Source organism: Chenopodium quinoa, unplaced genomic scaffold (genome assembly GCF_001683475.1).
Source record: "Chenopodium quinoa cultivar QQ74 unplaced genomic scaffold, ASM168347v1, whole genome shotgun sequence".
Lineage (NCBI taxonomy): Eukaryota > Viridiplantae > Streptophyta > Magnoliopsida > Caryophyllales > Amaranthaceae > Chenopodium > Chenopodium quinoa.
In genome coordinates, this window is record NW_018745650.1 from 1859308 (window position 1) to 1931396 (window position 72089).

The 72089-nt window shown below is 37.4% G+C and overlaps 2 protein-coding genes across 2 annotated transcripts; one reads left to right on the top strand and one right to left on the bottom strand.

Moving 5' to 3' along the window:
* The first annotated feature begins 9146 nt into the window (after nt 1-9146).
* Nucleotides 9147-33969, top strand: LOC110716859 (tetratricopeptide repeat protein 27-like). The gene is given in 22 exon segments (XM_021895507.1): nt 9147-9648; nt 9861-9993; nt 17205-17536; nt 18396-18477; nt 18561-18873; nt 20957-21015; nt 22536-22625; nt 24775-24837; nt 24839-24867; nt 25017-25115; nt 25226-25303; nt 28109-28193; nt 28403-28461; nt 28621-28690; nt 28850-28941; nt 29301-29363; nt 29459-29525; nt 30050-30277; nt 30967-31083; nt 32039-32191; nt 32331-32458; nt 33099-33969. Coding segments are annotated over 21 exon segments (2685 nt in total). The 5' UTR covers nt 9147-9274; the 3' UTR covers nt 32430-32458; nt 33099-33969.
* A 92-nt stretch (nt 33970-34061) lies between these two features.
* LOC110716860 (chlorophyll a-b binding protein CP24, chloroplastic) lies at nt 34062-35461 on the bottom strand. Its single transcript, XM_021895508.1, has 2 exons — nt 35110-35461; nt 34062-34695 (listed from the first exon to the last, which is right to left on the bottom strand). The coding sequence occupies exons 1-2, from the start codon at nt 35340-35342 to the stop codon at nt 34146-34148; spliced, it is 783 nt and encodes a 260-aa protein (XP_021751200.1). The 5' UTR covers nt 35343-35461; the 3' UTR covers nt 34062-34145.
* Between the last annotated feature and the right edge of the window lie 36628 nt (nt 35462-72089).

Below are 72089 nucleotides of genomic sequence, written 5' to 3' on the forward strand. Positions count from 1 at the left end.
AAGTTAGTAACAAAAAGTTATTTTTTTTTAGAAAAGGCAAAATTTTATTACACACACACAAAGAAAAAAAAAATTATACACTGAGGTTACTAAACCCCTAGGCATAAGCCCCTGAGCCAATCAAGCTCACTAGCCTTAATATTCGTAGTGCTAACACTACTAATCCTATGATACACATCAAAGAAAATCCTATCTACAACAACACTACGTCTATCAATTCTGGCATCCTAGATGGCTCTATTTCTTTGCTGCCAAATACAATACATAGTTGCAGCAAATAAGCTTTGAAAAACTTGCTTCTGAAATCTGTTTCTGGCCTTCCAGCACCATTCATTACAATCTATCACAGACTTGAACTCCAGCTTCTTCTTAACTCTGTTCTCAATGAAGGACACTCAAAATTCTCTAACTGTAATCACATTCAAAGAAGGCAGATGAGGATTTGATTCAGAGAAATTACCACATAGTGGACAACTATCATCATCTAGAGTCCCAAACTGCTTCAACTTCTCTTTAGTTCTCAATCTTCCTTAAGCTGCAATCTAAAAAATGAACCTATGTTTAGGAACATTGTACCCGTTCCACACCCAATTACACCAAGGTGTGTGACGTCTGGAAAAAAAAAACAAAAAGAAGTTAATTTTAACCTATTTAATTTTATGATTTTTTATTAAAAAATATAATCTTTAATTTGTACCTTCGTTAGTTACAACAAATGTTTAATTTTATCCGTTTGTATTTAGATTTTAAAATTTCCAATAGAATTTAGTAACAAAAAAACATAAGCAATAACTAATTACCGCTAGGTAAAATTATTAATCTTTTAATATAGCTGCAACAATTAATTCTAAAACTCCAAAACTTAGGAATTAATATAAACATTATTATAGTAATACTTAGGAATTATTCATAAATTATACTTTCCAACCAATATTAGTAATGGAAACCTAAATTAATTAGTCCAAAAAATTACGTTAAATTTTGGAATTGTAAGTTAAGTAACTTAACTTTAAGGTTCCAAGTAAACCTGGGCACGGGCCGGGTTGGCCCGCGTGCCGCCCGGCACGGCCCGCCGTTCGACGTAGCCCGGCACGGCCCGATCTCCAGCCCGACACGACACGAAAGTTGAACTTCGTGCCACGGGTCGTGCCACGGACAGGGTTCAGAATTCCCAGGCACGGCCTGGCACGAGCACGGCCAGGGCCCGTCGTGCTGGCACGCTGGCACGGCCCGGCACGGCCCGCGTGCCCAACGGCCATATTACCGTTTAAAAGCAACGGCTAGTTGCTTAATTAGCCAAAAAAACGGCTACTTAACGGCTATATTTTTGCCAATTTGCTCCCCAAAAATTCTATAAATACCCACCTCCATTTCATTCCCAAATCACAAAATCACAATCTCTTCTTCTTATCTCTTATATTCTCTAAATCTCTAATAATCCTTATTTTCTTAAATTCTCTAATTATTCTCTTAAATTCTCTAATTATTTTCCTAATATCGGAAAAAATTAAAAAGTTCGTAATCGTAATTAGTGAAGCGTTGAAGCATGGTTGTAAGATCTAAACTAATCTTAAATTTATTATTGTTTTATTGTTATTATTAGAATAATCTTGTTTAATTATTATTGTTGTTAATTGTTATTGTTGTTGTTATAATTGTTGTTATTAATTATTATTATTGTTACAATTGTTGTTATTATTTATTTTTGTTGTTATTGTTATTGTTATAGTTGTTGTTATTAATTATTATTATTGATATTTTTATTGTTAAAATTGTTGTTATTAATTATTATTATTATAGTTAACCACTTTTTATTAAAAAATTAATTGTTAATTATGGCATCGAACAACCCATCATCTAGGTCTAGGGCGAAAGGCCGACTTACTTGTATTAGTAGTTCTAGGGAACCACCAAATACAACGAGCCCCCAAATTTCGAGTCAAACCAATGACCCCATTTACTTCCCCCCGGGCTACGAGCCATATAATATGTCGGGATTTCCACCACCACCACTAAACCAATTTCCACCACCAAACCAATTTCCACCACCACCACCAAACCAATTTCCACCATCAAACCAATATCAAAATCCACAACAATTCCCACAATTCGGTCAATTCCCACCTAATTATATCGGTGATCAACAAAACTATTGTTCTAGCCAAGGTAGCCAAGAAAGTACCCGAATTCCCTCCGGTTCTACCCCTTCTACTGCCACTACTAACGCAGACACACATCATGAATGGTTAACCGAAAGTGAGATGGTACTTTTGAAAAACCGAAGGAGTGAGGTATGGCGTTATTTTGTCCTAGATAAAGAGGGTCAAAAATATGCAAAATGTAAAACATGTAATGGTGTATTCACGACATTTACCAAAAACGGGACGGGACACTTAACTAGACACATGAAAGCTTGTGCAAAACCAGCTAGTGATCCAACCCAGCCAAAAATTTCCCAATTCCATCCATACGGCTTTACATACAACTATGAGAGGGATAGGGATGAACTAGGAAAAATGATAGTACACGCCGAACAACCTTTTCTTTTCTCGGAAAGTGACGCATTCAACACCTACATTAACAAAGCACTACAACCCCAACATAAAAGAATCTCTAGGAAAACCGTTCGTTCCGCCGCAATGAAAAATTTCCTAGAGTACAAAGTCCGGTTACAAGCCGAATTGAGTAACCTTAACTGTAGAGTATCTTTAACAGCCGATTCTTGGGATAGTGGTTATAAATATCACTATTTATGTGTGATTTTCCATTGGGTAGATGATCAATGGTTGTTACAAAAAAGAATAATACATTTCAAAATGCTGGAATACCCACACACCGACATTAACATTGCTCACCATTTAATGCAAGCAATAGACGAATACAACCTTCGAGATAAAATGATGTCTATGACTTTTGATAATGCAACCTCTATGACATACACAGCTAATCTTATCAAACAAAACTTAATCGATGTACTATTAGACGGTGAAGCTCTTCATACTAGATGTGTTTGCCATGTACTTAACTTATGTGTACAGGATGGAGTTCGGGCAATTGGCCCAAACTACAGCAAAATCAGAGATGCTATTATGTCTATTAATAGCTCTAACATGAGATACCAAGAATGGAAGAGTTTTCTAAAACAACAAAAGATAAGGGTAATAAAAATTAGAACCGATTGCCCAACTAGGTGGAATTCCACCTATGACATGTTAACAAAGGCAATTGAGTACAAGGACCCGTTAACATTATTTTACAACCAAAAATTTCCACAAAATGCTTTGTATGATGATGATTGGAATAACTGTGAAAGATATATGCAATTTTTATAGTTATTATATAATATGACGTATTGTTTTTCTACTGTTTACAATCCTTGTGCTCAAAAATTTCTTTCTAATGCATGCTTACTCGCCCAACTTTTCGCTGATCATCGCCATCAAAGTGATTATGATCAGTATCTTCCAGCAATGGAAACAAAGTGGCGTAAATATTATAGTGAAATTCCTTTGATTTATATTTTTGCTTCCATATTAGATCCTAGGCAAAAGTATGAAAACACATTTATGTTAGTTGACATTTACTTTCAATGCATGTTTCTTGATGATGATGTAGAAAACTATAAGACTAATGTAAAGGATCAATTTTTTGCTTTATATAGAGTCTATGAAGCCAAATATGGCACCGTTCCTCGCTCAGGGCCTTCCCAACCATCCAAAAACGTAAGTAAGAAGGCCAAACATTTATTTTCACAAGCTACTAACTTGATTTCAAGGTTTTCAGGTGATTCATCAATCAGGAGAACGCAAAGCGACGTCTCGGAGTTGCAGATGTACCTGAGTTACGACTTCACCAAAGGCATGGACGACGATGAGATAAACAGCCTCGACCTCCTTGCATGGTGGAAACAACAAAGCTCGAAGCATCCAACTTTGGCGGCAATGGCACAAGACATTCTTGCTATCCAAGTTTCCTCCGTCGCCTCCGAACGAGCTTTCAGCGCATCCGGAAGGGTTTTAGACGATAGAAGAACAAGTCTAAAACCCGAAACACTAGAAATGTGCGTGTGTTTCAAAGATTGGTTGGATGCGGAAAATCGCTCACGAGACCGTTCTTACAACGACAACGACAACGAAGAAGGAACCTCCGCTTCCGGTTCGGGTTCGGCTAGTTCCCAATCTATGCAACTAGCCGATGACCTTGAAGTCGAAGGCGAAGACGAAGACGAAGACCAAGACGAAGACGAGCAAGAAAAAGGAGAAGAAGAATAGACAATTATTGTATATTGTACGATTTTAATCATTATCAAATATTAATTTTATCATTTTCCAATTTTTGTTTAATACCATCATTGTATGATTTTTATCATTGTTATCATTGTACAATTTTCTCAACTCAAGTAATAATAATATAAAGTACGCATTATTCACATCCAAAGTCCAATTTGCCTTTTTTCCCCGTTTTGTTACAATTTGTAAATTCATAATTAAAAAAAATAAAATTATACCAATTACTAATACAAAATTATATTTAATAAATCATAAACATTAAATTTTAAAGTAATAGTATAAATAAAATATATAAATATAAATATTGAATATACAAAATTATAAAACATAAATATTCAACTTATAATTATAAAATTCATAACTTAATAACTTATAAGTTATAAACTTATAACCTTATAAAACTTATAATTATAATTTTATAACTTATATACATTATAATACTTATATAAGTTATAATGTTGTCACTTAAAAAAAAATAAAAATAAAATTGGAAACTGCCACCAGCCCGCTGCCAGCACGCAGGCCGGCACGTGGCCGGCACGGCACGAGCTCGCCAGGCACGAGGGCCGTGCCAGGCCGTGGGTTGGCCTGTGAGAATGGTCGGCACGGCACGACACGAATTCCTGGGCACGGCGACACGACCGGCATGGCACGCGGGAGCCCGTGGCCCGCCAGGCACGGCCCACGGCGGCACGGCCCGGCACGATGCCCAGGTTTAGTTCCAAAGTAGTCCACATGCTATAATACTGCCGAGATAAAATTTCGTAAATTATATTACCAATAGTCCAATACTATAGTTGTCACTCTTATTGTAAGGAAATTTTGCAAATGATATTTAAGGAATTGAAGTCGTTATTGTGCTACTAAATAAATATCAATTTAAGGGCTTTCTAATATTTATGTTTTTGAACTGTTCATGGGTAATTTCCGTGATGATGATACTACAAAATTAATTTGTGTTAATAATTAAATATTAAACTTTTCACTGTATTCAAGGACGCTAGAAGCATTAAAATCTTGTAAATCAAAATACATGTCGAATTCAAGATTTCTCATCAACTGTTGTATTAATGTGTTTTCAAATTTCACATACAGATTGTTGGTGTAACTGCTGATTCACAAAATAACAAACTATAACACGAATAGAAGATTTAGATATGAAAAATAAATAAATACTAATAAAAAAAAATAAAAAAATTCAACATGGAACAAGTAATTCGAACATGTTAATAATGGTGAAGTTTATATTTTGACGGTAGATTTTTGTGAATTCGTTTCTGCGACTAAAAATCTAAAGATAAAAGTGACGAGGACGAAGATCGAACCTGCTGTAAATGTACCTTCTAGAATAGCGTTTCCCTATAGTACCTTGCACATGTTTTATTTAGGGAAATTCTATACGCTACGAAATTCTACGCTGTGCCCATGGTTTTTGAAATGTCTGCACTATAACCCCCAAGGTTCCGTTAGTAACTCTGTTGTACCCTTGATGCTAAATCTCCGTTAATATAGTTCCGTTAGACATAAAAAAATAACTTAAATAAATAAATAAAAAAACAGAACACCAAAACCACCCCATGGTCAGCCCGCTGCCACCGCTAGCCTGCCCCCCTTCCCCCGGAGCGTCGGTCGCCTAGACTCCTTCCCCTCCCCCGAAGTCGGCGCTGCCCCGACCACCTCTCCTTTCCCCTTCAAACACCAGTACACCACGAAATTCAGCAAAATCTCCCTAACCCTAACCTTCGAATTCCGGCAGCAAGAGGCTAGGGCGGAGAGAGAGAGAACAAGAACAATAGCAAAAGGCTACGACAGCGGTGAAGGGAGATGCGGCTCGATGTTTTCCGCCAGTTGGGAGGTTATTTAAGGTTTTTTTTTAGGGTGGGGGGGGGGGGTTACGGGAGGTTTTACGGGGAAAGGGGAGGGTCATCGGGGCAGCGCCGACAATGGGGGAGGGGAAGGGGGTCTGAGCGGCGGCCAGCGCTCGAGGGGACGAGGGTAGGGCTGGCCGTGGATTGCAACGGCTAGTTGTGGGTGGTTAGGTTGGTGGTTTTGGTTTTCTTTTTCTTTTTTGTTATATTTTTTTTAAGATAACGGAACTTTATTAATGGAAACGTACGACAAGGGTACAACAGAGTTACTAACGAGACCTTGGGGTTACAGTGTAGACATTTCAAAAACCATGGGCACAACGTAGAATTTCGAACTCCTCAGAGTTATAGCATAGAATTTCCCTTTTATTTTATTTTTTTTCTCTGGAAAGTTGTCGGAGTTTATGGCTTATATGTCTTCAGTTTTCTTCACTACACTACACGAAACCAACAAATTGGCAACGGTTCAAACCCCCCCATAGGCAACGGTTTTGAACCGTTGAGTATTTGAGGGTTGCCAAATCCCAAAAAAATTGGCAACGGTTCAAAACCGTTGCCAACTCAAGCAATTGGAAACGGTTAACCGTTTCCATTGACCATGCCGCATTTTTTTTGTTTTTAAAAGTAATTGGCAATGGTTAACCGTTGCCAATTGCTTGAGTTGGCAACGGTTAACCATTGCCAAAGCCAATGGCGCGCTTTTTTTTTTTTTATTTTAAAACATTGGCAACGGTTAACCGTTGCCAATGACCTATATTGTTTTTTTTTTGCTGCACTAATATTGACCTGTTTTTTGTTTTTTTTTTTGGCTGCAGTAATATTGACCTGTTTTTTTTTTGGCTGTAATATTATTAATATTAATAATAATAATAATTATTATATTAATAATAATAATTATTAATATTATAATATTAATAATAATAATAATTATTATTATTATTATATATGATAATAGTAACAATAATTAGTAACATTAATAACAAAACATAAATAATTAATAATAACAATCGCAAGAGATGATATAATAAATTAGAAAAATGTTTCATATATAGTACATAATTATACATCTAAGGCTAGGATTGATGAAGAGATGATATAGTACAAAAATGTATGACGATATTTACAAATTAAATGTGATGTAGGTCGCCAACATCTCCCGAATTACATGGAGTTCCTCGCTCGTGTATGGAAGTCCCGTTTGCCCCTTGCAAAACTTAGAATACACAAAACGTGAGTTAGTAGAAGTGAAATAATAATAATTGGGGTTAGTTATAGGTGACTAATGCTTGAGATTACAAGAAAAGAGCAAGTAAGAGGTTTTGGGACGAAATTTCAACCAAAATGGCTCAAGTAAGGCCATTTTGGCTACTAGGATGCCTATTTTCTATATTTCCTGTCTATTGAACTCATAACTAGTTAAAACATGTCATTATCACTTAGTTATAGGTGACTAATGCTTGAGATTACAAGAAAAGAGCAAGTAAGAGGTTTTGGGACGCAATTTCAACCAAAATGGCTCAAGTAAGGCCATTTTGGCTACTAGGATGCCTATTTTCTATATTTCTTGTCTATTGAACTCATAACTAGTTAAAACATGTCATTATCACTTAGTTATAGGTGACTAATGCTTGAGATTACAAGAAAAGAGCAAGTAAGAGGTTTTGGGACGCAATTTCAACCAAAATGGCTCAAGTAAGGCCATTTTGGCTACTAGGATGCCTAATTTCTATATTTCCTGTCTATTGAACTCATAACTAGCTAAAACATGTCATTATCACTTAGTTATAGGTGACTAATGCTTGAGATTACAAGAAAAGAGCAAGTAAGAGGTTTTGGGACTAGCTAGGGATGAATAGGTGACTAGCTAGTTGTTTGTTTAAACATCATGTGTTTGCTTATTATGTAGGAAATTTTCTGTAGAACTATCCTAAAGATGAAAAAAGTTGGTCTGGTACTACTCATAAACGCTTTCTGTCCAATTGAGCCGTTTTTGAGGCTCACTCTTATGGTTTCCCTGTCAACTCTCTCCTCCTTCATTTACTTTCCCTCCAAACTCATCCAAAAATCCAAGATAATAAAATTTGAGTAATTCAATACAATTTCTCACTAAATTGGGTAATGTTTTAAGCTACTGTTTTAATAATTGGTCTATTTAATTGGGTAAGGGTTTTTAATTTACTTCAATTAACGTAGTTAGGGATTCAATTTAGGGTTTAGGGTTTCAATTCAAATTGGAGATTTTACTTTTTAGGGTTTAGGGCTTGAATTGAATTAGGAGTTTTGCTTATTTTGTCAAATAAAATTAGGGTTCTAATTTGAGCAATAAAAAATTAAGGTTTCCCACATTATGTTCAACAATTTATAATTTATAATTGTGCCACATAGTTAGGGATGAATTTAGAGATTTGCTTGTGAAAGGTGGAGGTCAAAGAAGAGGAGCGATAATAGAGGGAAAGTAACTGAAGGAAGAGAGGATGTTGTTGAGCAGAGGAGTTAATTGGGTGGTAAACTGTAGGAGAGGGCCTTACAAACAGCTCAATTGGACGAAAATCATTTATGGGTAGTGTTAGACAAACGTTTGCTATTTTATGGGTAGTTCTAAATAAATTTTTTAAAAAAGTTATCCGTAGGATAATTATACATAAAATTTTCTTTCTTTTATTTTAATTAAAAATGAGGAGTTTATTTAAATTGAAGCCATAATTGATGGGAGAGTGGCGCCAAGTCTTGGCCCACTAATTATCCCGCCTAATTCCCTGAAAGGCGCCAACTACCCCAATTTTTTCCCTCTCAATTTTTTTCTCTTTTGATGTGGCATAAATACAATAATATTGTATGTCGGTTACCACATACAACCATTGTATGCATCACTCTAAACAAGGCCTTCCTCCCATTCCCTCCAACTCATTCCCATATACCAAATACCCCCTCAAAGACATCAACCAATTCATGTTTTTGTTGTCAACATTCTCAACAAGTTATAACTTGTAAGTACATTATTACGAGTATTCAAACAATCACTCCCTTAAACCCTTGGTCTTCAAACAGCAAACACCCCTCTCATTTCAAACTACACAGCCGTTTAAGGACCATCTTTTCTCTCTCTCTTTCTCTTCAATGGCGGAATCAGAGGCACATCACTTCCGTAACTACGAGCTCCGTCTCCTCCGCTGCTCTCTTCCACCACCACCGCCGCACATCACCCGCCGCACTCCGCCGCCATTTCATCCTCTTCTCGACGACATTATCAGCCTCATAGAATCTGGACGCTTTGTTGATTCTCTCTCTTCTGCCGGAGCTCGGACGATATTTCAATTTGCCGACTCGTTCGAGTCACTCGACCCGAGCCAGTTCTACTCTGAATTGGAAAGAGCGGTTGAATCTTATTTGGTTAATGATACTGTTGAAGCTAATGCTTCTTTTAAGATTATTCTGGTTGTTTCTATTGCTGTTGCTGCTTTACTCGCTTTCTTCCAGTGCAACTTTATTGGGTTAGTTTCTCTTTCCATAATTAATGTGAAATTGAAGGTTTTTAATTGATGTGATTGAAAATAAATGTGAAATTGGAAATTAGTTAAAATGTGATTGAAATTGAGTAATTTTGTTGGTTGAAATGAAATTGAACATTAGTTTAATGTGATTGGAATTTAGTAGGTTTGTTGTTGATTGGAGTGAAATTGAAAATTTTGATTATTTTTTGCAGTCCAGTGATTGAGCTACCTTCAGTTCCATTGCCGTGGAAGGCAATAAAAGAGGGAAAGGAATGGGAAGCGTGGGCGCGAAATCAGTTAATGTCTGATGGTTCTGATTTGGCTGCTAAATTTTCTAATCTACAGGTACTTTGATCATGTTGAATCTTGTTGCTTGAAAGTCTGTGCATTGTGTTTTTTGTGGTGAATTTGTGAAATTAGTGGTTTTGTAGAATTGATTTTATTTTGGAATCAATCAAAAATGTAATTTTAAATTGCATAAAGCTATGAAGAAGTTGAACCATTAGATTGATAACATGACATGTATTACTTGTAGTACTTTCGAATAGTATTGCAAAGCATGTTGTAATTATTGAGATAATGTTGGCATCTAGGCAATCCATTGCGAGAAATGCAAATGCTAGGTTTTTTTTGGAGATAGTGCAAAACCCTTTTGTTTGGAAGTAGGGATGACAATGGGTAGGTTCTAGTAATGCCCGGACCTGTGCTTTTTTTATTCATACCGATCCTTAGGGTCTAAATTTTTAAGTCCCTTACGCGGTCCCTATTGGTGTAGCAGGGCTTAGGTATGGTCCTAGGTCTAATTTGTGTCTTTACCTAATTATACTATTTTTTTCACAAATGTTAATCGCCTATTTTATAGTATACGTGTAGTGCGCAAAAGAAAAAAAAAACCTATTACTTGAGAACATGACTAATAAACTACTCCGTAATAGAATGGTATCTCAACAAAATAATTTAACCATAAACACATTAGTATTCTAAGTCTTGCAAAATTAAGTGCACAACTACAAAAAGGACAGGTAGAAGGGGTACTTCGATGAATTGTTTAATGGAAGTAATGGAGTTGTGACAAGAAGGGGTACCTCTATGAGTGATGAAGAAATCAACATGGAGTATGTGCGGGGGATTAGGAGAGTAGAGGTGGAGATTGCACAAAAAAAGATGAAGCCTAAGAAGGCGGTTAGCCTTGATGGTATACCGATAGAGGTGTGTAGGTGTTTGGGTAAGATTGATATTGTTTGGTTAACAAACCTCTTTAACAAGATATGGAGGGCTATAAGGATTCCGCAACATTGGAGGAAGAGCACCTTAGTCCTAGTCTATGAAAACAAAGGAGACGCTCAAGATTGTTTTAACTATCGAGGGATCAAGCTTATGAGCAGCACTATGAAGTTGTGAGAAAGAGTGATTGAACATAGGTTGAGGGCATGCATGAGCATTTCGGATAACCAATTAGGTTTTATGCCTGTGAGATCTACTATGGAGGCAATCCATTTGATAAGACAAATGATGAAGTTTTATAGGGTAAAGAAGGATCTTCATATGGTTTTTATTGATTTAGAGAAGGCATATGACAAGGTGCCAAGAGAGGTACTTTGGTGGGCATTGTTGAAGAAAAGTATCTCACAAAGGTATGTGGATCTGGTAAAAAATATGTACCGGGATGTGTCAACGAATGTGAGGACATGTGGAGGCTTGACAAAATATTTTCCTATTATAATTGGATTGCATCAAGGGTCTACATTAATCCCTTTTCTTTTTGCAACGGTTTTAGATGAAGTAACCAAGTCAATCAAGATGAGGCTCCATGGTGTATGTTGTTTGCGGATGATATCGTTTTGGTGGATGAAACTAAAGATGGGGTTGATGCCAAATCGGAGCAATGGAGGCAAATGTTGGAATCTAGAGGGTTTAAGCTAAGTTTGAGTAAAACTGAATATTTGGTATACCGCTTTGGTATTCAAAGGGGGACAAGCAATGATGTGGTAAGTTTAGATGGAAAGGACTTACCATGAGTGAATGTTTTAAATATCATGGGTTGATCATAAAAAAAAATGGTGACATTAATCAAGATGTGGCCTACAGGATTAAGTCGGGGTGGCTTAAATGGAGAGCGGTCACAGGAGTGCTATGTGACTGAAGCATTCCCTTACGGTTGAAGGGAAAATTCTACGGGACTGCCATAAGACCAGTGTTGCTCTATGGTATAAAATGTTGGGCTTTTAAGAAGTAGCACATTAAAAAGATGAAGGTTACGAAAATGCGCGTATTAAGGTGGATGTGCGGGAACATTCTAAGAGATAGAATCATAAATGAGGTTATTCACCAGAAAGTAGGTGTGGCAGGCATTTGCAGACAAACTAAGGGAAAATCGCCTGGGCGACGAAGAGTAGAAGAGTGGGACCATGGAAGGGTTAAACGAGGGAGAGGGAGACCGAAAATGACTTGGTTGGAAGGAGTTAGGAAGGATATGAATTATATGGATTTGCATGAGGATGAGGATTAGATCGTAAGAGATGGAGGAGGAAGATTTTTGCCGATGACTACACGAATTAATTATATTTGATTTATATAGCCGACCCCACTTATGGGATTAAGACTTTGATTGATTGATTTAGTAGTCATCTTTCTTATCATACTCTATTTCATTACTAAGATGCTAAAGAATCAATATCAATAGGTTTTTTCAATTCAATCTTAATACCATCTATTTTATTTACTCCTTCTGTATTTTATTATTTACTCTATTTCTCTGGACGTGAGGTTTAGAAGGAATAGTAAAAAGTATTATTTTATAATGGAAGTGAGGTTGGTTGAAATTAAAAAAATCCGAAAAGACAAAAGTAAGTATAAGTGGGGGAGGAGAGAGAATATAAATTAAAACATAATATGAGGGGACCACTAGTGGGGAGGAAAAAGTAATATATTGTTAAAAGTTTTCAAAAAAGGAAATCGAGTAAGTAATAAAATACGGCCGTTAAAGGAAAGTGGAGCAAGTAATAAAATACGGAGAGAGTAATACATTGAGGGAGTCTATGTACGAGGTTTGGGTCTCATGGGTCCGTGGGTAAGTTTGATCGCCTAGGTTTGAAAACTGTGGGAAAATATGGCTAAAATTAACCATCATATATTTCTCTAAATTGAGAATGGCTAAAATGGTTGCAAAATAGTCTTTGAGAATGGAGTTTTAAAAGTTGTTCGTAGTTCCTTGGTAGTGATGAAGGGGATTCGTCACGGTAATCTTTATTCTCTTTCGGGGACAACTGTTATATGTGATTTAGCAGTTGGAATCGGCGGAAGTAAAGACCAAACAAAATGCATGAGGATATGGCACATGTGCCTGGGCATATGTCGGAAAAGGGTTTATCATTGTTTAGTGGACAAGGTTTGTTGAAGAACATGAAGAAGCCACAAATGGAACTTTGTGAGCATTATGTCTATCACATAGGGTGAAGTTCTCTGTTGTTAGACTATGTGCATACGGATGTTTGGGGTCCGGCTAAAGTTGCTTCCAATCATGGTTCCAGGTATTTTGCTACATTTGTTGGACGATCATTCTAGATATGCTTGGATTTATTTTCTTAAGTATAAGAATAAGGTATTCGACATTTTCAAGCAGTGGAGAGCAATGGTTGAGAGCAGAACATGTCGAAAGCTAAAAAATTGTACGGTCTGATAATGGTACCGTATACACAGAAGGAGCTTTCAAGGAGTTTTGTGATCAAGAAACCATTGTGAGACACTGAGCGGTTCGAGACACACTGCTACAGAATGGAGTAGCAGAAAGACAGAATCGTACATTACTTGAGAAGGCAAGGTGTATGCGCTCTAATTCTGGATTAGGCAAAGAATGGTGGCGAAGTCGGTTGCTACAACTTGTTATATAGTAAATCGATACCCACATTCTTATTTAGATGGTGACACGCCTTATAGGGTGTGGACAGGGGAACATGCAAATTACAAAAGGCTTAGAGTCTTCGAATGCACGGCTTATTATCACGTTAAGGATAACAAGCATGATGAAAGAGCCAAGAAAGCAATTTTTTTAGGATATCCAAAAGGGGTCAAGGCTATCGTCTTTGGAGTGTAGAGGATTCTAAATTTGTAATTAGGAGGGATGTGACCTTTGATGAAAGATCTATGGTAACTTTATCGAAAGCTATTGTGCCTATGATGGTGATGTTGGAATAACTACAAATACTCAAGTGGTGGAGATAGAATGTTCAGGTGGATCATCCTTGTATTACTCAAGATGAGGAGGAGGATGATCTTGATCATGAGGAGATTCAGCCGGGAAATGCACATTTATTACAACAACTGCTAGAGGATTCTTTGGCATCTACTAAGCCAAAGAGGAATCATGAATTAGTTCAAAAGTTTGGGTCAAACAAACCTTTGAGGCAGGCATGTAAACTTGGTAGAATATGCACTCTCAGTGGAGGATGATGAGGATGATGAGCCAGGCACCTTCAAACAAGTTGTCAAAGACAAGGAGAGTGAGAGTTGGTTGGTTGCTATGAAAGAAGAGATGCAATATCTTCATAAAAACAAGACATGGGAGGTAGTCCCATTGCCCGTGGGAAAGACTGCTATTGGTTGTAAGTGGGTGTATAAAAGAAAAGAGGTTCCTTCCAAGTTAGATAAAATAAGGTATAAGACTAGGTTAGTGGCCAAGGGATTTGCACAGAAAGAAAATGAGATAATTTCTCCGGTGGTAAAACATACTTCTATTCGATGTGAAGACAACCTTCTTACACGGTGACTTGGATGAGGAAATCTATATGTATCCACCTGAGGGTAAAGAGAATCAGGTATGTTGCTTGAGGAAATCACTTTATGAATTAAAACAATCTCCTGGATAGTGGTACAAGAGATTTGATTCATTTATGTTAAAACAAGGATTTTCCAGAAGTAGTTACGATTGTTGTGTGTACATTCGCAAACTTCATGGAGGTGATTATATTTATCTTCTATTGTATGTAGATGACATGCTTATTGCTTCAAAAAGCAAGGTGGAGATAGATAGGTTAGAAATTCAGCTCGGTGAAGAGTTTGAGACTAAAAACTAGGGCGCTGCAAAGAAAATACTTGGTATGGAGATTAGAAGAGAGAGATCAAGGCAGAAATTGTTCTTGAGCCAAAAAGGCTACATTGAACGGGTTTTGAAAGGTTTAGGGATGAAAAGTGCTAAGTTAGTGGTGACTCAATTGGTTCCATATTTTAGGCTCTTCGGTAACCAATCTCCCATTACAGCGGAATATAAGGCATACATGGATAATGTACCTTATGCTAGTGCAGTTCGCAGTTTACGCCATGGTGTGTACACGTCCAAACATTTCAGAAGCAGTCGGCGGGGTAAAGCACATTGGGAAGCAGTAATACGGTACTTAAAAGGTACTATTTACACATGCTTTGTTGGAGATGCATTTCAAATAAGCGGCTTTGTTGACTCGGATTATGCTGGAGATTTAGATAGGCGACGATATACTACTGGTTATGTATTTAAAATACATGGTGCTCCAGTTAGTTGGTGATGGCTACAGTGGCTCTACTACGACGGAAGCCGAGTATATGGCTATGGAAGGAGTTAAAGAAACATTGTGGTTGCGGGGAATTTTAGATGATTTGGGATTGAAGCAGGATAGTGTGAATCTAAATTGTGACAGCCAAAGTGCTATAGAACCAGGTTCATCATGCTCGTACCAAACATATAGATGTAAGGTATCATTTTGTACGGGACGTCATAGAGAAAGGAAGTATTTCTCTTATGAAAGTGCATACAAATGAGAACCCTGTAGACATGTTAACCAAAGTTGTATCAGGAAGCAAGTTCCATGTTAGGTTACATGGAGAAATAAATGGAACTACGATTGGTTTGATCCCGGTTGAGGATACGTAGGCGGTCATTGTACACCGGATACGGATAATCAAAATTCGTTCGTCCAAAATTTGAATGTTTTTCTAATTATGAACGAGGTGGAGAATTGTGGGAATATATGGCGAAAATTAACCATATCATATATTTTTCTAAATTGAGAATAGATAAATAATGTGAAAGGAAAAGAGATTTTCTAGGAGAGGAAAATGGGTGTGTGATGGCAAAAATGAAAGGAGTATATTTTGCAAACATGTTACGTTGTTTCTATAGTTTAATAGTTTCAGCCATTCATTGTTTAGCATTAAGTTATTATAGAATGCATAGGTTGTAAGTTGATAAATTAATTTCAACTATTATTCACGTCAAAAGTTTATTAGCATTAAGAAAGTTTATTTTCTTATATTTATTATTTCCTTCATAGTGGTTATTTGTCTATCCCAAAATATTATTTATTTGTGAGCTATAGATTTCATATTATCTAGTAAAAGCCATATTTCCGCTGCGAGATCTCTAACAAAGACATTATACCCGGACCTAGACCCTACCGAATGTCAAATAGACCCATACCTACCTGAACCCATAAGGTTTGGATAAATAAAGCCCATACCGGTATTTTAGGGTAGGGTCCAATAGGTTTCGACTTTGGCTAGGGTCTTGGACCCACTACCATCCCTATTTGGAAGGGGAGTTTCAATAATTTGTCGAGTCTTTATTTTTTTTTTCTAGTTGAGTTTTCCTTGTACAAGTGTTCCATGCTTATGACTTTTTATGCAGTATTTTTAAACAACACTCATTGAAGTCCAAATCCTCACCCTTTTTGATTTTTTTGGATTCTAGAATCCCTATCAATCAACCTTAGGATAGCAGATAAATTCAACTTCTCTAATACATTGTCGATTCGGGGACTAATTTGAGTTTGGTGGGGTCATGTCATTGTATGCTCTAGAAATGGTGAGACAGGCAGTTGTGCATTAGCAATGAAATCGCCCTTAATTTCTTTCAGACTAACTTTTGATGTAGCATTAGGATAAAGTGAGGTTTACAGGCTAGTGTTCTTTGGTTCCTGCTAAGCTTTTGTGTGCTTTTAAAGTAATGGGAGTTAGTAGTAGGTATATCGCATACAACAATCTTATGGGGTGTAATGGTGGAAGTAGACTATGAATGTCCAGAGGTCCAGACTCATGTTTCTAAACGATTATTACTGATCTATTGCCTCCTACCCAAATTGTAGACTACATTTTTATTTTGTTTTGTCCAAAAAATAGGCAACTTTATAAATTAAGTTAAACTTTGAACTTTCTTCGTATGCCCTTAAGTAACAAGAATACGCCGGAAAGACTATACTGTGGTGGAGATGTAAATAGTGAAGGATACTTGTGGTATTTTAAACTCTCTGCTAATATATGTTATTATTTAGGAATGAAGGGAGTAGTAGTTATTTATTGCCTCACTTTGACTATAGGATCTATTAACCTAACATAAATGTTCTACATTTTGTATTCTATAGGTTTTGTTTGGTAAACTTCTGGCCCACCTGCTTTCTATGTTTTTGTGTCCTTGTTAACAATCAACTCTTTGCCCGTAAGAAAATTTATACTAACTCATGTTATTGCATGGATTCCAATAGCATGTACCACATGTTAATCTTTCAATTGATGTAATTATAATTTTGCAGTATATACTCTTTGCGAAGATCTTGCTTATGAAGACCAGAGATCTATCATTTGGTGGAAATATCGGGTGTGAAACTGGATTTGAAACTAGCACTTGGTGGTTTGCTAGACTTATTCTTTTACAGCAGCGCATTATGGATGAACGTTGCTCTTCACTACTTGATTTACTGCAAGTATTCATGGGTGAAAGTGTAAATAATTTTGGCAATGTGGAGAAGGTAATAAGCTATTGGGGTGCTGCAGTAGAAGAAGATGAAGCTTTAACTATTGTCTCAATGCTGCAGTTAGAGGCAGGATTGATTGAACATACTTTTGGGCGTGTTGATCATGCAAAGTATCTCCTTCTGACTCCCATATGTTGCTTTTATTTAATAAGGAGTGCACCATACTATGTCCTACTAGGCTACTAGAGCTTTCCATATAATGTGTTAGCCAATCTAGTCATGATATAAATAGAGTATTTTCTTTGTGGTTGTGTTGGGTGACTTATGTGATTGTCATTTTTTTTTTTGGTACTGATTGGCAACTTTATATTACGAATTGAAGATGACAAGATCCCAACAAGAAAGGTCCCTAATCGAAGTACTGGTGTAGTGGACGCCTCCTGTAAACACAGGCAGGCAGGCAACACATGCCTGTTCAAAGGTAGCTAAAATAAACCACTTGGTATCAAACTAAATCAAAACATAAAATTAAAGCTTAATGATGAATCTCAGTTGAGCTACCATAAATGTTAATAAGAAATTAGGAATCCTATTCTCTATACTTTCCCTTGTTTAGGTGCTAAATGTGGATATAATCTTCGTGAAGAGGATTACTGAGATTACTTTCTTAAGGATCTGCTATCTGTTGGTGAAGTGGGCTTAATAGTAAACAAGATAAATTTCTATGATTCTATTGCTCCTATATTTAATTGGCTGCGCGAAGCACCAGAATAACATGTTGTGAACTGTGATGCCTCTCTTGCTTGCAATGATCTAGTCTCTGATACTAAGTATCTGTAGGTTTCCCCCACAAACATAAATTATAGGTAAATATCCCTCTTTTATGAACCTTCTGTTGGATCTTCCTTTTGCATCAACCAAGGATTAAAGTAACACACTGAAATTCCTTGTCTTCCCCTTCACTGTAACACTGAAATATTAGTTAGATATCCCTTTTATATTTGTCTTACTCCATTATTGTGTGTCTAGGCAATATTTTGAAGCGGCAGCATTGTCTACGGGGCTTGAACTCTCTGTAACTGGAGCTCTTGGTGTCCGAACAGTCCATCAAGTAATTATCTGACTAGTCCCTGTTTTATGATTATTAAAGATAAACTGTCTTACCTTAGAATTGGTTGTCATTGCTGCATGTAGGTGGATCCAGTTGCCCAGAGGGTTCTGGTTACGCGCAAAAGCTCTTTAGCTAGTGCCAGTAGCACTCCATCGTCAAATGTTACTCATGAAAGAGATGCTTCTAATGAGCCAAATTCACATCAACAGAATAGTGAGGCGTCTGATGTGTTGATGGCTCCTAAATTTATCAACAGTGTTGGCAATGGATTGGATAATCTGAATCTGATTGAGCATAATCGTGCCACTGATGTAACATTGACTTCAATTCAACAGGCAGTCATTCTCGCTCATTGCCTTCTTATAGAAAAAAGAGCTCGGGTGGATGAGCTCCAAAGTAAGTTTCCATTTTTTTAATGAAATGACAAAATGTGTTGGTTGCCTTATATTTAGTCTTGTAATAAAGGCTGCTTAAGTTAGATAATATGTGTACATTGATGCATAATGATATCAATAGGGACTCAATAGCAAAAAGTATATGAAATTATTTGTGCTTTGTCATTCACAAGATAAACCCTCCAATATGTTAGATTGTTAGTGGTTAATTGATAGCTATGTGATTTAAAGGAGCAATCCTTGATCATTTTTCCCTCTTCCATTTCAACATTAAAAACATGAAATATGATATCTTTGATGGCCTTTATATAATCTTTCTTAATATGACCTATCTCATGATCCATTATGTAAAAGGTTGCCTGCTCAAAGTTGCCATAGATGGAAATTGTAATATATTTGTTTTTCATTGTGCCTGTAGATTCTGGAGGGCTTCTATTACTGTGTTTTGCTGTCTGTTTATCAACTTCTAAAGACATTGTTTATATAGGAAGTGGAAAAAGCATAATAAGTTATTGAATTATTGTATGCTTCCATTGCAAGTAATATATATCCTTGTATGTTATGATGGCAAAAAGTAGATCTTGGAATATGCTTGGCTTCTGCTCTAGTTCGTGGAATTTTAATCCCTGGTATATACATATTAAAGAGTTAAGCGCGCGGGGTAAGTGTGTTAGTTTGGTGCTCAACTTTTGGGAAAATGTAGAGATAATATGCTTACCAATAGGATATGGAGGCAGTGGAGCAAATCAATTGAGATTGACCAAGAAGAAAAGTGGAGCCAATTTATGGATACAGAGGGAGTAATGGATGTTACATAATATGTGGTACGGTAAGGGATAAGAGATAAGAGATTGAGAATGTGAAACCCTATAGTGAATTGGGTTCATTTGGGAACAAATTGAATAATAGATAATAAGCAAATTAATCTTATTGAACCGGGTAGCAGGGTCCACCAAACTAGGCCACATTTTGGAACACTTGATGTCAATTTGCAGAATGGGCTCCGTACCACATTCATGGTAAGTGGTAACACTTGAGTTAAGGCTTTTGCATGGACTTTGTGTTTGGAATGGCTCATCACAAATGATAAATTGCAAAGGTAGTGGCCAAATAATTTTGTGGCTCTTGTAATTCGCGTTTATGAAGTTGCAAGATGTGAAATCATAGTTTTCAATGTCAAGTGGCAATGTTTACTATTGATAGGGTGTTTGGGTTTTTAGATTTTCTGTGGTTTTGCTCATCCAGTGTTTGGAGCTTCTCTAGTCAAAATTTTCATTCTAAGAGGCATTAAAAAACATTAAAAAGGAGGCACCTATGGCAATGGTATAGTTTGCAGTTTTTGGTTTTACAACTAGAGAGGACTGCAACAATTCTTATTGTACATGGGTATGCTTTTCGATTTTTTTCAATATACCCCAAAGATCACTCCCAAATATCGATATTTGTTTTAGCGTCAGATACATGTTGACATGGGTATGATAAGACTGAAAGAGTGATGGATTACAGAGTCTTCCTGGGTTTTTCTCTTGATAATACATAGCTTGGTTGACATGCTATTTTCTTTGAACAAAACTTACTGGACTCCTTATCCTTTAATGCTGTGCTTGTACATCTGTTAACCTATTTAGTATTGATTTACCTAAACTAGAATTCTGCCTTTCTATGTTGGCAGAACACATTGAGTTTGGCACTTAAGCTAAACCATTTACTTAATGTACTGAAAAGAGACTGATTTGCTGCTAATTGCTGTATTTTTATCCCCTCCCTTATCATTAAAAAAAAAAATTATCAATTTAAATGAAGGGTAACACGGAACTTTTCCAATTTTTGTTTGGGAAAATAGCCTGCTGTTGGAGGATCAATAAAATTACAGAATATGGTGGCATTTCAAACTTACCTCTCTTAATTTGACTGTAACTTTTGCCTAAAATATAGTCCATTATTAATGCTTCATGTTTGTAAGAGTGTAAGTCCTCTTCTTATTCAGCTTTGTTATTGTCAATCTTTATGTTAATACAGAAGTTGATGTTCATTGTGGCCATGGTATCCTGTTTTCTTTTACTAAATCAAAATTTTTGCTTTAGGCTGGGATATGGCTCCATACGTAGAGGCTATTGATTCTCAGCAGTCATCATACTTCACTGTAAGTTAGACATAACTTTTTTGTTATAATGGAGCATAAAGGTTTTATTGTTTAGCCTTTCACATTCGATATTGCCATCATTTGATTATGTCTAAACTAGAGAGTGAAACTGTGGAAGTCATTAGCAAAATTGAAGAGGACAACCCTGAAGTCCTCCCGCTAGTTACTTAATCAGAAAAATTGCTACTCATGATGTATGTGAGCCAGTAATAATCCTCTAGAAACTCAAAGCAAGTGTTAAAGTGACACTCAATGGAAGCACCCCATCATTTCATGGAACAAAGGTGCAGCCACTTTTGAATACGAAAATCACTGTTTCTAGTATTTTTAATTATTCACACAACAGGACATAAACTTAGAATTAGAATTCACATTTCCCCAACTTTTTTAATAAACTCTTGCCTTGGCAGGGTAGGGGTTTGGATACATATACACATGCTCATCTTTATACTAAAGAGGATGTTCCCATTAGATTGTTGATCCCAAACGCGATGATTACGATAAACAAAAAGTGCATGTATTTTCATAAGCCATTTCTATGTAGTCCATGATCCATAAATAGACTATAATCTATGGGAAAAAAAGAGAGTGTGTTTGTTTGTGTGTGTGTGTGTAGGGTGGGTGGGGGGGGGTCTTTTTATTCAGATGGAAATGGACACTTTTTACTGTCACCATAATACCACATTATAACTAAGACTTTGCTTCTAGAATCATTATACATATTGACGCTATTGCATCTGATTTTAAAGAGTATGTGATTGCAATTTTAGCAGTTTCAAAAGTATGGATCAACTCTTTAATCTTTGCTAAAAAAAGTGGAGAAGTTAATGGGCATAATCCTTCTCCCCTATGTAGTAGATAGTTTTCATGATAAGAATACTAATCTTAGCCTCATCAATAAGTTTACTCTTTACTCTTTGCTAAAATGTTGTATTTATTTATGTTAAATTGATGTATTGATAACTGCTTGACTGATAAACTCAATATTTCATCAGAAATCATATTACTACGTTCCTTTTTTTCATTTAAAATCCAAAGGGGAGGTGATACTTAATAATTAAGGAGAGGTTAATTATTACATGGGTATTCAGAACTTATAAGTAGTATTGGATTTCTTATTAAACCAACAACTAATGTTATATTAATTTTACAAGCCACATATCATTTGGAGTAATAAAAGTTAGTTGATCATACACTTGTTTTGAAATGGAGGGAGTAAGATCTTTGCATGGACTTAGATATGAAGATTGAAGACAAAAATTTCAGATTTGTCATTATATATTACTCTGCTGGTGCAATTTCTATAATCTGTTCAGTAGATGATCCTTGAATTACCTGATATTCCAAGAAAATGGATCATACACAAGTATTTTTGGTATTCTAATGTTGAAATTTGAAAACAAAATTTTTAATTACTAGCCTTTTGAGGGTACATAACTTCCTCTGCTTCTATTGTAAACTTTAGATCGAAGTTTTGTACATGCAAATTTATTAGTGTTATCTGCTTATTCTCTTTTCAGATCAATTGTTCATGCAACATCTTGCGTATAAAGTGGGAGTCCACTCGTACCCGTACTAAGGAGCGTGCATTGCTGATGATGAACAAATTGGTAATGTGCACATATTGCTGCTACTGAATGCTTTTCTTCTTCTGTAAATAACTTTCTCCATTTCTATATAGTTGCAAATTTTTTGATTGTTTACACTATCATTGGTGATTTATACTTGGAAAAAAACACAGTCTTTGGGATCTTGTTCGATGCATCTCAATACATACTTTCAAAATATGAACTTTTTATAATTTTGACTTATTGATAATAGAGATATTAATAGTATGCATTGACGAGCATTATAATCGAAACATTTGCAGCTATTTCTAAACAAATGAATTGTAATTGTTTTCTTTGTGGTTTTGTTGTTAAACTTGCCTCATCAACATCTGGAACACTGTTATGTCATTAATGATTTTTTTGGCACATTTGTTAGTCTCAACATGATAGCATTACTCCGGGCTTGGTTCTCCTTCATTTGTTTTCTTTTTTTTTTTCCTTTTTTCTGGGGTAAAGAGAGCTACAGGGGTAGTGAGCCAGTGATGTAAAAGGGATTCGATCCCAGGTCTTGGGTACACACCTCCCAAGACTTTAACCAACTAAGCTAGTTGTCATCCACTGTTCTCCTTTATTTGTTACTCTCTTTGTCTGACAATAGTTTGGACACATCCTATTGAACTCTTTTTGGTATGATCAAATCAATTATTATTATTCCTTTCATAGAAAAACGAGCATCATAATGGTATTGTAGGCACGCAGAGAGTAGAAATTTTGCTCCTTGAATTCTGTAGTATGCAAATTCAGACCTCAACCTATTTTTACCTTTATATGTCTTTATAGTGTTCTATTATATTGAAGACCTGTTGTGGTTGATGATAACGACAATCCAAGTTCAGTTTAAATAATCCGAGCTGCTGAGGCACATTAAAGGAGCTGGTGCTAGTGTGGTAAGGATTTGCAGTAGAATAGGCTCCACTGTGTTAATATACTCAAATTATGTGATTTTTAAATGTAGGGACAGGGAGCGGTGGTCACTTTGATCCCTTTTTCACTGCCTTTAACGGCTTATGAGTGCTTTAATCCACAAGTGGAGAAGAAAAATAATTCACACCAATTAGATGTGGGCATTGAAGGATATGAAAGACTCAGAAATGAGCTCATATACTTTTCAAATAAAGTCCTAATTGATTGAAAGAAGTGACACCTAGTCATCAAAGTATAAGATTGTAGGAGGAAAGAGCTGAATATTTTCGATCTTCTTTAGCTATGACTGCTTATTTGTAGGGCCTAGAAGCCTGTATTAGGTACTGTGACTGTGCATAGCTTATCGTAATGGGAAGACATTGTTGAGGAACTTTTACTCCTTGTTTAAAAGAACAAATGTGGGCAGCCATTAAGTCGTTGAAGGAGCAATCGATATTTTAAAATCCGGTTAGCTATGTGGTATAGCTGCAAAGTTTAGCCTGTTTGGGGTTGTAGACCAGTTTGCAATTTAGTCTACTCGAGGATGGAAAGACTAGGGGGTTGGACTAGGGATTACCTAAAGATATCAAAGCTACTTGTAGGGTTAAGGATTCTGGTGTTTAAGAGAGGAGGGCTTCATCAAGTACACTTTTGAAGATGTCTCTTGGAGGCTAACCGTGAGCCTTTGGATATATTTGGAAGATTTATCAGAAGTCTTAGGATAGGTATTAGTTTTACCCCCTTGCTACGAGTGATTATGAACTATGAGGGATTCAATCTTGGTAATTTAGGTCGAAAATCAAAAGCTCAAAATCCTTTTTCCATTTAAACGGAGTGGTGGAGGAATGGTGATTTAATTTCATATTGAGATCACTCTGTGTTCACTTATGCTTTTTTCAACTAATCTTATGATTTTGTGTTTTGTGATTTTCTTGGACCTTGTGTTATTTAGACAATTTTCTTTACATGAGATAAGGGAAGAGGGGTTTTGGAATCTGATTCAGACAATTTACTCTCGACATTTCTTTGGTCTAGAAATTGGTCAAGCCAAATAAATGTACAATTGGTCAGCTGAGTCCAGGGTAATAATAGCTAGAAGTTTTTTCGACTCTTGTGTAATCTTAGAAGATCATCTTTCCCCTCACCAATCACCTTCCTCACCTGTGCTGTTCTTTTATTCTCAAAGAAGCTCAAAGCTCTGATTACAGCTGCCATTTCTTTTCCTTTTGTGCGCCCATGATTACAGGTTCAAGATCTTCATGAGCCGTCACCCCAAGTACTGGAAAGGGTTCGTTCCTGTTTTGCTGTCTTTTTTACCGCCTGTACCTGTACTCAGAAAGTACGTTTCTTTCCTTCTTTCAAAAGTATTCAGGCTCATTTTTTGTCATCTAACTATGTAAATTTTCTTTTATTCATGTTTGTTAATTTGCGTAAGTTTCCACTGTGTTGAATCTATGATTTCAATTTAAATTTCTGTTTTTTTTATAGGGAGTATGGTGAGCTTCTCATTGGTCGCGGCTTGATAGCGGAGGCCGTTGGAATTTTTGAAGATTTAGAACTTTGGGATAATTTGATATACTGCTACCGGTATAGTGTAGATAAACGCATTTTATCACATCTTCTTTCTTCTGTCATTATTGGCTTACTCCATACCTCATAGAATCAATTAAGGAAAGTAATGCAAATGTTAATTGCAGCCTATTGGAGAAGAAAGCGGCAGCAGCCGAACTAATCAAGGCGTGGCTGCTGGAAACACCTTCTGATCCAAGGTTATGGTATAATATCTTGCATTTCCAATTTAAAATTTTTTATTGTAGCTAATTGATAATGCTAAAAGCTAAGCTTCTATTATGTAGGTACTATCTTCAGTTTTCTTTGAGTTTTTTTGTTTGTATCAAACTGTATTTTGCCTCTAATACTCCCTTTTTTATTTTTTACATTTACGATACTATGAAGGGCTTTTATTTTTTTGCTCTTCTTATGTACTCCCTTCTCGAATTAGTTGGACCACTTTGACTAGCGCATGAAATTAGGTAAATAAATTGACTTAATCAGCTAATTGGTATTGTTTTTCTTAAAATTTATTGTAGTTGGGTAGTGCGTTGTGTTCTTATTAAGGGGTGTGTGAGAGTTTTTTTTTTTTTTTTTTTTTTTTTTTTCTTTTTAATATAATCAAAAGTAGTAAGCAAACTAGCAAAGTTCTTCCCAAAGTTAGTGAAAAATATTAAAAAATAGTGGATCCCTTATAGAAGTGTCTTGAGTAAGATAAGACGACTTTATAAGAAAAGTGGTGTAAGTAACTGGGGGGGGGGGAGCAAGAGTATCAGTTCTCTATTTCATTATGTATGGCCTCTCCACAACAATAATAACATCAAAGCCTTAGTCCCCAAATGATTGAGTATACAAATAGAGCATAGCAAAATAATCAATTGAATAAGAGTTAGAAAAAAGTGTGTAAATGAAAACAGATTGAGTATACAAATAGAATTTATGAGAGTTATAAAAGATTAGTAAGGGGATAAAAAGGAGAAGAAAAACATTCGAGTAAAAACATAAAGGTTTGAGAAAACATTAGCAAAGGAAATAAGTAAAGTATGCAAAACACGAGCTGAGTAAATAATTAAAGTAAATACTAATAGGAGTGGAGGGATCCGGTGAGAGTAGGACCATATGTGAGAACCCATACTTATATGAGAACAGATTTAATATTTAGAACGTATGAGTAAAAATTTGGAATATATGATTAAAAATTTAAAACACGTGATTTAATATCTAGATATTTAGAACATATAAGTAAAAAATTTAGAACATCTAAGTGAGTAAAAATCTAGAACATTTGATTTTACGTTTAGAAGGTGCGAGTATAAATTTAAAAAACTTGATTAATCATATTTATAAAATTTAGATCATCTGATTTAAGATTTAGAACATGTGAGTAAAAATGAAGAACTCTCGATTTAAAATTTAGTATGAATAAAATTTAGAAACATGTGAGTAAAAGTTCAAAACGTATGAGTAATAATTTAGAACATATGATTTACAATCTAAAACATATGATTAAAGATCTTAGAACATACAATTTAAAATTTAGAACATACAAAAAAAAAAAAATTAGAACAACTAATTTAAGATTTTAAACATGTGAGTAATAATCTAGAACACCAGTTTTTAATTTAAAACAAATGAGTAAAAATTTAGAACATAAAGAGTGTTTTCACATAAGAAAGGGTTCTCACATAAAGGAGGAGTTTTCACGAGAGCCTTATGTATATATAAAAATCATGACACATCCTCCACATGAATTTTCTCCCTCCACTCTGTCCTATCCAACACCATATTCTCCTCAATCCCCAAAATAGTCATGTAACTCTCAATCACCCTCTTCAAAGTTTTCTTAGGTCTTCCCTACGCCTCACGATCCCAACACTTTGACACTCTTCTAGCCTCCTTATTGGAGCCTCACTTGGTCCTCTTTTAAAATGGCAAAACCACCCTAGGAGATTCTCCCTAGTATATTCTCGACCTCGTTTCTGTTGCGGATGAACTCTCATTTTGAAACTTTATTTCTGGGATCCATCTTTGCGTTTGGGTGTATCTCTGAAGGGTCAAAGAAGACTTTGAAGAGAAATTCTTCCCAGAGTTTTGCAATAGAACTTTGAATTGTGTAGCTATCCCAGTTTGGTATATGGGGATTTATTAATGAAATATTAAGTTTCAAGTCATTATAAGTTTTAGGATAACATTTTGTTCCGCGTAGAATCTGTAATATATCATTAATTTGAGTACACATACTTGTGCATGGAAAGTTTGCATAAGAACATTGTACTAGAGAATCTGACCTGCAGTAGCAACCATCTTGTTTTAGATTTATCTAGTTTTATTGTTATAGTTGTGATACCCCTGCTTCTCATTAAGTATGAATGGATGTACAGCTAATTGTCTCATACCAAGAAGGTGCACCTTTCTTTCAGGATGGTCATATACTGATTTGTTAAGGTTCTACACAGTTAAGCGTGCTTGGCTTAGAGTACTCTTGGGTTAGGTTACCTCCTAGGAAGTTTCCCAAGGTGTGGACGAGTGATAACAAAATGCACCGAAAAAACCTTTGTTAGTTTGTGGGGCTAGATATCAGTCTAGGATGTGCATTTGGTGGTTATGTGTGGTGCTCAGGGTGTTACAATAGTTGTGTGGATTCTATTTTTAAATAGTTTGTAACGGTAGTAATTATGTTGTATCTGTGGAATGACTTAATAATGGATCATGATTGGGGATTGGCTATAACAAATCAAGCAAAGATGTGATAAAAGGTTAGCACATGGCAAAAAAAATGTTTTCTTTAGGAAAATAAAATGTTTGATGTCTTAAGCACTGAGGATATTGTAGTCATTATTTAGCTTCGAGTTTGGGATTATTATATGCTTACTGTCATATTTTTACTGCTCTATATCTTTCACGATCATTTTCTAAAGATTTTCTGACTTTTTGTCATTCGTGGAAAATATCAGTTAGATACAAATGCTATATCATGAATTGCCATGTGTTATAATTCCCAATTGTTTTTACTGCCTTTTTCTTGCAAGGTGCTCGTTGGGTGGTGTTGCAAATGATGATTCCTGCTATTTGAAAGCTCTGGAGGTTTCAAATGATAGGTGTGCAAGAGCTAAGGTACGTTCTGGGCATGTTTCCATCAACTTGCATGGGATTTTTTTTCCTTTTCCTTTCCTTTTGTTAGGGTGCACTGGGTCAGGGATGGGCTATAGTAAATTTCTTGCAATATACTCTGAATTCACTATTGATATTGGTGAATATTCTCTTCAGCAGTTCAGCTAGATATTGCTGAGTGGTTTTTATTTATTTTGTTGCTATATCAACAGAGATCACTTGCTCGCCGTGCATACAGCCAGGGAGATTATGAAAAGTGTCAAGTTCTATGGTATGTTACCTTAGTGATATAATACTTTACATCTCAAAAAAAAAAAAAAAAAAAAAAAAAAAAAAAAAAAAAAGAAAAAAAAAGCATCTCTGTGCTCTATCTGACAGCCAGCCTAGATATCTCCCATTTCTCTACTAAAGGTACAATTATTTGATGTAGGGAATCTGCCATGGCATTGAATTCACTGTATCCAGATGGTTGGTTTGCTCTTGGAGCTGCTGCACTGAAGGTAACAATTTTTTGTTAGGTATATGGATTGAAAATGAACTTTCTTTGCTTGTTGAACGTGTGGAAGTGGTTGCCCTAGTAGGAAGCCCATAGGTTTAAGATTGAATAATGCTTTGTGAATTATCTGAATCTGATTGAGTCCTGCTGTGAAATTATGCAGGCGAAGGATGTCAACAAGGCACTTGATGGTTTTATTCGTGCAGTTCAACTTGATCCTGAAAATGGAGAGGCTTGGAACAATATTGCTTGTTTGTATGTGCTCGCTTATCTTGTCAATTTCTAGTGTTATATTGTGAAATAAAAACATTCTCTAATGTGGATTGTTGCTTCAATTTATAAGGAGTTATGGGGGTTTCAAGTGTTTGCACTTCGAATTCAATTGATCTGTATTAATTTTTGTCAGCCTAATTTTTAGTTAATCTCGTAATCAGAGTTCATTTGTAAATTATTTTCAGTGTTTTACTCAGCACTCTCTTTGAACTCGGGCACTTGCTTTATCGCTTAGCTCATTTTAGATTACTTATAATTTCATTAACTGTACTTTGTTGATGCATTATCAGTTTTTCGGGTTGACATTGTTTTGATGAGCTTATTACCTTCAATTCTTACAGACATATGATCAGGAAAAAAAGTCAGGAGGCTTTCATTGCATTCAAAGAAGCACTGAAGTTCAAGTTTGTTAACTTTTACTCTACATCTCCCTGATTTGTTTTAGGTGTTGTGTATGCATATATTTATTTTAATATTTTATTGCTTTGCTAATTTGCAGAAGAAATAACTGGCAAATGTGGGAGAACTATGGACAAATTGCAGCTGATGTTGGCAATTTTTTTGAGGTTGGTTGTTTAGTGGGAGTTCTCTCATTCTTTTGGAGTACAGTGTTAAAATCATATAGAATTGAGTAATAACTTAGAACTCATTGGAAACTTTATTCTGAAGTAAAGACATTGTATGAGAGTGTTCACCTACCAATATTTTCTACTTGCAAATTGTAACTGATTTTTTCAAAGTGCTCATAATATAACTTAACCATTATCAGCCGTTATTAGAATCAATTCTTACTTTGCCTAATGTGTATCTGTGATTTATATAAAAATTCTGAGCTGGAAGGCTCTAATCAACCCATACCAATGACTCATTGTACTCCTTGAGTCCTTTTTTTTTTTTTTTTGAAAGAACTCCTTTACTCCTTTTAATCAAAAGAGGAATCAAGACACTTTTATAGGAACTATGCAATTTCATCTGGTCTTGCCAACAACCAACATTATAATGCAGTTATTTTTACTTTTGAATGTTTCATCAAACATAATGCTCTACTTCGTACTTTACAATTGACGAAAAATGATATTTGACATTGTAGGCGTTAAAAGCAGCACAAATGGTGTTAGATCTCACAGGAAATAAAAGATATGATGGGGATTTGCTAGAGAGAATAGTGCAAGAAATGGAAGAAAGGTTTTCTTCTCCATGTTCTTCTAGTGCTGAAGATGATAATGATTGTACCAACCAAACAGATTTGGGATCTAAGGTGGCAGAGTCACGTGACACAACGCGCTTGATGGAGTTGCTAGGGAAAGTTCTCCAGCAGGTATGAGAACATTGTTGCTGTTACTTTCAGTCCTCAGCCCACTAACGAACCCCATAATAAGGCAAAATTTCACAATGGCTCCCTAGAAAAGGGAAAAATAAATGATGTAATAATTGTAAACAAAGCTAATTCTAATGGAGCGGCAGCATAGCTTGGTGGTGAAACGTTCATATGGAAAGGGTACGTATGTACATCTTTACAAAGGAGAAAAAGCTATTGCAATGTACACAATTGCTTTCTTAGGACAACTATATGATGTGAACAAGACTAAATTTAATGGAAATGCTGGTCCTATGGAAAAGAGTAAAGCGGAAAAAGTTGTTTGTGCACAGCCGAGTATGTGAGAATTGGGCTGGAGGGTGCGCCAATAGGTTAGAGTTTGAGCACGTTCTGAGTACTTTTGCCTCTTTTTTTATTTTTTATTTTTTAATTTATGTTTCAATTTCCTGGGTTTCCTTTGGTTTTTGTTCTTTACTCCACTAGTCCAACATAAAATTGGTTTTGTTTTTTTTCTGAAGGATGCTGTGCGATGAAGTAGCCTTTGTTGATTACTTCCTTACTACTTTTTTTTCTGACCAAAGGGGTTACTGTTCTTTCATGAAACTTTTGTTTTAATCAAATCATTGAGCTTGGGTATAGAGTTGAGCCAAATAATTTATTGGAAGTGTTAAAATTTATTTCATATACAGGTCGTTCGTAGTGTAGGAAATGGAGATATATGGGGCTTGTATGCTCGGTGGCATAAGATGAGGGGAGATCTTACAATGTGTTCTGAGGCCCTGTTAAAGCAAGTCAGAGCTTACCAGGTATTGCATCTTGACAATATACGTCTTTATCCTGTACTTTATTTAAAGCCATAAAGAGGGTGCTTGTGTCAATAAGGGGTGTGGTATGAATTAAATCTAGAAAATTTTAACCTATATTGGTATTCAAAAGACTCTAATTTAACTCATTCTGAGCATGAAATATTACTGATGCTGTCACATAATAGTACCATCACTCTTTCAATGATTTGGAGATGCATTCTTAGGAGCTAGTCATTCTATTAGAGGGGATTTCTGTTTATATTCTTGTGAATTTTGTCTTCATGTTCTGCAAATATGCTTGGGAAATGTTTTGCTTGAGATTGCTATTGGTGATGATCATATTTTATCTGATTGAATGGAATTTTAATGGGTAGGATTGAGTATTCTTGGTTGTCACATTTTCATCTTGACAAAGAAGTAGATTTGTTAATTTAGAAAAATCAAAGGATTATTTTTAGAAGGAAGGCGGAAGAATTGAATGTTTATTGAAAAGGTAGAAGGTTTAAGGCTTAAACTTCGGAATATGCAAAGAATTAATGTGTAATTGATACACTGGGATTTTCCATGCCAATTAAATTGATTTAAGAGATTGGTAAATGTCATAGTTCCTAGAACACAGAGGTGAGAAAAATTACTAGGAAGAGGGACTATTTTACTTTTATGTTAAAGCATGGGCCATGTACTATTGGGGTGGTTGCATACCCTTACCTACGGGCCTTCTTATAACTCTCATTACAAATCGTTTAAAATCTAACAAGATCCCACATACAGGTTTTTGTCCTTTTTTTGTGTCATATTTTATGTTTTTGTTTGGGATGTTAAAATTTTTCTTTGCTGCAGACATAAATGCTTTCTTTTTCATACATTCTTGCCTTTGGTGGACTATATTGTAAATATTGGCAATTTCGCAATAATGCATTAAAGCCAATAATTCTTATTTCATTTGTCTTCCTAGGGATCAGAAGTTTGGAAAGACATTGTCCAGTTTAGAAAGTATGCACATGCATCCTTAGAGCTTTGTAAGATATACTTGGTAATATCATCTTCAGCTGAAAGCCTTAGAGAGCTCTGCGCAGCTGATATGCATCTTCGTAACATCATCAAGCAGGCAAGATTCTGGACTTTAGTACACATTCTTTTCAAAACCTCCATTTTTTTTTGTATATTTATCAAATCTATCAATCTTTGCCCGTCCAAATAAAGGGAAAAAAGATAGAAAAAAAGTAATTACTTAATGTACTTTGCAGGCAAGTTCATTTACAGACACTGAAGAGTTCAAGGCTCTCCAAGTTTGCCTCGATGATGTTCAGATGAGACTTAAATCTAACTCAGTGTCAACTTCTTAAAATGGAGCGAAGGATCTTTTGTTTGTAAGGTATCTGTTTGGCAAGTTTTCTACGAAGAAGCTTAAATTGACAAAAATTTTAAAGTTTACAAAATTACAGACCTTTTTCGTGCTGAAACTCTGAAAGTTATTTGCTTAATGTTGCTTTACCCATTTTTCTCCTTGGGTTATGTTGTTCAAGTACTTGTATATGTTAATTTACTCTGTTGACATTTGAAATCTCATATTCTCCTAGATTTTGTTCAATATTCTATGGAACTGCCTTAGTCAATATGGCATTCAATCACCTTACTGGTTAGGTATTGACACCCTTTTCAAGAATGGAAAATATTGCAGCCAATGCAGGAATATTAGGTATTTTTTATTAGTTTCACTGTTTTGCTAAAATAGAGTGTTGTTTGCTCAATAAGAAGTCAAGGGAGGCCAATACCCGAAGATCATTCTGATAGAAATAAGGAAGGGTATCTTTATAGACGACTATATGAAATAATTTCTTGATTCATGTAGTCGATCTTATCCTTCTGGGATAAGACAGGCATTGGGTGTTGTTAATGTTTCCTTGTAGACCATGACTATTATTATCTTCACTGCTGCATCTGCTGTTCATATGTTTCTTTGAAAGGATCTGCAGTTCATTCTCATTTGCTAAGACTTGGCTTGTATTTTACAGGAAGTTTGATAGGCTTATAGGCTCATGCACATATCATCTATTGAATGGTCTTAGATGTAACTTTAGTACTCGATTGGTTTGCAAAGCTGCTTCATGTAAGTGTACTCTATTGCAATAAGTTGCTCTACCTGTCTACCATGTTCTGTTAGCATAGATATTGCTGACAAAATGCAAAATGCAAAATGCCCAAGTTGCTGCTTGTTTCGCTGTTATTAGTGTTGTAGAATCAGAAATTGTACAAAATTGATCATGACCTTCTAGCTGATAATGTGTAATCTTCTGGTCAGTGATTATTTCAAGACTGGCTTGTATTTTACCAAGAGAGTTTTGGCTGTAGTATAGAAATCATAGCTAATATTTTTCAAAATTTCTCCCAATTTTGTTGCATGGGGGAAGCCTCTGTTGTTACTTGTATACTATAAATCATATTAATATATTATACTGTTTACACGATCTGAGAGCTTTGTTTTTTTTTTTGGTTGGTTTGTGTTTTGTTTTTTTTAAAAGAATATACTAATGTTTATTATCCTTGAGTTATTGTATTTGGGGAACCATTCTCTTTTCTCAATGTCTTGTATGATCCAATGGAGAAACAGTGATTTTGTAAAAAGTTGTTTCTTAAGAAAATTTACATTGTCTTGCAATAATTACTTAAAATCAAAGAAAGCTACGAAGTAACTTTTTTTTACAGTATACTACATACTCTGTTCCAACTTAGATATGGTTTGAGTAAATGTTGAGTAAATTTACAGTAAATGCTATATCATTGTGTCATGTAATTTCTAAGTAATCAAACTCAAATTTTGACATTGCAAGGAATGGAAAAAATTGTTGCAGGAAAAACCTTGGAAAGTGACAATTTTAAGCAAATGTCAATGATGAATTTAGAAGTTAGGAGAAAATTTTGTTTTAAGACAAGAAAGTCGAGAATATTGAGAGTGTAAGATTAGATTGCTACTAGTAGAAACCAAATGTCAAGTTCCACATTAGATTTTTTCATTTAATTACACCAGATCAATATCTCAATTAAAGGGAATTAATCTTTGTTTACAATCCCAAAGCTCCTAGGGGAGTTTTCCCTTGTCCTGCTTCAAAGTAAAAAGTAAGCATAGCTAACATAGCAATTCTAGCATGCTTAATCTCAGCTAACTTCAGTCTTTCTAGCTTCTCTGTGTCTGGAATGTAAACACCATCCTTGATGGTTCCTGCTAAGCTCAACGGATCGAAAAACTTGCCTCCAGGGTAACCTTGTTCGCCTGTTGCATTGCTGAAGTTCTCAGCAGTTTTCGACCATGGGGTTGCCCATTCCACAGATTGTGAGTCGGGGTCGAAGAAATCGACCCATCTCTTGCTCTCTACCCATCCCATGAGCAAGAGCTGAGTCCCTAGCAATGTTCCGAATGAGAATGGAGCTACGGCGCCTGGGGCTGCACCAGCCTCGAACCATGGGATCCCAGTCCATGCCTGTCCGACAAAGATCCCGACAACTGCTAGCATTGCCCATCGCCCGTGGATTAGCTCTGCCTCTCTGTACCATTTTAGGAATGCTGGGTCCTTTCCTAGTCCTAGCGGGTCGAACCCGTAGTCTCCTGGGAGTCTGGTTTTTAGCATGAAATTGTATTAGTGGAAGGATTAATAAACATACTTTAAATCTAAAGACCTTAGTCTTACATAGACAATCATTAAAAGTTTTTAATTTTACACACAAAAATCTAACTATTAATCAAATCGTAATAAACTCAACAACAAATATTAACAAAAATAATCCTCCCTATCAGACGGAATCCCAAAAATTAAAGTTTAATGAACAATCTTTTAAGCTATAATTGATGAACTAAACTTTATTAACAATTTCAAACTAAAGTAATTCGACTAAATAATACTCCATCTGTCTCTAAATGTTTTTTTTTTTTTTTTTTTTTTTTCTTTTCTGGACTGATTGTCGTACAAAAACCATGAAGAACTTGTAGATAAGGCAAAGTAAAATTGACTGGCGAGAGAAAAAACTTACGAGCCATCGAGCCACTCGGGGTCAATGAAGTTGCCACCACCTTTAACAGCAGGAATCCAAGACTTCTTAGGAGCAGCTGCTGCAGCCACAATCAACTTCCTGCTGGTTGTTGTAACTTTGCTGTTAACAACCGCAGCTCCAAACAGCAATGACTGACTACTCTTCTTCCCGCCCGACATGAAGGGCGAGGTAAACCCATTTACTACTGCTGTAGCAGATGTTGCTGCTGCCATGTTTCTTGCTTTTGACCTGAATTTGCTGCTAATTCACGCAGTTTCTCCTCACTAGTAACTCAGGTTGTGTAATTGGGTTTTCTGGAAGAGCTTTTCTTAAGAGTGCTGATTTTATGAACTAGTTTGTGGGGTTGAGGAGATCAAAATAGACATCATGAGAGGTGCCAAGTAGGATGAGTGAAATCTAGGGAAGATATGTTACTGGATATATGGTGGATAGATAAGGAGCCAATCAGATGTTAGACTCCATCCACATTTTCATGTTTTTTGGAATCAGGTGTATTATCATAAATTGTTGTTTTTCTAAGTCACTTTCTTTGGTAACATCATTTGTGGTTTTTATGGGCTTACAACATATTGTAACTGTGACAACTACGGGTGTCACGCACATCCGACCCGACCCAATTTAAAATCGACCCGAAAAATATCCGATTTAGATTTTAAACTTGCATGAACACAATAATTTAGCATGACTCAAGTTTAAAAATAAACCTGATCGGCCGGCCTCACCGAACCCGACCCGGGCACCCGAATGGTCACCTCTAGTGACAACTATCTACGTTCTTATACCAAGTATTTTTTTTCAACACTTTAAACATGTGTTCAAAGGTAGAATATATCGACCATAAATTCTCATTATTACATATTTTAAAATATAGTCATGTGAGATCTTGTTTGATTCGTCTCGATATGTTATTTTCAAATATCACAATTTTATAATCTTTATTATTATGAAATTACTCCTTTTTTTTTTTTTTTTTTTTTTTTTTTATTTTGACAAAGGTCCAAAAAGGAAGCTAGCTCCTAACTAACTATTAAGACTACAAATTGAAAATTTAACTCTCTTAGCCAAGTTAATACAAGAACTAAGGTGGGGATTGGGGGTACAAATGTTGTGAACTTCTTGATAATGCAAATAAGAGGACTGAGGGAATCTATCGCCGGTCATAGGGTGTTCCAAACTTGTTCCCTTGCATTTCTTGATACTACAAAAATAAAACCTGCAATACCTTTTACCTTTCTTGTTCTTTGCTTTTCACCTGACTGGTCTTCCATACTTCCTCGACATGGCAAAGAATGTGAAGGTAGGGTGTGGAGTAAATGACTGTACCTGATGAAGTTCAAAAATCATGGGGTCTTCCTCATTAGAGCCTACAGATTCCACTTCAGCAATATCATTAGTAGTTAAATCTCTCGTAAGAACCTCACTCTCCTGCTCGATATTTGAACCCTCATTGCTGCTAGAAGCTAGGCCAGTAGATATTTGATCATCTAACTTCTCAACAGCAGCGGTGTTGGATTTGGGAATTCCAGCAATATGGTTGACCACAGTGGTGCCCAGTGATTGCTTGGCCTTTTTCTTTTTGCTCTCTCTATTGGGTTTTGCGGTGTCCGACACCGCGTGGAAACAAAACCCGAAAACCGGATCGCATGCATCATAATTACAACATAACAAGATAGCATGCAGACAAATAAAACACAAACACATAAAGAGAAGAGAGAGAAAGAAGCTCACCCTTGACGCGTACTTCGCTCACTAATCGAGCTCGGACTTGGAAAACTTCAATCCACGCAAATGCAAGCTAAGACCTCCAACGTCTCACACCCTCGATCACCGAACCGGTGATGAGTGACATTTATGTCACTCTTAGGGGTAGTATTTAGGTCTCTTTCCTCCTATTTTCTTAGGTTTTTCAACCTCCTTTCTCCTCTTATGGTTTCTTTATGTGTTGATGAAAAGTATGCTTATTTGCGCTTGTTTTGATAATCTTTATGCATTATTTTATCTTCCCCATGCTCTCGTGATTTTTGCTATCTTTTGTAGGTTCCATGGTGGTCCTAAGCACGGTGGGAGGTCCCTTGGCTAAGCTTGGAGGCATGGAAAAAGGCAAGAGGAGCAAAAAGGGAAGGAGAGGAAGCAAGAAGAGGAAGTGCAAGAGGAGGTGTGGACGAACCTCTGAAAGGTTCGGTCGAACCAAGGTGTGGTTAAACTTTTCAAAAGTTTGACCGAACTTCCAAGGTGCAAAGGAGGCAGTTTCAAACCAGTTTTCAACGATTTTGCAAGAGGGTCGAACCACAAAAGTTCGACCAAACAAGGAGCAGGGAGGTTCGGCCGAACCCACCCAAAGTTCGACCGAACCTACCCAGAGTCCGACCGAACCTACCCAGAGTTCGGTCGGACCTTTTCCCGATCTCAACCGACTTTATACGGACTATTTAAGTTCCTTTTTAGAACGTTTTTGAGGGAGGATAGATTAGCTCAGTAGAATAGTTTTAGAAAGAAAAAACTTCCTCTTAGTTTAGCACCTTAGTTCATTTATTAGTGGATGATTTAGTTTGGAAACTCTCAAAATCTAATCATTGTAGAGGAAAACTTCAAGGTTCATTCTCAGATTTTCAGCATTTATTCAACATTTGAAGCTTCAATAGTAACTTCTTTCACTTGTCACTACTTATTTTCTGATTTTATTTTGTCATTGCAAGTCACTTGAATCTCTTTTAGTCTTGATAAATTGTTGTTGCATGTTAGTTTTATCCATAGTGAATCACTTTTCCCCAATTTTAGAATTACTTAGAACACCAACTTGGAACTTTGCATGTTACTCACAATGAATTGTGAGTAGTCCCCCTTGCTAGGGGTTGGGTGAAGCTCAACCTAATGGTTAATTAAGTAAACTTGGGAGAAGTATTGATGTTTGATTTGTGATTAAATTGATTGTATGAGATTGCTTGTTAGTTCTTCATGATAGGATTAGCTACCCTTGAATTTGGAGCTTGATGGCATGTTATGCTTAGTTAGACTTGGAAATGTAGATTAAGCATGTCATTACTTATTGAAATTTGATTATGTATCTCCTATTGCTAAACTAATGAGGGATCTAAGTTTAGAAGTGTGAGTTGTTTTCCTAATTGCATGAGGTTGGTCTTACATATAGTCCTTGCTATCTCTTGTCTCTTTTACTCCCAATATGCTTAATTGCCATGATTGAGTGGATCCCATTTCCTAGTGCTTTTAATCACTTGATTTAGAACAATAGTTTGTTTGTCTACTTGACGAACCCCCAACCAATATAAGTCTTCGAACTAGCTTGCGTATTAAGATCTTTAGCGATTACATCTTGTTCCTTGTGGACCGAACTCTTACTTGTCATTATGCTTAGTTTGTGAGATGTTTGCTTATAAATGTGTTTGAATGAGTGTGGAATGTGCGACCGTTCTAACGCCCATCAAAATGGCGCCGTTGCCGAGGAATGGTGTTGTTAATTGCTAATTGATTACTTGAGTCTAGTTCACCATTAAAGATAAAAAAAATACAAAAAGAGTTTGTTTCTTTTTGGCTACACTTGTAGCCTTGTTACTAATTGCAATTGTTGAGTGTATGCGTAGAACCCATAACAGGATTTTGGTGCCTTACGATCCCGAGATTGAAAAAACTTTTAGAAGAAGAAGGAGAAGGAGATCCGGTTCTAGGCCGTTAACTACTTCCCCAACTAGAGAGTTCAACTTCGAGGAACAACAAGACCAAATGGGTGATCCACAGCCACCACCTCAAAGACCTTTGAAGGAGTTGGGAACTCCGGGAGGTTATAGAGCTTCGAGTGGGATTGTTCCCCCAAACACCCCGGACAATGATTTCGAGATTCGGCCCGCAATGATAAATTTGATTGAGAGGAGAAAATTTAGTGGAGAAAAACACGAGAGCCCTCTTGCACATTTGAACGAGTTTGAGAAATATTGCAACACGATCAAGGTGAATGGGGTCACTCAAGAGTTTGTGAGACTAAAACTATTTCCTTTCTCCCTAATAGGAAGGGCTCTTGAATGGCTTGAAAATGAGGTGAAACCCAATTCTTTGAGAACTTGGGATGAGGTCACCACGACTTTCTTAGGGAGATTTTACTCTCAAAAGAAAACGGCCAAAGCAAGGGCGTTGATCCAAGGTTTCTGTCAAAGAGCTAGTGAAACCATATACGAGACATGGGAGAGGTACAAAGAATATCAAAGGGAGTGTCCTCATCATGTCATTCCCGCATACCAAGTGCTTCAAATTTTCTACGGAGGATTGAGCCCCCAAGGGAAGACAAGTTTGGATGCGGGAGCCGGTGGCCCTATTATGAACAAAACGGAGGAGAAAGTTATTGAAATCATAGAAGATGTGGTGAGACACCACATGGATTGGAAAGAAGGAGAGAGGGAGTCTTCGAGGAAAGGAGGGAGTGTGGTTTACTTCGTTGATCACCTCAACGCCATCAATAATTTGACATCTCAAATCGCCAACCTTGGCAAGGAGATGACATCAATCAAGGCAAAGCTTGAGTCCTCCTCTTCACACCAAGAGCGTCCTTCCTAATCTAAGGGGAGAGGTATGAGTTCTAACCCTTCTACTTCTACATCTGATAACATGCCAAATGGGTGCTTATTTTGTGAAAATTGTGGATCATATGATCATGAAACCTCTTCTTGCACTTATGATTCTCAACCCCAACCCCAATATGAGGATGGTAATGAACTTGAAAACGAACATGTCAATGCTTTGTCTTATGATAATAGACCTAGAAATGACAATCAAAGATATTTACCACCTAATCAAAGAGGGCAAGGGGAAAATTCCTATAATCAAAGAGGAAATAATTATGATTATCATAACCAAAATTCATGGGGTAATAGGAACCAAAGGGACCAAAATCCCCAAGGTAACTACAACCAACAAGGTGGTTATGGTAACCATAACCATAATAACCAAGGGAATTATGGGAATCAAGGCCAATATCACCAAGGAGGGAACTCTAATAATAGGAACAATTGGAACAACAATTATAATAGAGGTTTTTCTAATCAAAATGCTTCAAATTCGAATGTGAGAGGTACTAGAGCTCCTCAAGATAACTACTATGCACAAACACCTCCACATAGATCCAATTTAGAGGAAATGATGGGAAGCCAAACTAAAATGTTCAACACTTTCATGGTCTCTAGTGATAAGAAATTTAGTGAAGTAATGACTCATAATAAGATGCTTGAAACACAAATTTCTCAATTGACCAATGCTTTAAAGGAAGGGGCTAGCACTTCCAAACTTCCACCCCAATGACTAGATCCCAAGAGACTCGTTAATGCTATATCAACTAGGAGTGGGAAAGTGTTGGAAGAGAGTGTCCCTAAGAAAAACAATGAGAAAATGAACATGAGTGAGCCTCCTCTTGAGAGCGATTTTGAGCATGACGAAGAGAAAGCCTTTGAGAATGAAAAAGAAAAAGAGAGTGAAAAAGAAAAAGAAAAAGAAATAGAAACCAAACAATTGCAAAGACTTCCATATCCCCATAAATTTGTGAGACACAAATTAGATGTGCAATTTGGAAAATTCCTTGAAACATTGAAGCAGATTCGCCTTTCAATCCCTTTTACCGATGCTATCAAGCAAATGCCTAACTATGCTAGGTTTTTTAAAGATATTTTGAGTGGAAGGAGAAAGTGTGATAGAGGGAAACGGTGAATCTCACCGAGAATTGTAGTGTTATTATCATGAATAAGATGCCACCAAAGTTGAAAGATCCCAGTAACTTTTCTATCCCTTGTGCAATATATAAAATGTAAATTGATAATGCTTTGTGTGACCTTGGGGCTAGTGTTAGCCTTATGCCACATTCGGTATATCAAAGACTTGAGATAGTGGAACTTCTACCCATTAACATTACCTTACAATTGGCCAATCGATCCATTAAATTTCCAAAGGGTAAGGTAGAGGATGTTCCTCTAAGGGTGGGAAAGTTTGTAATTCCGGTGGACTTTGTTGTATTGGAAATGGATGAAGATGTTAACATTCCAATAATTCTAGGAAGACCTTTTCTTGCTACTTCGGGTGCTTTAATTGATGTTAAAAGTGCTAAAATTACACTAAAAGTAGGAGATGAGGTAATAGAATTTGACTTGAATGAAAGCATGAAATATCCAAGCTCAACATTGGAAAATTGTATGATGATTAATGCTATTGATTCTATTGTGAATACTATGCATGAACACTTTCTCACTTCTAACAATGCCCTTGAGAATGTTTTATTGAACAAAGAAAAGATAGGGGAACAAAGCAAGGAGATGACATTGTATGAAGAGATGCTTGAAGCAAGTGTGGAAGGAAGCATTGAGCAAGTATGCATGGGAATCAAAACCGAAGATGCATTGGAGATAGCCACTAAAAGAGAAGATAAAGGTGTTCCAATGGTAGAGCTCAAACCTCTACCATCACACCTAAGGTACGAGTTTCTTGGTCCAAATTTAACTTACCCGGTTATAGTAAATTCCTCTTTGAATGAGTGCCAAACTCAAATGTTATGTGGTGTATTGAGAGACCACCAAGGTGCTTTAGGCTATACCATTGATAACCTCAAGGGTATTAGTCCCGCTTTATGTATGCACCACATAACACTTAAGGAGGGTGCTAAGCCTTCCATTGAAAGGCAAAGGAAACTCAATCCTCAAATAGGGGAGGTGGTGAATAAAGAAATCACCAAACTCCTTGATGTGGGCATCATCTTCCCTATTTCGAGTTCTAGATAGGTTTTCCCCATTCATGTGGTCTCTAAAAAGGGGGGAATGACCGTAGTTGAAAATGAGAATGCAGAGCTCAATTCAACTAGAACGGTGACCGGTTAGAATATGTGTATAGACTATAGATGTCTAAATGCATCCACCAAAAAGGATCACTTTCCCCTCCCTTTTATTGACCAAATTCTTGAGAGACTAACAAGGCACAAGTACTATTGTTTTCTTGATGGTTATTTGGGTTTCTTTCAAATCCCTATAAACCCGGATGACCAAGAGAAGACAACTTTTACTTGTCCATATGGTACTTTTGTATATAAGAGGATGCCTTTAGGACTTTGCAATGCACCGGGGACTTTTCAAAGATGTATGATGAGCATTTTTGGTGATAAGCTTGAAGCGGAAATGGAAGTGTTCATGGACGATTTTTCGGTTGGAGGCCTTTCATTTGAGGATTGTTTGTCCAACTTGGGCAAATGCTTGGCTAGATGTGAAAAGGTCAACTTGGTTTTGAATTGGGAAAAATGCCATTTCATGGTAGAAGAAGGAATCGTTCTTGGGCACAAAATATCAAACAAGGGGATTGAAGTGGACAAGGCAAAAGTGGAAGTGATAGAGAAATTGCCACCCCCAATCAATGTTAAGGGAGTGAGATCCTTTTTGGGGCATGCGGAGTTTTATAGGAGGTTCATCAAAGATTTCTCCCTCATTGCTAGACTCCTAAATGCTCTCCTTCAAAAAGTGGCCGATTTTGTCTTTGATGAAGAATGCCTCCGAGCCTTCAATAAGTTGAAAGAAGCTTTGATCTCTTCTCCTATAGTGCAAGGGCCAAGATGGGATTTGCCCTTTGAGCTTATGTGTGATGCTAGTGATGTAGCTATTGGGGGTGTGCTTGGACAAAGAGTTGAAAAGAGACTTCATGTGATCGACTACATGTCCAAGACCTTGAATGAAGCCCAACGTAATTACACTACAACGGAAAAGGAGTTTCTTGCCATGGTGCATGCTTTTGAGAAGTTTTGGAAGTACCTCATTGGCTCCAAAACTATTGTCTACTCCGATCATGCGGCTATTAGGTACCTTGTGGCAAATAAAAAGTCCAAGCCTCGTCTTCTTCGTTGGGTCCTATCACTCCAACAATTTGATGTTGAAATCCGTGACAAGAAAGGGGCCGAGAATGTAATTGCGGACTATCTCTCCCGTTTAGAAAATGTGCAAGCAAGTGATGATGAGGTCCCCATATGTGATGAATTGAGAGATGATGTGCTTTATGTCTTGAATGAGAAAGAGCTTCCTTGGTTCGTCGACTTGGTGAACAACTTGGGATGTGGGGAGTTTCCTCCCGATTTCTCCAAGAATCAAAGGAAGAAACTTAAAAGAGAAGCAAGACATTATGTGTAGGATGACCCCATTCTCTACAAAAGGGGAGTAGATGGTTTGCTCCGAAAGTGTGTTCCAAATGAAGAAGTGCAAAGTGTGCTAAAGATGTGCTATTTTGATCCTTGTGGAGGCCACATGGGGACAAACAAAACAGCCTTGAAGATCTTGCAAAGCGGTTTGTGGTGGCCTCACATCTTTAAGGATGCTTGGGGGTTTGTGAAGACTTGTGACCGTTGTCAACGAACCGGCAACATATCCAAGCAAAATGAGATGCCTCAACAACCATTACTTGAGATACAGGTATTTGATGTATGGGGTATTGACTTTATGGGACCATTCCTTTCTTCTCATAGGAATCAATACATCCTTGTGGCGGTCGACTATGTCTCAAAATGGGTTAAAGCCATTGCCTCCCCAACTAATGACCACAAGGTAGTGATGAAATTGTTCAAGAAAGTCATATTTCCGAGATTTGGGATTCCTAGAGTGCTGGTTAGTGATAATGGTTCACATTTCGTGCATAGTGCCTTTCAAAGGAAGCATGGAGTTCATCAACGATTTGGTTTGACCTATCACCCACAAACTAGTGGGCAAGCGGAAGTGTCCAATCATCAAATTAAGTTGATTCTTGAGAAGACGGTTGCAAGGAATCGAAAAGATTGGTGGGAAAAACTTGATGATGCTCTTTGGGCATATAGAACGGCATTCAAGACCCCTATAGGCACAACCCCATACCGACTTGTGTATGGCAAATCTTGTCATCTTCCGATGGAGCTTGAGCACCGAGCACAATGGGCATAAAGAAAATAAATTTCAATTTGGCAAGTGCAGGAGAGCAAAGATGGCTGGATTTGCATGAGCTAGAAGAGCTTCGATTGGATGCCTATGATTGTGCTAGCATATACAAGGCCCAGTCAAAGGAATGGCATGATCGACACATTGAAAATAAGATATTTCTTGTAGGTGACAAGGTACTTCTCTACAATTCAAGACTGAAATTGTTTCCCGGGAAATTTTTGTCAAGGTGGAGTGGTCCTTTTGTCGTCAAAGAAGTGTTTCCTCATGAAGCCATGGAAATTTCAGATTTAGATGGATTGAGATCATTCAAAGTCAATGGGCATCGCCTCATGCATTACTACGAGGGTGCTCATGTTGGTTTGATTGAGTTGGTAAAATATAATCTTACCTCCTGAGTGAGGAGGTCGTCAAGATATTGACGTTAAAGAAGCGCTTTCGGGAGGCAACCTGAGTTTCTAACCCTCCTCTATTCTATTTTCTTGATGTTTTTCATTCTTCTTTATACAACTTTGGATTGATGGTTTAGTGTGTATTTGGTTTGTGTTGGTATTCTTGTTTGTCTTACCTTCAAAGGGAATGCATTTTCCATGATCTTTTGGCATAATTGTGTGGTATTTTAGTGTGTCTGAGGAGAAGTTTTGTGCAAAATTTTCAGAATTGAGGGTTTTGGGGAAGTTCAATCGAACTCCATATAGGTTTGGTCGAACTTTTCAAAAGTTTGACAGAACCCACAAGGAGTTCGGCCGCTCCTGCTTTAGAATTGAAGTTGGGTTGCAATCTGCCAGATTCTGGGCAATTTGGAAGTTCGACCGAACTTTTCAAAAGTTTGGTCGAACCTCTACTAGTCCGACCGAACCGCCCAAGAGTTCGGCCGCTCCTGTTCTGGAAGTCAAATTAGGTTGCAATTTGCTAGATTCAGGAAATTCAGAAGTTCGACCGAACTTTTCAAAAGTTTGGTCGAACCTCTGGTGGTCAGACCGAACTTCTTCATGGTTCGGCCGAACCTTTTTCGAGCAAGCTCCCAAAATAAAAAAAAGGAGGGTCGCAACTTTCTCATTCCTCCTTCATTCTTTCGGCTCTATCTCTATCTTCTCTTCTCCTTCTCACTCTAAAACTCCATTGTCACCCCTCCTCCAACCTCAAATCTCCATAAAAATCACTCCAATCTCTTCTCTTTCTCACTTCTTTTTCATCCACTACTCAATTCCTACAATCTCTTCATTTTTTCCCCAATTTCTAGGGTTTGAGTGACTTGAAACTTTTGGATTTCTACTTGCTTCCAATCAATTGTGGTATGGTTATTCTAGATTTTGCAAGTTCATTTCTTCAATTTCTCTTAGTTTTACCATGTTTTACATGTTCAAGTATTAATTGTGGTATAATTGAAATTGTTAGTCATGGCTTGTTTGATTTATGTGTTTCTTGGGATTTCCTTGTTGTAATTGGTTGGTTGTTGATAGTAGAACTTGTTTCATGATGAATTTGCATGTATGCCTTGATTTTTCATGATTTCAAATTATTTTCTTGAATATGTAGATTTTTCACTAGGTTGTTCATGATACATTTTGATTGAGAAATTCTTGAGTTGGATGTAATTTTGTGATTATTACTCATTTTTCTTGGTTTGATTTTGATGAGTTTTGAGTGATTTTCATGAATTTTAGGGGACATCATGCCCAAATTCACCTAGGTTTTCTTAGGATTTGCATTTGATTGCCATAGGACATTTAGCTCGTGCCTTGGTTTATAAGTGTCCATTAAAGCCTTGAATTGTATTGTTATTATCTTCTACATCTATTTCACAACTCATGGCTTTTACTCTCATCGCATACACTTTTTATCTTGGCAAGCTTCTTGTGCCTCCTCTTGGCTTGAATCTTCCTAATGTTAGTCCTTGGTGATTTTGTAGATTCACAATGCATCTTTTTGGCAAAGGCAAGTCCAAGAGGAAGAGGACAGGTGAATCTTCATTACCCACTTTTCCACCTCCACCCGGCATTAATGATCATGGCATCATCGCTCCGAATAAGCACTTTTGGGATGTCTATAAGACCCTCATAGACCATCATACACGATCGACAAGGTTCTTCTGCGGTAACACCTTAACAAAACTTGGCATCATGGATGAAGTAGTCCAGCTCGCACAAAACTTTGGTTGGGGCGAGTTCATCAACCTCCACGCTCACACCTATGAGCGCGTCACATTGGAGTTCCTTGCTTCCCTCCGTAAGGAAGTCATTGAAGAAGATGATGAAGGGAATGAATCTCAAATTATTCTTCACTTTCGCATGTTCAACGAAGACCATTCCCTAACCGAGAGTGAGCTCAACGACATCTTCCATTGGCAAGCAACCGGGTTATATCGACCCTCCGATATGACCTCAATGTGTCGCATCCCCTATAATGAACAAGAATGGTGGCGGAGCATCTCCACCAAGCTCGTTTTTCGCACTAACGCCGCAAAGGTTAACAACATCATTCATATTGCTTTGAGATACTTTGCCCGGCTCCTTCAATATGTCGTATTCTTCAAGGAAAACCTTGGCTCTATGGTGAAAGATGAGGTAGCTTGCCTCTACTTGGCCGACAATCCTCAGTGCTTGAAGTTCCAATGCTCCACCACCTTTATCTCGAGATTGTTGGACACTCGCAATAGGCGGCTTGGTGATGAGATACACATGGGGCGCATGATCACTCTCATTGCCCTTTATTTGAAAGGTGGAGCTTACAAGGACCAAATTGATTTGCTCCCCCATGTGCTCCAAAACAAAGAAGAAGAGGCTATCCGCTATCCTCCATATGCTCTCTCTATTGTTGCACTCCGCAACCAACGCTTCATCAACTACACCACCCAAAATCGCAAATTTATCCTCTTGGTCAATAATGGAGAAGAATGGTGTGTCCTCCCGGATCCCCCTCACACTTCGATAGATCCTTCTAACCCGCTAAGATGGAAGATTGCGCGGAAATTCATCCCCGATAAATTAAGGAAGAATCAAGTCGGCGGTGCAATTCCACACCCTCAACCGGTCTACCAAATGGAGCAACCCATTCCCCCCCTAGTGGGGGAGGTGAGACATCTTCTTCTTCTTCTTCTTCTCCTTTTGATATGACTGTCCTCCGTAGTACCCTCGATGGTATTCGTCATGATAATCAAGCTTCCATTGAACAATGGGGGTACTACGGAAGGATGAACTATGATAATCTTGTGCAAGCGGGCGTTCAAACGCCCTATGTTAACTATCCCTACCACCCGCCTCAAGAGGGTCCAGTTCCACATTGGGACCCCTATGACCCAAACAACCTCACCCCCAACACCTATGCTTATTGGGAAGGTCCTATCGACCCGTCCCAACGTGTTGGTGCCCCACCATACAACCCATATCGGCCAGGTGGGTGTGACTACGCCTATGATCCAGCATGTACATCAACCCCGAATCCTTTTGATGGTGGTTGGGGTACTCAAGGGTGGCCCTATGATCACTTTAACCAACCCTTCCATCCATTCATGGATCGCCCCGGGTTTGATTTCATCAACCCTCCTAAGGAACGGGAGGATAGAAACCCCCAATGAGTGTTCTCCCCCTCCCTCCCCCCCCCCCCCGGGAATTCCATGCCTTTCACTTTTGCTTGAAACGTGCAAAAGACTAGCGTAGGGGAGGATGTTCCTTTTGGTTGAAGTGTACATAGGAGGGTAGTGTGGTAGGATGGTAACTTGTGCATATGGAGAACCATTGAGGATAATGAATTTGTTGTAGTTAGTGATGATTTTTGGTTGGTTATTTTTTTTTTATGATGATGATGATTCGTATGATAATGATGTTATGGTGTGAACAAGTTTGAATAAGTTATTGTTCCCTCTTCTCTCTTGATCTAATGAACAAATTTTCAATCCAAATCCCTTAATCCAAATTTTGTAGATAGCCTTTTGTCAGTCAATTTCTTTTGTTTATAATTCTAGTCTTTTTCTTTTGTTCACTAACTTTTCTTTGTATAGTTGTAGTGTCTTTTCTTTTGTCTCACTTTCCTTGTAGCTTGAAAAAGGAACCACAAAAAGATGGAATAAGGAGCAACTCAAGCTCCGGAAACCTTGGTGAGATCACAATATTTGTCTTGTGTTCTAATTCAAGCGGCATTTGGTGAGATCTTTCCCTACTTTTCTTTTATTTTCCTTTGTGTGCATAGTTAGTTTAGACTAGGATGGTGTTGATTGTTCGAGGTTGTTTGCATTTGATTCTACAGAATCTGGTGATCGTTGGTATTGATGCCGAATGATCTTTGTTTGTCGATTGGGAATTATATGTTTACTTGCCTTTTATCTCTCTTGTACTCCTTCCTTTTGAAAAAAAATAAAAGAAAAACAAATCGAAAAATGTGAAAAATGAAAAAGATTTTCCTTTTTTTTCAAGGCAAACCACGAAAAGCTTAGTTATTTCATTTTCATTTTGAGCATAATAAAGTTGACTTGTGTGTTTGAATGCTTTATTTCTTGAGTGTTATAAGTTTGCATGCTTCGGGATTGCCATTGGTTGACTCTAGGATATGTTCATGCTAAGTTAGTTGTTCTAGAACTCGTAAGGCCCATCGAACCCAAATTCACTTGCTTGTGGTAAGAAGGTGTTGCTTTCATTAGGGGATTTGAAGCCCTAGAGATGGTTTTTGTAACCCGATGTGAGCTTTATTGTTCAAACCTCCAACATTACTTGTATGAGCGACGTAAAATCCTCACCAAGGCATGCTTAGATCTAGAACTTGTCGTATGGCTCCTGAGATCGAGACCGAACTAACCTAGGAATGACAAAGGCATTCTTCATTCGGTGACTATTTTGTTTTCTAGGATTAGCTTTTATTTTTATTATCTTTTGTATTTTTGGTTGCATTTGCCCTTTTTTTTTTGCTTATCATGTTAAGTCTTCCCCTCCTTGATTATAGCACATTACAAGCCCATGGCCCTTTTTGTTTTACTTTCACCCTTAGAATTGTGAAGCTCAAGCCATGAAAGCTTATTGTAGTTTTGATTTGCAATTTGGAAGGGAATGGTTCTAAATGGAAAGTGAAGTAGTGATTTTGTGAATATGCGTTCAATAAAAGTGAATGCAAATCCTAGATTAAGCCTTCCACAGTTACAAAAGGCAAGGATAATGGAATAAAGTTGAAAATAAAAAATGATGAGAATTTACAAAATGGAAAAAGCAGGAAAAAAAAAGGAAGAAAAGAAAAAAAAGAAAAAAAGGGGGAGAAAAAGAGAGGGTTGATGAATGAAGATGTAAGAGGAAAATTAAAGCTCAAAAATGTTTGGCAATTTAGTTCAAGTTTGCGGCAACGTAGTTTGAAAATTGGTAGATGTTTGATTTTGAAAAAGAGGCTTGATCACCCTTTGCTTCACAATTAGGCTAAGCAGCAGTTTCCAAATTTTTCCACACCCTTACCACCTAGCCAACGTTACAACCCTTTTGATGCTCTTTTGACTTATGTTGGTTGAGTCACTAGTCGGTGGAGGGAGCTAGATTTCAAGCATATGGAAAGGGCATGACTTGGTAATATGTCGGGTTCCTCTATTTTGCATTGTTTTATCTTTGTCCCGACTCCTTCGAGAAGTTACAAGATGCTATCTCCAAGGGTAGATTTGAATCTAGATGAGAGAACACGGTAAGATTGTATGGAATGCAGGGGGAGTGGTGCATGTTAGAGTTCCCTATGCTTAGCATGACTTTTCCTGCAATCAACCTTTGGCATCCCCTTGCATGCTCACTTCTACTACTTAAAAAGTTTGGCATTCATTCATGTTTGTTATCTCTAAAAGCTTGACTTGACAATGATTTGTGTTGTATTTGTTGCTTTTCTTTCCCTTGTTTTTGGTTTGTCTTGAACACAATTTTGTAAGAGTTGTGGGGGTATGCTCTTTGAAACCCTCCCGAGATCACAACTCGTCCTCATCGGCGACCTTAGGGTTTAAATGGCTTGTTGCTTTTTCTAAAAGCAATTTCGGATTTTCTTTTGTTCTTTGCTTGTTTAAATAACTTAATCTTTCTCCCTTATTCATCTTATTTTGCTTTGCTCGAGGGCGAGCAAAGGCTTAGCGTGGGGGAATTTGATGAGTGACATTTATGCCACTCTTAGGGGTAGTATTTAGGTCTTTTTCCTCCTATTTTCTTAGGTTTTTCTACCTCATTTCTCCTCTTATGGATTCTTTATGTGTTGATGAAAAGTATGCTTATTTGCGCTTGTTTTGATAATCTTTATGCATTATTATATCATCCCCATGCTATCGTGATTTTTGCTATCTTTTGTAGGTTCCATGGCGGTCCTAAGCACGGTGGGAGGCCCCTTGGCCAAGCTTTGAGGCATGGACAAAGGCAAGAGGAGCAAAAAGGGAAAGAGAGGAAGCAAGAAGAGGAAGTGCAAGAGGAGGTGCGGCTGAACCTCTAAAAGGTTCGGTGGAAGAACATTCGCATAGAAGAGTCTCTGTATCATGCATGCTCCTCCACTTTTGAAAAACCAAGGTGTGGTTAAACTTTTCAAAAGTTTGACCGAACTTCCAAGGTGCAAAGGAGGTAGTTTCAAACCACTTTTCAGCGATTTTGTAGGAGAGGTCGAACCTCAAAAGTTCGACCAAACAAGGAGCAGGGAGGTTCGGCCGAACCTTCCCAGAGTTCGACCGAACCTACCCAGAGTCCGACCGAACCTACCCAGAGTTCGGTCGGACCTTTTCCCGATCTCATCCGACTTTATACGGACTATTTAAGTTCCTTTTTAGAACGTTTTTGAGGGAGGTTAGATTAGCTCAATAGAATAGTTTTAGAAAGAAAAAACTTCATCTTAGTTAGCACCTTAGTTCATTTAATTAGTGGATGATTTAGTTTGGAAACTCTCAAAATCTAATCATTGTAGAGGAAAACTTCAAGGTTCATTCTCAGATTTTCAGCATTTATTCAACATTTGAAGCTTCAATAGTAACTTCTTTCACTTGTCACTACTTATTTTCTGATTTTATTTTGTCATTGCAAGTCACTTGAATCTCTTTTAGTCTTGATAAATTGTTGTTGCATGTTAGTTTTATCCATAGTGAATCACTTTTCCCCAATTTTAGAATTACTTAGAACACCAACTTGGAACTTTGCATGTTACTCACAATGAATTGTGAGTAGTTCCCCTTGCTAGGGGTTGGATGAAGCTCAACCTAATGGTTAATTAAGTAAACTTAGGAGAAGTATTGATGTTTGATTTGTGATTAAATTGATTGTATGAGATTGCTTTTTAGTTCTTCATGATAAGATTAGCTACCCTTGAATTTGGAGCTTGATGGCATGTTATGCTTAGTTTGACTTGGAAATGTAGATTAAGCATGTCATTACTTATTGCAATTTGATTATGTATCTCCTATTGCTAAACTAATGAGGGATCTAAGTTTAGGAGTGTGATTTGTTTTCCTAGAGAGAAGAGAGAGAAAGATGCTCACCCTTGACGCGTGCTTTGCTCACCAATCGAGCTCGAACTTGGAAAACTTCAAGCCCCGCAAATGCAAGACATCCAACATCTCACACCCTCGATCACCGAACCGGCCCCTACTATAATTCCCCGTATTTTTATACGTATTTTAAATTTAAATAAGTATTTTAGAAAATTGCTAGGCCTATGACCACATTAGTGAAGAAGGACAAGAAGTTTGAATGGGATGACGAATGTGAGGTGGCGTTCCAAATCTTAAAACAAAAGCTAATTACAGCGCTAGTGCTTACACTGCCAGATGATAGTGGTATATACGACGTGTATAGTGACGCATCCAAGAATGGTCTAGGATGTGTGCTTATGCAAAATGGGAAGGTGATTGCTTATGCATCAAGGCAGTTAAAGACTCATGTAGTAAATTATCCTGCAACCCATGATTTAGAGTTAGCTGCAATTATTTTTGCGCTAAAAATCTGGAGGCACTATTTATGTGGGGTGAAATGTAGAATCTACACAGACCACAAGAGTTTGGAATATATTTTCACCCAAAGGGACTTAAACTCACGCCAAAGGAGATGGTTAGAGTATAACACAGACTATGACTTAGACATACAATATCATGAGGGGAAAGCGAATGTCGTCGCAGATGCCCTAAGTCGTAAAACCAGTCATGGACTGAATACTTTGATAGTGGCGGATGAGTTATGTAGAGAAATGAGAAAAATGAACCTTGAGATGGTAGAATGGGGACAGCCAGCAGTTATACTTACAAATCTGAGTATTCAACCAACGATATTTGATGAGATAAAGGAAAACCAAAAGGGAGATGTGAAGTTGGATAGGATTCGTGAGAAAATAAGTCAAGGAAAAGCCACAGATTTCAAGATTCATGACGACGGTAGTCTAAGGTACAAAGGTCGTTGGTGTGTACCACAAAAATGTGAGGATGTGAAGAGAAAATTAATGGAAGAAGGCCACAATACACCATACTCAGTACACCCATGAGGGGACAAGTTGTATAAGGATTTGAAAAAGGTGTATTGGTGGCCTAGAATGAAGAATGAAGTTGCGGAATTTGTGTCAAAGTGTCTAACTTGTCAAAAGGTAAAGATAGAACACAAAAGACCGCAAGGAACTGTACAATCTTTGAAAATTCCTGGTTGGAAATGGGATTGTATTTCAATGGACTATTTCAATGGACTTTGTGACTTTCCTTCCAAAGTCAAAGAGTGGAAATGACACCATTTGGGTAGTGGTGGATAGACTCACAAGATCACCGGTGTTTATACCAATGAAGGAGACCTGGAAGATGGAACAACTTGCAAAAGCTTACATAAAAAATGTGGTGAGATTACATGGAGTTCCAAAGGATATAGTGTCTGATAGAGATTCTAGGTTTCTTTCAAGGTTCTGGAAGAGTGTGCAGGAAAACTTTGGTACAACACTTAAGATGAGTACAGCCTTTCACCCTGCCACAGATGGACAAACTGAGAGGACCATTCAAACCTTGGAAGATATGTTGAGATCTTGTGTAATAGATTTCCAAGGGGGATGGGAAGATAGCTTAGACTTAATTGAATTTTCCTATAATAATAGCTACCATGCGAGTATTGGCATGGCCCCATTTGAGGCATTATATGGAAGGAAGTGTCGCTGTCCAATTTGTTGGAATGACATAAGTGAAACAATGATTCTAGGGCCTCAAATGATCGAGGATACAGTTAAGAAAGTGAGGGAGATTCAAGCTAAGATTCAAGCGGCTCAAGATCGCCAAAAGAGCTACGCGGATTTGAAGCATAGAGAGGAGGAATTTGAGGTCGGTGACAAGGTATTGTTAAAAGTGTCACCAATGAAAGGTGTAATGAGATTTGGAAAGAAAGGAAAACTTAGCCCAAAGTATATTGGACCATATGAGGTATTGTAAAGGATAGGAAAAGTAGCTTATAGATTGGCCTTACCTATGGAACTAAGTAAAGTGCATGATGTATTTCATGTATCTCAGTTAAGAAGGTATATCTCAGATAAGTTGCACGTGTTACAACCCAAAACTATTGAGTTAGATCAAAGTTTAACTTATGAGGAAAGACCTGTCAAGATCCTTGACAGCAAAGTGCGTAGTACACGTAACAAAGAGGTTAAGATTGTTAAGGTACTATGGTCTAACCATGAGTATGAGGAAGCCACATGGGAAGCCGAGGACGAAATGAAAAAGAAATCTCCCGAGTTGTTTGAGGTATTTCGAGTCACGAGTAGGGGTGAGCAAACCGGGTACCCGGTCAAAATTTTAGGATTCGGACCCGGAATTGGTTGGGACCGGGTCCTAAAATTTGGAACCGGAATTGGAACCGGTACAACCGGGTCCTAAAATTTAGGAATTGGAATTGGTTCCACCGGGTACCAGTTCCGATTCCGGGTACCCACTTATATATATAAGTGTTGAAGTATACAAATCATAATTTTTTTTTGGTTTATTTATACTTTTAGCGTTTAATACTTATATTTTTATATACATTAAGCTATTTTAATTATATTAAATATTAATATTTTTTTTACTTTACTAATTAGCTACGTTCAACATATTTTTTTTTTTAAATATATTTTGTACAATATATGTTGGGTAACCGGTATAGTCTAGAAGTTTTAGGGTTTTCTTTAAAGTGGGTTGAGAGTTTTATAAGCAATTGGGCTTAGAAATTAAAATGGGTTGTACATAACTCTTTAGTTTCTTAAAAACACAAATAATCCACATACTATATCATATACAACCGGGTACCCAGTGGGTACCGGGTCCAAAATTTTAGGATTTGGAACCAGAATCGGTTACAACCGGGTCCGAAATTTTGGACCCGGTCCCGGAACCGGTGAGACCAGTTCTGGGTCCGGACCCGGCGGGTCCTAACCGGTTCCGGGTACCCTGGATCTTTGCTCACCCCTAATGCTCACCCCTAGTCACGAGGGCGTAACTCGTGCTTTTTAGGGGGGTAGAACGCGATAGAATTTCGTGTTCTTTTTACCTATAATTACAGTTATTTTGTGCTTCTTGCACATTTCTAATGGTTAATTCAAGAAATTTTTATTTTAAAAGGGACGATTAAGGAAAAATATGACAAAAGAGTACAGCAATATTATACAAAGTGAGGAAAAAATTTGAATTTCATTGCCCAAGTTTCGAGACGAAACTTTTTTTAGGGGGGTAGACTGTAATAACCCGTATTTTTATACGTATTTTAAATTTAAATAAGTATTTCTTGAAGTATTTAAAAATAATTCGAAATGAATTATTTAGGGTTTTCTTCAATACAAAAAGAATGATTTTAATTAAAAGTATGTTTTATTATTTAATAATCTTGAAAGTATTTGATTTCATGATTTAAAAATATTGGGGCATATTATTTTATAAAAGAAAATTCATTTTAAAAAGTCAAAAGTCTAATTTGAGTAGGAAAGGGATTATTAAGGGAGGTAAGTAGGAGGTTAAGAGAGAGGGTATAAATACCTATCATATGCCTAGGGTGGAGTGCACCCAAAGGTAAATTCTCTCTCTCCTCAACTTTTCTCTTAATTTTTCCCCTTTCCCTTTTATTAATTAATTTAATTATTTATTGTTTAGCCACCACCACACACGCCGGCCACCACCACCAACCTTCGCCGGCGGCAGCAACCACCAGGCAGCGTGGCAGCGGCGGCCCAGGTGGTTGCGTGTTGCCTATTCTCCGTTCTTAATTTTCTTAATCACGTTTTAATCACATTAGATTCTAACTCATCCGATTTTTACAAAAAATAGTGTTTTTTGTGTGTAAACGACATTCTAAACAAAACTCACTACCTATGGTGAGTACCACCCTCTCGTGGCCAAATTCAGCCTCTACATATTGTAGTGAGTACCATAGGTAGAGGCTATGGTAGTGAGTACCACCCTCTCGTGGCCAAATTCAGCCTTTAAATATGGTTTTCGGGTAGTTTTTGATTTTAACGAAGGATTTATGTTTTTTTTTTCTAATTAAATCTACCTAAATCTAATTATTGTTTTTGGGTTTTGTGATGATTCTTAGGATGTTTAATAACAAGTATTTTATTTATAATTTTCAGATTTTAGTTTTGAATTAATTAGCCCCAAAATTGAAAACCCTAGGTTTCTAAATTAATGTGTGTTACTGGGATTTGATTGTGGATGATCTAAATTATTGAAATAGGTGTTTTAAAATTAAATTACAGAAATTTAAGATGTTTTAATAATGCTGGAAATTTTATATATAAGCCTAAATTAAGTTTCTTGAAGGAATTTTTATTTACCCATATAATTGGGAACAAAGTAAGGGTTTTAAATAAAATTTCAGCTTATTTTAAAGGTTTTGTGAGTGATTTAAAGAGAGTATATATTGCTGGAATTTTTGTGTTAAAGTGGTATTAATACTCCTTTATAATTTTGGTTTGTAGGAGACTTCCAAGTGAGTGACTTTGTGTAATCGTGCTATTTTGAGATCATATTCAAGATACGTTCGCGTACTTGGTAAAGTTTAAGTGTATAGAAGCAGGCTAGGCTTTGTTAAATAATTCCAAGCATTATCATGATAGGTGTTGGATGGAATTTGTTGATTGGATTGATGTTGGTGAATGATTGGTGATGTATGAATTATTCGTGGTGGATTGTTGTTTGGAATTAATTATATTGGCATGTTGATTGCGAACCATACTTTTATTATTGGCATGTTAGAGAGCATGTTTGATTAAACTAAATGTTTAATTTGGTTTGGAATATGGAAAATAAATTTTATTATGATTCATATAAATTTTATTGATTCTATAAGCATGAGGAGGGAGCTATTTAAGTGTCTTTGTACACGAGGACTAAATTATATTTTGGTGCCTATGTGCACTTAAGGTGTTTCTAACACTGAGGGATAGGAATTGTGGCGCACTATGCTTTGAAGGTGTCCTTGACACTGAGGTAGTTTAAAAAGGGTTCAACATTAAATTTATGTGGTCACTAATTATTCAAGAGTTAAATCGGTATGTTTGATTGCTTGAATAAATTGTAGTGTTTGGTTTGTGTTGTGTTGAGAGTCATCACCAAGTCTAATAATTGGTAAATAACGTAAAGTGAAAGAGATTACGCACCAAAACTCTTGGAACGTATATACCTTGAGTATGAACATATGGGGGGAGTTATGGGGTTTTATATTTAACCATAACTTCTACTGGAGTACAGGACGCTGTATTTTCCTTTTTATTATGCGCAGGAATTCCACCACTTACTAGTGGTTTATTTTATACTCTCACGGTTAGCTCCCGTGTTAGTACCCCTTTATTAGGGCAGGTTAGGGGGGAAACCCGTACGATGCGTAATCAAGCTAAATAATTGGACTAGTTTTTGGTCTAGTTAAGTGTTGAATCTTTGTATGCTTGTAAACAGGTGCAACAAGGTAAGTTGTGTGTTGATAGGATGAAAGCATGTTAGTGTGTTCTTATTACGCTTATGTACTCAGCTTTGCTGATTGTGTGTTTGCATGTTTGTTTGGCCTTGTCTTTACCTTGGCCCTACAACGACCCATTTCCATGGTGAGTAGTGGGGACAAGTAGAGAGAAGCTTTTCAGGTGATGAGGCATAATCATGATGGGGCATGAGAGAAGAGTGAATCATGCTTAGTTATCATAGGAATATGATGTGTTTACTGCTTTGAATTATTATTTCTATATGTTGATCATGAGACTAACGCAAAAGGATTTTTAAGTGTTTTGGTTTAAGGGCCTACAATGGTTCCAAGTTGTAGGTTGACTTCGTTTGACTTTGTTTGACTTTTACTTTGTTTGGTTTGACTTTTAAATTTGATTTGATTTTAAAATAGTTTTAAAGGTAGTCTTCCGTTGTATACCTTTGATAATTGTCTTAGCCGTTTTCACGGTGGCGGTAATATCTTAGATTTTCCTTTTTTGTATTTTAAAAGGGGCAAACAGGTATTTTAAAGGAAAGGAATTTCTAGGGTGTTACACCTACCCCGTAGCTTAGACGGGGCTAAACCAAAATTACTAGAGTTTTACGAACTTAAGGCTTTTTCACTTAATAGGAGATTCCTTTTGAGTTCTACTCAAGTGATTTTTCTCATTACCCAAGGTGGGTATTTATAGGGAAAAGCTCTCATGAGTTTCCAATCAACTTTCCATGTGGGAGAGTTGGTGAAATGCCAAAAGAATGAATTAATTTAATTCTAAACTAAATTAAGATAGCAATTCAATTAGAAAACAACAAGTGTCACAAGGAGAGCAAGGGAGTAGGTGAGGACCACAAGGTCTCCTTGCTCCCCAAGTAAGACCCTCCCAAAACTGGGTCCAATAGGCTACGGCCAGCTGACCACCAATCCTTGAGCAACAAGGCGCGCCACGCTAGCAGCCCTTGTGCTCGGATGGCCCAGCTAGCAAGGCCCAGCCATTGCACGCATGCCTAGCAAACTTCGCATGCTTGTGGGCTGCTATGTGTGCTGGCGCTAGCAACAGCTAGCGAGGCCCAGCGAGTTTGCTAGCTGCAGGCTTTGCTAGCGCTGCTAGCATGCTTTGCTAGCTCGGCATGGCGCGACTACCCAGCTAGCACGCGCATGTTGTTGCTGGGCTTGCGGCCATTGCCTTGCGTGCTAGAAGCCCTTGCTAGCCACATTGCCCTAGTCCTTGCATGGCTAGGCCATTCCGAGGCTAAGGCTATGCGTTATGACTTGTTGTTTGACTAATTTTCTCGTCTCGTCGATTGCATAAATTAACTCGACGTTCGACACTCGGCTTCGACGCTCTAAGCTCGGAATCCGACGTCTCAGTTCATAAAATCTCTATCGACTTATTTATTCCTCCGGATTAATTCGTCGTCTTGGTTCAGTTACATGATTAGGTGTGACCCGAAGGGTTCAGTCAAGAGCAAGTAGTAATATTAATTATACTTCCTCCGTTAATGGTTATTTGCAACAATTGTACCTTTCGCAGAGGCAAATGCAAAACCTTTAAAGCATGGTTATTGAAATATAAGGGCATGTAATTAAGTATTAATCCAACTAAAAAAATCACAATTAACAAAAACCAGCAAACCCAAAACCCGGAATCACCAAAACCACCAACACACACAACTAATCACCACCATACCCACGAACCCACAACCACCACCACCACCAAAACCTAAACCCACAACCACAACCACAACCACCACTAAAACCAAGACCAGAAACCACAACCACTGAAATGCACAACCACCAAAACCAGAACCCACAACCACCACCAAAACCCACGAACCCCCACCAAAACCCACAAACCCCCACCGAAATCCACGAACACCACCAAAACCCACGAACCCATGAACCAACGAAACCGACAACCACCACCAAAACCCAACCACCAACAAAACCCACAACCACCGAAAACCACCAGAATCACCAAACCCACCGAATCCCAGACCCAAAACCACCATCTAAACCCAATCACGAACCCAGCCAAAACCACCACGAATCAAATCCCAACGAACCATCACCATGAACCAAACCCAACCAAAACCACCAAGAACCACCGAAACCCTTTCGAAAAAGAAGAGGAAGAAAAAGAAGAGGATGAGAGATAAAATTGAAGGAGGAAGAAAATTGGGGAAAACTAGAGATCTAGGGTTGGCTCAAACGGAGGATGAGAGAGAGAAGAGAGAGAAAGTGGGAAGATGAATGATTTTTGGTGAAAATGATTACAATAATCAGATTTATTAGGTAAAAAGTTAAATTAGGTTAGTGATTTAATTAGATGTCTAAGTTGTTTAAGTAAGGGTAATGGGCATTTTGTTGGCAAAAAGTTACTAAAAGTGGAAAGAAAAAAAAAATTGTTGCACATAATAGATAGCAACCGAAAATAGAAAATGTTGCAGATAACCGTTAACGGAGGTAGATTGATATTACTGATCGGAAGCGGCCTCCAGCTAGGCATTCCGATCACTTGATCTCACTGAATAATTAGCTTTCCTAATTAGTATCGAACCCTCTATCGGAATAATATAATACACTTGTTTGAAGGATACCATTCCTTTCATTCTTGACGCGACCCCTCTTTTCTAGCCCCACCATCAAAGTGGGCATGAACAAGGTTTCAGAAACTTTGGAGTCCTTAGCCTTGTGAGAATCAAGATGCCCATCATGGGTGGTCTTTTCCTTTACTCGTACAGTCATCCATGAAATAGTAGAATGTTTGAAGAAACTCAAGGTTTTCCCTTGACTCAGGTCTATGTAAAACACATCAGAAATCTTATTAGACTGATTACTTCTCAATCTGTTGACGAAAGTATGGATTTTCCCCGATCCCTTGTCTTTAGCATGCCTAGAATCCTGGTTGTTTGGGGAGTTGGTAGCCTCATCGTCCCCTTTTTCCAAAGGAGTTACAGTTACAGTTACTGTTGCGATAAGGTTCTCTACCACCATCTCACTAGCAGCATCCAAGTTGAGTAACTCTGTAATGTCACTCTGAACGTCACTACTAGAAAAATTGTTAGATTCAAGGCTGACATCTGACTTACTGATCTTTCCCTTTTTGTTGAATATGTCATGTGGCAGGTCGAAATCCTCAGTGTCTCTCTTTCCCTTGAGCTAACTCCCCCAAGCCAAACCTTTGCTTGTCCCAATGCAAAGATCTCATCAATGAACAAATAAAACATACTTCACCCCAAAATCAACTAAAACCAAGTATAATAAATTTAAGGCAAATCCAACAAATATGCATCAAAGTCAACCAATCAATTCCATCCAACCACTAATCCACCCTAACAATCGTCAAACAAAGTAAACCATAAGTGTATATGGATATCATGACTAGTGCTCACACATTCTTCACTCATATATGTGGCGGATATAAAATGTATTCGATCGCTCTCCATCCAACCCCTTTAATGTGAACAATGCCCTCCCAAACTCACAACACTCCTGTGTTTAAAAAGACAAGCACTCAACCTAGTAGTCGACTCGAAATATGTCAAGTCATTCTTTGCATTGATAAACAACTTATTTCACATCCATATAACTCTAAGCACAAAGGTTAGAAGGTCTTCAAATCTTTTAATGTAAGGCTAGGGTAAAAGGGTATGGAATATTTGGGAAAATGTGAGACTAAAGTCATGTTGTAGGGAGCCAAATCCTAATAAAACTAAGGTAAAAAATAAATAATGACCAATCATCTCCAACCCAACTCTACAAAAATTCACCAAACAACTGACCAATCATATCAAAATTTCCCAACACTTACAACTTCACTCATAAAAATATAGCAATGTAGAATTAGATTGAATCAAACAAACTTTGAATTTTTTTCAACTTTGAATTTTTTTTTTTTCTCAACACTTATTTTTTTTTTTCTCTTTTCTTTTAGAACATTTGAACATTGAAACTATTATTTTTTTTTCTTTTGCTCTTTTTTTTTTTCTCTTTTGAAGTTCACTTTCTTTTTTTTTCCTTCTTCTTTTCCTTTTCTTGATCATCTTCTCCTTTTTTTTTCTTTTCATCATGCTTTATTTTTCCAAGAATTTTCAACTTTCAAATCACCAAAAATAAACCACAATCAAGAACAAATCAACTTCTTAAAACCCACCCACATTGTGCAACAAATAAGCATACTACAAACTCCCTCACCTCACTCACTAATAGCTCCCCCAAGCCAAGCTTGGGACTAGTAATCAATGGGGTAAAATAGGCTTGTAACGTGGCTAAATAAACAATGAAAAGTCAAGGCAACAACATGGGTAGCAAGAAGGGAACAAATGCATCTAAAATCATCTGAAGGCCACCTAAAATAACAAATGCCTTCGTCCTCCTCAATGTGCATGACATGAGACATACGAGCATTACTCAAAGTCATAAACCAATAATCAACTTCATTGACATACTAGGAACTATCAGACAATTCCTAACTTAATCAACTAGTCAAGCACCAAATCCACAAATAGTTGAACAAAGTTGACTCATATCAAGGCATCAAAGCAATCAAACATCAAATCATGGCTAACCTATCCACAATATTCATCATCATGTACCAAGAATCAAAACAATTTTCATGTATGGGGCAAAGGGAAGCATGATTTATCATTCATTATATTGTATTTTTGTATATTTTTTTAATTTTCAACTGTTTTGTATTTTTTTCATTTTTTCAAAGCAATAAAATCTACACTAGAAAGCTATAAAAACTATACTAAACACACCTAAAATCAAAGAGAGAGAGAAGAAATAAAATACTACCTCTACCAAAAATCTCCTCCAAGCCAAAATCAGACAATGTCCTCATTGGCTCGGGAATTAGCCTCAGCACGGCTAATCATCACCATCCTCATCCATCGCTCCACCTCCACCACTGCCACCTGCACCAGAAGAACTCCCACCAAGATTGTTAGGATTAACATTACCCTCCCATCCCCCCAAAAGGAAAGTTTGGCCGTAGCTAGAGAAGGAGGAGTAGTCTATGTATACACCCTGGGAGTTGGGATTCACATATCCCCCGGTGGTGGCTGGAACCAGTCTGAGCGAAGGGTCTCAGTAGGAATAGCACCACGATGAGCATAGTCATCGTATATTGGGAAAAGACCCCTACTTGTGTTCCTCTCTACATACCCAACCCTGTAGTCAAGGGACCTAACTAGCCTCCTAATATCCCCAACCTCCGTCCTAAGCTCCCCCTGGCTCCTCTCTATCCGACCTATGGCCTGACCAATACTTTGAAGGTCCTAAATAGTCTCGGGGCCCGATCTAGGCCGGTGAGGAGGTGGTTGAGGCACATGTGGCTGTGGCACAAGCGGCTGGGGCTGTGCTTGGGGTTGGGCCCCGAGAAGTAGACGGATGTAGGTATAAGACTGATGTTTGGGAGGGAAGCTGGTCAACTCTGTGTCAGGGAGAGGAAATACAGGCACATAGTCTCTCCCTCTCTGCACTAGCCACTCTAAGACTTGACGATGGTTTTGCCTAACCCAATTTAACCCCCCGTAGTAGATCAAGGTCTAATAGGATACCCCCCCCCCCCCAACAGTTGGTTATCCCCTCATAGTTGGTTTCACTAAACCTCGCCTTTTTAACTGCTATCCTAGTAATTAAGCCACCAAAGTAGATTGGGGGTTTAATGTTGGTATCACATGTGTTCCCATGACTACTCAAATGACTTATAATATAACGGACAATGCTCAATCTAACATATCCAAAAATATAATGCCCTAGGATAGAAAGTTCTAAAGATTAGGCGTTGTGAGGCTCATGGCGGGCCAAAAAACATGTCCCGGAAAAACTTTGAAAGATTTTTGGGACGAGGTGGTGAAAGGGAAGAGAGCTACAATGTTGAATATTAGGGCAAGGTTTGCCCGTCAAAGCCAAATACATATCATCGGCCTTATAGTCCTCATGATATTGGGTGAAGGGAGAGGGATCAAGTTCAAATAATCGTGCGAATTCGACATAAGTCAATTCAATATTCCTCTTGTTTAATCGAAAATGCAACAAGGGGCCATTTTTAGTATTATCTACACTCAAAGAAGATAGAAATTCACATGTAACTTCTCTAAATGTAGGGTAATACATATCAACAAATTTTCTCATGCCAATATCATTCATGAATCTCCAAACATGGTCATAAACACCAATAGAATTTAGAGCGTCTCGGTTTAACCACCGAGAAGAAATTACCTCCCGTTCATAGAGGTTGATTAGACGGCTCCTTTGCTGTTGTGACACGATCACGATCGTTGGCCACTCCCTTAGTTGTAGAGATTCGTCGATTGGCGGCGCCCTTGAAATCGAACCACCCCCACCACTTTGCATTCTTGCCTTTTTGGTGTCCATGGTAGATGTGGGTCTGAATTTTTTTGTTTCAAAAACAAACAAAATTAGTGTAGAAGTAAAGAGGATGAAGAGAGGATTAAGAATATGTAAAAATCTTTGATTTTGGATGAGAAATGAAGAAGAGATCTTAGAGAGAAGTTTGAGAAGTTAGAGGTTTTAGAGAGAGAGAGTATGGAGGTTTAAGAGAAAAGAAGAAAGAAGGAAAGAGGAAGATGAAAGAAATAGAAAGAAAGAAAAAACCCGGAGAAAGTAGGTCACGCCCGGTCGGGCGATCTAGAAAGTGGATATTCAAGGCTTCGCGCTCGGTCGGGCGATTTGCTTGGCTTGAGATTATGTCCTTCTCGTGCTCGGTCAGGCGCCGGTTGCCCGGTTGAGCGACTTTTCTCGGATTTTCTAGTCTTCCTCTCGCGCCCGGTCAAGCGTTGGTCGCCCGGTCGGGCACGCGTTTAGCAATTGGCTCCGACTTTTTCAACTTTTCTTCAAAATTTGGCTAACTCTTTTTCTCCAAACCTGTACAAAAACACTCCAACACACATATAATTCCCTCCTCTCTTCTCTCAAAAGACAAAAATAAAGGAAAAACTACTCTAGAGAGCAAGTAAATACGGGTTGCCTCCCGCAAAGCGCTGGTTTATCTAGGTCCTGCACAACCTTCTTACCATATGTAGATCAAGATAAGGTAGAATCGATTAGGTGAAGCAATTCAACTGCACCTATCGTAGCCCCTTCATCTTATATCTTCAACCTTTGGCCATTTACCTTAAAAACACCTCCATGTTCATCATATAGTTCCACATAACCGAATTTATTTGCCCATTTCACAGTGAAAGGACCCGACCACCTTGACTTCAACTTCCCTGGGAAAAGTTTGAGTTTAGAATTAAATAATAAAACCTTATCACCTTCTTTGAATTTTCAGAAGGATCATCTTGTCATGCCATTTCTTGGTCTTCTCCTTGTAGACACGTGCACTATCATAGGCCATCAACTGAAACTCATCTAACTGATTAAGTTGAAGAAGGCTCTTCTCTCTTGCTAACTTAGCATCCATATTGAGCTCCTTAATTGCTCAATATGCCTTGTACTCTAATTCCACTGGGAGATGACATGCTTTTCCATACACAAGTTTATAAGAGAAAGTACCAATGGGGGTCTTAAATGCGGTTCTATATGCCCAAAGTGTACCATTGGTACTTTCTCTTATAAACTTGTGTATGGAACACATCAAAGCTATCAAGGGGTTATATTTGGAACACATCAAAGAAGCAATAGAGTGTACTGCATAAATACACTTTGAACAAAAATGTGCACAAGGTAGGGATAAAAAGAGTTAAATTAAGTTCAAGTTGATGTAATTACAAGACTGACTATGGGCAAAAGGGGCTGTATAAGAGACCTTGCTGCTATAATCAATGTCGTCTCAAAGAGCACATTTGGAAGGCTGATAAAAAGGGGACTTATCAAGCCACACACAAATGCCACGCATCCATTATTGACAGATGCACATAAAAAGCAAAGATTATCATGGATCCTAGATTTACTATTGGGGAATACGATAACTAAAAAGAAGAGATATCATGACATGCATGACTTTGTTCATATAGATGAGAAGTGGGTTGAACTAAGCAAGAAAACACAAAGAGTGTATTTAGCAAAATCAGAGAAAGGCGAGTATAGGGCAGCAACATCAAGCAAGTTCATACCAAAGGCCATGTTTGTAGCAGCTTGACAAAAGGGTGAAACTAAAGTCGTTAGGCTAGCCTTCCCAAGTTAACAAAATTCATAAACCAAACCTAGTCCTAGTATAGGGGCAAGTCCAAGTCGATCCACGAGGAATGGAGGGTCTATCACTATAGTCTATGCGTTAAGCTACCTCGAAACAAGTGTTTGAATGTATTGTGAACTAAGCTAATAAAATAAAGCAATTAATAGAGGAAAAGTCAATAACAAAGATGCTACGGATTAGGTTCCACATGAAATCATGATAGAGGTTCCAAATTGGGGGTAAACCGAAGCAATAGTAGTTGCAAGGACTAATGACAATTGCGTTCAACGAGTTCAAAAGGCTATCTAGACTAAATGTCAAGCTAGGTTTCCACTATGGATGACAAATTAGTAGAATAACAACTCAAACAAGTTGAAAATTAACAATCTCAAATCAAGTGGTCAAGTCATCAAGATCATCAATGCAATCAAGTTTAGAATTCTAGGTTGATCAATTCTATTATGCTAAACACATGCACAAATTCATCAATCAATTTAATTACAACAATCTATTGATCAAAATCCCCAAATTAGCAACAAGCTACCAATCAAACATGCTTCCCCAACACCCTAGCTAAGAAATCTACTCACTATCATCATGAATTGAAGAAACTAAACAAAGCTAATCATGATCATCATCATATTCAACTAATCAAAGAGAAAATCAAGTCATTAAGCAACTAATCAAGAAATTAAAACCAAACAAACAATTATCCAAGATCAAAATTAAAATCAAACCAAAAGAGAAGAATTAAAGGAAAGAAATCTCACTAATTATCATTGATTAAGGGGAAATCCAAGCTTGATTGAAGTAATTTGAAGTACAAATCAAGTATCTAAGTGTTTCTCTCTCTACTTTACACTAACTAAATTTGGAAAATGTAAAAAATGTACTAGCAAAAACGCCATGCCCCAATAATAGAAAGAACTAAGGTATATATAGTAAGCAAGGAACTAGGCTCGGCCAACCTGCCGCGCGCACGCGCAAGAGGGTACACGCGCGCGTGACATAGGGTACGTGGCGCTCATGGCTGCACAGTCGCGTGCACGCACCAACACATATGGCTTGGTCTTCGCGCTCACAAGCATCCTCCTCATCGACACTCTCACATGATGCTCACGAGGGGGGCAGCATTCAAATCTAAAATTTTGTGTGTTTGTGACCGAAGTATGCAATGAGAGTGTGGACGAGACAGCAAGGCCTTGAGTAGGAACTTGCTCCTTAACTTGATCCTTAGGCATCCAAATGGTATGAGATCTCGTCCCGAGCATCCAAAAGACTTAGAGAATCTTCTAAGATAAGTCCCCGAGCCCCGAACAAGACTTATAATAAAAGAAAGTAAAGCGAGTAGAGTAGAAAAGACGAAAATGCCCTTAAATCACAAGAAGACATAAAATAAGGGAAACAAAGAAACTAAAGCATATATGTACGAAACTAAGGAATTATATAAAGAAAAAATCTATAAAAGAGAAGGAAAACATCCTAAAATGCCACCATATGAGTGCCATAAATGACACTCATCAAATTCCCCCAAGCTAGACTTTTGCTCGTCCTCGAGCAAAACAAAAGCGAGAAAAAGGAAAAAGAAAGAAAATGACACTCACATGATAGCTTATTCAAATAAAGAAAAGAAAGAGAAGGGAAGGGGAATATTCACTAACTCACTTACGTAGGAATCACTGTCACCTTTTAGCTAGTGACAAGCCATTTAAACCCCTAGATCGCCCTAGAGGACGAGTGATGATCTCGTAAGGGTTTCCAAAGAGCTTAACCCATAAATCTAGCAACCAAAGTCAAGGCAAGGCAATCAAAAATCAAGAAATCAAAACGTAAGAGCTCTTGAGTTGGACAAATGTAGAGGAAGCAAATGCCAATGAATGAGAGACTTCTTAAACAATATATGTATGCATGCTATGAGATGTCAATGGTTGATTGAAACATAGAACATGCTAAGCATAGAGAACTCTAGGAGACTCAATCCACCCTCAGTTCGCACTAGTCTTACTGCGTTCTCTCCACTAGCTTCAAATTAACCCTCAAGTTATCTCCTCATGATTCCTCGAAGGAACCGGAAAAAATATAAAGAAATGAAAAACATGAGAGGGTTAACCTGACGTCTTGGCTATGCACATTCCTCTCTATAGGCTTGAAAACCATATCCCTCCATCGATGTAGACTCAACCCTCTAAGGTCTAAAGGACTTTGTTAGGTTATAATGTCATGGCTTAGGGTATAGGTGGGGTGAAAATTTGAAAATTTGGTGATATTTCCTAAGTGAAGCGAAAGAGTGGCCATCTCTCAAAAACAACCTTTAAAAGTCACCAATTATCAAACAGAAAATTCCATCTCCCCCAAGCTTATTCAACAAACGAACCAAACTTTAACGCACAAAAGTGTAGGAACACTCCCCCAAGCTTAAACAAAGTATTGTCCTCAATGCTTAAACTAGGAAAGCGATCATAACTAAGATTATCATTGGTGTTATTCATGGCATTTCACAGTATTGATCTTTATTTGCTTTTTTCTTCTTTTCTCTTCTTTTTGTTTTTTTTCTTTTTATTTTTTTTATTTTATTTATTTATTTATTTATGTTTTTAACACTCAAATGTCATTCTTTTTGCACCCTTTTACTTTACTATTCTTGCTTCTTGCATATATGAACCATGAAAACCTCATATCACAAACGTGCCATACACTTTGAACACGAACCACCATAAATCCACACAACCACAATAAAAGCATCCAACCAAAGTTAGCTTCAAAACTAGGGGTAAAGGTCGTTAGGCTTGTAATGTGGCTAGTAATCGAATAAATGGAAGTAAGCGCAAAAGGGTAGCAAGAGGGTGAATGAAAAAGAAAACAAGAAAGTAACTAAATAAAAGGAACACAAAAGAATTAAGCATTTTTCCTCCCCTAAAGTGGCTTGGTCTCGATCTTGGGAGCTAGTAGACAAACCAAAGATAAAAACATGCATAGCCAAGGATCCAAAGCGCCGCTCAACAAAGATGATGAAGGCTTGAACAATATTATAACACCCTAGAAATTTCTTTCCTTTAAAATACCTGTTTTGCTCCTTTAAAATACGAAATAGGAAATTCTAAGACATTTGCCACCGTGAAAACAGGTAAGGCAATTATCAAAGACACACAGCGGAAGACTCATTTTAAAACCATTCAAAACAAGTAAACATAAAAAGGGGTTATATTTGGAACACATCAAAGAAGTGTATCATCCAACTTATTACTCCAACTTAAATGCGGAGAAGCCTAGGCTTTGTTTCTGCCTTGGCAATTAGATATTTCAAAGCTGCATGATCAATAAAAACAATAATTTTAGAACCAACTATATATGATCTAATTTTTTCTAAAGCATAAATCACAGCAAGAAACTGCTTCTCTGTAGTGGCATAGTTGACTTGAGCTTCATCCAAAGTTTTACTTGCATAATAAATAACATGCAAAACTTTGTCCTTTCTTTGTCCTAGCACGGCTCCTACTGCAAAATCACTAGCATCACACATAATCTCGAAGGGGAGATCCCAATCGGGAGAACATATGATAGGTGTCGATATCAAAGCCTGCTTAATCCTATTAAAAGCCTCAAGACACTCATCAGTAAAATCAAATGGGGTATCCTTGAGTAAAATCTAAGTTAGTGGTTTAGAAATTTTTGAAAAATCTTTGATAAAGCGACAATAAAACCCCGCATGACCAAGAAAACTCCTAACCCCCTTAACATTAACTGGTGGGGGTAATTGCTCATTCACAGAAACTTTTGCTTTATCTACCTGTATACCCTTATCAAATACAATATGACCTAAGACCACACCTTCTGTCACCATAAAGTGACACTTTTCCCAATTTAAGACCAAATTGCATTCTTCACGTCTTTTCAATTTTTTAGTGAGATTAGCTAAACATGCATCAAATGAAGATTCATACACACTAAAATCATCCATGAAGACTTTTATGATAGACTCTATGAATTTAGAAAAAATGATCATCATACAACGTTGAAAAGTAGCAGGGGCATTAAATAATCCAAAGGGCATCCTACGATATGCAAAAGTACCACAAGGGCATGTAAATGTTGCCTTCTCCTGGTCTTCAGGGTGAATTGAAATTTGGAAAAATCTCGAGTACTCATCCAAATAGCAGAAGAATTTATGATTAGCTACCTTTCCAACATTTGATCAATAAAAGGGAGAGGGAAGTGATCTTTTTTAGTGGCAATATTTAATTTACAATAATCAATACACATACGCCACCCTGTTACAGTTCTAGTGGGAATCAATTCATTTTTATCATTTTAATCACTGGCATCCCACCCTTTTTAGGAACTACCTATACGGGACTTGCCCACTTTGAGTTAGAAATTGGATAGATAATACCTGCATCAAGTAATTTCATAACCTCCTTCTTGACTACTTCCTGCATGTTAGGATTCAACCTCCTCTGGGGTTGAATACATGGCTTGTGATTGTCCTCTAAATGTATCTTGTGCATGCAAAAGTCAGGGATAGTACCCTTGATATCATCAATACTGTACCCAATTGCCCTTTTGTGGGTTTGAAGAACCTCTAGAAGTTGGGAAGTTTGGAGGCCATCAAGTGCAGTACTAATGATCACGGGGTGTAGTTCCTGTTCATCTAAAAATACATATTTCTAATGAGAAGGGAGAGGTTTTAGCTTAGGTTTCTTTACCTCTGCAGGTTTCGATTCCTAAACTAATTTTTATACCTTTTTTCTCTCTTTAGGATCAAGCTATTCAATAGAGAGAGCTTTTTCAATAGCATCCACCTCGTTGTTCCATATACCAGCATCACGTGCAGTAAAATCACCACAAAGCACTTCCTCCAAGGGATCCCTTATAAGGACCTGTGGTCAGCTATCATTGCAAATAACATCAATCACATCAATACCATAACAATTTTCCTCTAACATAGGACCTTTCAAAACTTCTCTAAATTGAAGGTGATATGATCATTCCTAACAGAGAGAGAGTGAGTTTTCCATTTTTGACATTAATAATGGCCCCTGCAGTGTGGAGGAAAGGTCTACCTAATATTATAGGAATTTGTGTGTCTTTAGCCATGTCTAAAACAATAAAATCAACAGGGATAAAAAATTTACCAACTCTAACAGGAACATCTTCTAGAATACCTAAGGGGTATTTATTAGAACGGTCTGCCATTTGCGAAGTAATGTTAGTAACTTTTAAATCACCCATATTAAGCTTTGAACACACAGACGATGTCATTACACTAACACTAGCACCCATAATGCTTTATCAATGAAAAGATTACCAATATGACAAGGTATAGAAAAACTACCGGGATCTTTTAATTTAGGTGGAGATTTATTTTTTAACAATGCACTACATTCCTCTATAAAACTTACTCTTTAGATGTCTATTTGGGAATGGAAGTTTGATAGCAGGGTTCTGCACATCTCCAGTCTTGTCTTGAGTTTTACCCTGTAAAGAATTATCAAAAGAGTTAGATTTACCTTGTGGCCCTGCAGAGCTAGTAACAACATCATTTGGTATAACATAATCAGGATTAGCAATTTTTGTAATTATAGGTTCATCATCTTTGGGCATAGAAGGCCCGTCATAATGTGAACCACTTCTCAGAGTAGTTGAATTCGCATGATCTGTAGGTTGTACTGGCTGCGATGGTAAGGCTCCTTGCTAGTGAGTTTGCAGAGTAGAGGAAAGTTGCATAATTTAAGTATCTATTATTTTATAATGTTCTAGCATCGAGTTAATTTGCGCATCCCTACTCTGCATCTGCTTCTGCATATTGGGTAACATAGTTTTAATTTATGCAAGGCAAGATCAGTAGATGGAGGTGGATTTTGTGGTTGGGTTCTCTGGTTATGGTGTTGGTAATATTTCTGTTGTGGTTGCTGTGGGGCTTGTTGTGGAGGTGGAGGATTTAGCACATTAGTACTCCGGTAGGAAAGGTTTGGGTGGTTCCGGAGACCAGGATTATAAGTGTTGGAGTATGGGTTATTTTGCCTATAGGCTTAGAAGGCATTAACTTGCTCCACGGAACTCCTACGATCCTGTGCCCAATGATCTACAATTCCACAATTTTCACAAAAAGCATCAGAAATAGTATTATTAGCAGAAACTTTAGCTACGGAAGATGGAATAGCAGTACTAAGACTATCTAATTTCTTGCAAATAGAGGTTAATTGAGCTTGCACAAAGGATACGGAGTCGACATGATGTTTCCCTTTGTTTGCAAAACCTCTAGGATTCCCATATTGTGAATTATGAATTGCCATCTCTTCAATGCTTAGTTTCTTTCATGTCAAACATTCTTTCATGGGGGATGCCTATGGGTGTATAGGCCTTGTTACTCTTTTTCATTGGCGGCTTAGCAACGCTGAAAGTAAATGGTTTTCTTCCAACGGTGTTTGAAGGAGAGGAATCACTTTCCTTTTCGAGGATACGTCTATTTTCCATTTTTTTCTACCATCCTATAAAGAACTTGAAGTTCAAGACTTATTTCTTGCAGAGTATTGATAAGGACATAAAATTCCGCTCTAGTAGGACCTTGACTAGCAATGTTCTTATTAGTAGCTTCTTCTTGGAAACCATCCATGGCATCAAAGAAAATCTTCTCTTCTTATTCTTCGATGGCATGATCTTCTTCCATGGGAGGATCTTCAACTGGCTTGATAAGGAGTGATGGATCCATTGGATCCTATTCATCAAAAATTGCCAAAGAGCATGAAAGTGGAGAAGTATTGATGCTTGGTTTCTTGCTTGCAAGAGGCACTGGAAGTTTGTTGTTATCAATCAAGTGTTGAATAGCTTCTTTCAATTTCCAACAACTTTTAGTAGAGTGGCCCCTGCCTTGATGATACTTGCAGTGTGCATTTGGATTCCAATTGGATGTTCTTCTTTCAAGTTAAGGATCATGTATAGGTCCTATAGGAGTGATAAGTCCTTTAGCATAAAGACGATCGCAGGTTGTGTCATAAC

Bases quoted from the DNA above. Each gene is read 5' to 3' on its own strand.
- LOC110716860 (XM_021895508.1), bottom strand. From the start codon at position 35,342: ATGGCAGCAGCAACATCTGCTACAGCAGTAGTAAATGGGTTTACCTCG. The intron at 34,696-35,109 runs GTAAGTTTTTTC...GCTAAAAACCAG, and splicing joins CCCGAGTGGCTCGATGGCTC to ACTCCCAGGAGACTACGGGT.